The sequence below is a fragment of the Telopea speciosissima genome, chromosome 7, assembly GCF_018873765.1.
Source record: "Telopea speciosissima isolate NSW1024214 ecotype Mountain lineage chromosome 7, Tspe_v1, whole genome shotgun sequence".
NCBI lineage: Eukaryota > Viridiplantae > Streptophyta > Magnoliopsida > Proteales > Proteaceae > Telopea > Telopea speciosissima.
Window position 1 is genome coordinate 36,748,839 of NC_057922.1, and position 71,893 is coordinate 36,820,731.

At 43.6% G+C, this 71,893-nt stretch overlaps 2 protein-coding genes, 1 long non-coding RNA gene, 1 other non-coding gene and 1 pseudogene across 5 annotated transcripts; 3 read left to right on the forward strand and 2 right to left on the reverse strand.

Moving 5' to 3' along the window:
- The first annotated feature begins 8,764 nt into the window (after window positions 1–8,764).
- LOC122669791 (uncharacterized protein OsI_027940-like) lies at window positions 8,765–11,566 on the forward strand. 2 transcript variants are annotated; one of them, XM_043866642.1, is made up of 7 exons: window positions 8,765–8,841; window positions 10,108–10,294; window positions 10,633–10,787; window positions 10,890–10,912; window positions 10,958–10,971; window positions 11,059–11,128; window positions 11,466–11,566. In XM_043866642.1, the coding sequence occupies exons 1-7, from the start codon at window positions 8,837–8,839 to the stop codon at window positions 11,552–11,554; spliced, it is 543 nt and encodes a 180-aa protein (XP_043722577.1). In that variant the 5' UTR covers window positions 8,765–8,836; the 3' UTR covers window positions 11,555–11,566. The 2 variants fall into 2 exon arrangements, with proteins under 2 accessions (XP_043722577.1, XP_043722576.1); XM_043866641.1 differs by having other exon boundaries at window positions 10,633–10,786; window positions 10,883–10,912.
- Window positions 11,567–17,103: 5,537 nt separating this feature from the next.
- On the reverse strand, window positions 17,104–18,791 carry LOC122668519 (annotated as a pseudogene).
- A 4,931-nt stretch (window positions 18,792–23,722) lies between these two features.
- Window positions 23,723–51,479, reverse strand: LOC122666955. Its single transcript, XR_006333733.1, has 3 exons — window positions 51,469–51,479; window positions 38,156–38,160; window positions 23,723–23,954 (listed from the first exon to the last, which is right to left on the reverse strand). It is a non-coding gene; the product is annotated as an uncharacterized LOC122666955 (long non-coding RNA).
- TRNAE-UUC lies at window positions 25,311–25,382 on the forward strand. Its single transcript has one exon. It is a non-coding gene; the product is annotated as a tRNA-Glu (tRNA).
- Window positions 40,632–43,760, forward strand: LOC122666954 (60S ribosomal protein L7-2-like). Its single transcript, XM_043863087.1, has 7 exons — window positions 40,632–40,735; window positions 42,132–42,323; window positions 42,457–42,554; window positions 42,747–42,804; window positions 42,885–42,964; window positions 43,218–43,320; window positions 43,441–43,760. Exons 2-7 carry the CDS (start codon window positions 42,141–42,143, stop codon window positions 43,624–43,626), a joined length of 708 nt encoding a protein of 235 aa, XP_043719022.1. The 5' UTR covers window positions 40,632–40,735; window positions 42,132–42,140; the 3' UTR covers window positions 43,627–43,760.
- Window positions 51,480–71,893: the final 20,414 nt, after the last annotated feature.

Below are 71,893 nucleotides of genomic sequence, written 5' to 3' on the forward strand. Positions count from 1 at the left end.
AATGCTTCCCATACTTGAGCCTTGAAGCTGGCAAACTCTTCCTGTTGGGCGTGCATTATGGTGTTGAGAGTGGTTTGTAGGGACTCCTTGAGCTCCCCCATTTGGCCCACTAGCTCCTCCTTGAGCTCCATCATGTGGCCTTCGAGCTCCTCCCCACTTTGCTCCACAACATCGAGGCGCTCCTTCACCTCGGCCGTTGCTAGCTCCACCCGTGCTAGGCGTGGCTCCATAGCTCCACTAACGTCCACAGACTTGTCCTTGCCTCTTCGCCTCTCCTTGGTGGGAATGGCCTCCCTCCCACGGGCTTGCTCACTCACCATCATGTCTAGCACTTCCGATTCTACAAGTATCTTCCCTCGCAACCGAAGCTCTGATACCACACTTGTCACGGCCCTAGATCTTACTAAGCAACCGTGCCGGCACTTAGCACTCACTCTAGCACTAAGTCAGCCTTTCACCAACTCTAGCAAGGGACTTGGGAAGAGAACTTAGAGAACACTAGAGAGACTTTGAAAGAATGCACTTGAATTGCTTGAAAGCTTTTAGTACAAGACTTGATAGCTTGCTTGCTTGATTGCCTTGGCCAAATGAGGTCACCTCTATTTATAGGCAACCAAGCCTATAATGAATGGCTATGATATTTACATGTGTCCTCCATCCAACGGTGGAAAACCTTCTAGAATTGAGTCTAGAATAATCCTAGATATTTACAAGAATGCTCTAGAAGCTTGCTAGATCTTTCCTAGCTTCTAGAGGTTCTTCAATACTTCTAGAATGAGTCTAGCCTCTTCCAGTATGGAGAGTTCTAGACCTTGGTTCTTCCTTGGCCCAAGGTCCATGTTAATGGGCCTTACAAGTCTTAGCCTTGGGCCATAATTAGGCGGGCTGTGACACCAGGGCCTGAAAAATCCAACCCTAACCCGCCCTCAGGGTTCGGCCGGGCTAACCCTAATTGGCCCTGATCATGGGGAGGGGTGAAGGGAAATGCATGGGTTAAGCTAGGCCGAGGACACAATAACAAAATATATTATATCACTTGTTATCTCAATATATAATATATTATATAACAAAATGTGTGTGTGACATTTAAAGCTTATATAATATATATATATATATATATATATATATTATATCAACATATATTTTATATTTTTATAGTAGTACTTAAAACAGGGTTGGGCTCGGCCAGGCTGGGCTTAGCCCGAGATCTCAACCCTGACCCGGCCCTACCCTGACTTTGGGCCAAAAATTTCTAGCCTTGACCCACCCTCAATGGCAGGGTATCTTAGCCCAAGCATTGTTCAAGCTTAGGGCTAGCCAGCGCGGGTTTAGACTGATAGATTCAAACTTACACCCGTACAATCTTCAAAAGACCGTCTGGGAAAGAGTTCTTCCAAAGATCCATATGAGGATAGCTCAAAGTTTACTCTTTTTTTTTTGTAGAAATAAAAATATATATTAAGGTATAAACAAAGTGTTTACATCATTTTCATACAAAAAAGATCGATGGCAGTGGACTGCCTTCGATGCAAATTTAGTCATCCAAGAGTTTAGAGAATTATCAGGAGTTAATATAAACGTACTATCATCATTAACAAGAAAGTTAAGATCAATCAACAGAGGTACTATATCCCATGGCCATGGCTTTTGAGATTGATGTGGGATATACTGAAGAAGTTCCTTTGTTGAACACCAGATTTCCTTGGTCTTAATTCCTATGTTAGCGGCTTGTTGAAGCCCAAAAACAATCGTTGTTACTTCAGGTTCCAATGGATGATACGCCATCAAAAAGCTTGCAGTAGCATAGGTGCATCTTCCTTGGGTCAAAAACCAAAAAGCCCACACCGAGGAATCTACTCCTGGTTGGTATGTTCCTGCACATATTAAAACAGGAGTATTAGTAAAAGGTAGATTAAAATCCTTTATGGAGATCGAAGTAGTATGATCCACAAGTTCCTCATTGTTAGCTTCACAAGTATGATTTGGAGGTTTGAGTTTTAAATCAGTGATCCAATGGTTGATGAGATTCATTGTTCTACAGGGGTCGGCCTTCGCTTGTCCTACAACAATTTTGTTTCTGGAATCCCAAATGAAATAACATGTAATTGCAAAAACAGAAAAAAACCAAATAAGTGTTTTTTTTTCCAAGATTGCTTTGAGAAAGAAAAGTTATGCAAAAATGTGCTATTGAAGGATGGATGATAGTCTCAGTTCTTAAACCCAAGGGGCCAGTAGCCCAGATACGCTTGGCCCAACTACAGGAGAGTAAAATATGCTAGATGGTTTCTACTGAATTTTCGCAAATCGGACAATCAGAATTAGTTTGGATCCATTTGGAGATGATTCCTTTGGTAGGTATTCCTACATGTAAGACATGCCAAAAAAATATTTAAATTTTGGATGAATGGGGAGTTTCCAAAAGAAATTCCACCAGCTGACGCTTTAGGGATTAAGATGAGAAAGGTTATTTTTTAGAATTAAGAATCGCGCAGCCCAGCGTGTTGAAAATTTTCCATCCCTGGCTAAGGTACACCACCAACGATCAGCATTAGTGGAAAGAGGAATTGTAATGATCTTCTGAATAAATCCATAGGAAATGTAAGTTGAAAGTAATGAATTATTCCATATGGATGTGGAGCAAAAATGACTTACCATATCATTCCTCTGATCTTGATTTAAGGACGATGGTAAAGAGAAATTCTTAAGGCAAGGAATCCATGGGTCATCCCAAAAGAAAGTGGCAATACCATTACCAATAATTCTGAGAGATATGCCTTTTAGGATGTGGAGATTTGCTGCAATGCTATTCCATGTCCACGATCCACGCTTAGCCATAATTTTTGGGGTGGAAAATCGAATTGTGGGGAAAATATTTTGCTTTGAGAATCCGAGCCCACAATGCATGGGGTTGTGATATCAAACACCAGGCAAGTTTGAGGATAAAAGCAGAGTTAGTAACAAAAGCCTTGCGTATACCCAAACCCCCATAATTAACAGGGAGACATATTTTATCCCACGCATCCAAAGAAGATTTCTTCTTATTAGAATGACAACCATTCCAAAATTTGATGCAGATTGAATCAAGGGATTTACAAATTTTTTGTGGAAAGGAGAAACATGACATGAGATATGTTGGAATCGATGTAAGAACAGATTGAATCATAACCCATCGACTTGCATAAGATAAAGCGTTAGATTTCCACAAAGCAAGTCTATTCTGTATACGAGATACAATAAAATTCAAATCTTTTGCCTTAGATCTGGAATGAAAGGGATTAGCCCCCAAATAGGTTGTCTTCTTTGTCATTTCCTTTATCCCTATTACAAAGCATAGGTGTTGTCTGTCACAGGGGGAAACCTTTTTGCTGAACCAAAGGCCACTCTGTTCATAATTTATTTCTTGTCTTGATAAATTAGAAAAGAGATCAAGAACAACTTTAATAGTACGGAGATCCTCAGTCATGGCCCTACAAAAGATGAAAGTATCATCTGCAAAAAGGAGGTGAGAAATTTCAGGAGCATTTCTAGCAATCTTTATACCATGAAATAAATTTAGCTCCCTATACGCATCTAAAAGTCTCGAGAGTACCTCCAAAGCAGAGATAAACAGGTAAGGGCTTAAAGGGCATCCTTGACGAATACCCCTGGATGTTCTGAAAAAATCAAAAGAACTGCCATCTAATTTGATAGAAAAAGAAGTACTTGAAATAAGAGAATAAATTAGATGGCTTCAGCTATCACCAAAGCCTAAGAAATAAAAAATGGCCTTAATAAAAGACCATTCAAGTCTATCATAGGCTTTTGACATATCCAATTTAATAGCCACAAAGCCCCCTTTCCCTTTTTTATGATTTAGAAACTGAAAAAATTCCTGGGCAATGATGATATTATCAAAGATTTGCCGCCTTGGTAAGAAGGCAACCTAGAAAGGGGAGATGAAAGATGGGAGATGAGTTTTGAGGCGATTGACAAGAATTTTTGCTAGGATTTTATAGGATACATTGCATAAACTAATTGGTCTGAAATCCGAGACTATACTGGCAGTATCCGTTTTAGGAATTAGACAAATAAGGGTATAGTTAACCCCATGAGGAATACAAGCAGAATTAAAAAAATTAAGCACAAAAGAAAAAACACTATTAGCTAAGAGATCCCAAAATTTTTGATAAAAACATGCTTGAAACCCATCCATACCTGGGGTGTTACACCCGCACCCAAAGTACACCCTAATATCCCGGCCAAATTGAATTTTTACTGACAGGTGTCACCACGATGCCAACGGTCAATATCTGTGACCTTGGACTATAACAGTCAAGGGAAAGCTCCAACACAAGGATGGTATTCACACCTTGATGGGCGAGTGGACCATACAATGTGTAAGCTTTGAACCCTAAATGTTTGGTATACATACTCCCCTTGAAGTCCTTGAAGTGTAGGTCAAAGCCCGACAACTTTCTTCGTGTTTTTAGACCTTACAGCAGCGACGGAGTCGCGAACGGACTCACAAGGCTGGTTGCGTTCGTGCTGTCATGCTGGTTTTATGTGTTTTCTCGTGTGGGGCCCACATGCTCGTGTTTCGAACACTATGGCCATGTTTCCGGACATGGTGGACCCCCACCCTTACCCTCTTTTTATTGTTGGACCTTGTATGTGGGCCCACAAGGCCCAAATATGATTTTAATGAGTTTTAGTGTTAAAGGTCTAAACCAAATAAGACTTAAGACCTTAGCACTTGAGGTTTTAATGAGAAACCAAACGGACCTTAAGGCCCATGTTTTATTCTAAAACTAGCCTTAGATGTGTTTCTTGTTAAATGAACTTTTAAGCTACCCCCCAAACAGGCCTTAAGTTACAACTAAGAGACCCTAGCCAAACAAGCCTTAGTTGGGCTTTTCTATAAAAAGGGTACCTAAGGCTAAGCTCTCCCATTCTCTCATTTCATATCCTCTCCAAGGCAAAAAAGTGGGAAGAAGAGGAGAAAAGGAAAAGAAGAAGGAAGAAGAAGAAGAAGAAGAAGAAGAAAAAGAAAAAGAAGAGAAGAGGGAGGAAAGAATAGGAGCCTTGTTGTCTACATCCTTGTGTGCTACCCTCTTCTTCTCCTCTTGAAGTCCAAGCCAAAGGAAGAAGAAAAAGAAGAAAAGGAAAGAAAGGTAGAGAAGGAGAAGGAGAAGGAAGGAGGTCAAGGGGGCTCACCTAGCCTTGGTTCTTGCTTCCTCTTTGCTTGTGAGTAATCTTCCAAACTCTCCCTCTCTATTTCTCTAATTGTTAGCTTAGGGTTTAAGATCTTGTGTTGGGTTTGGCTTGGGCTCCAATTGGGACCCAATGCTCTTGTTGGGGACATGATTCTAGTCCCTTAGGATACCTTTGCACACCCTTGCACCTCTCTTTGAAATGTCATTCAACCAAACCTTGTTGCAGACTCTGATTTTTTGTCACCCCCTAATTGACGATGATGACAACGGGACATGGACGATGGACGACGCACTCTCCCTCTTTTCAGACCCAAAGATACCTGACTCATAAGACCAAGAACCATGTTGAGCACAAAATGGCCCATTTTAGGCCCAAAAACAAGGAAAAATGGCACTGCGCTCCCACGACGCCGTGGACTCTTCCCACGGAGCCGTGGACGCCTTCCCACGGCACCCTGGGGATGGGTATCGGATTTTCACGGTGCCATGAGGGGGTGTGACATCAGCCTGTTGACGTCACCCACAGCACTGTGGAAAAGTCCCCCACGACGCCGTGGAGGACTTATCCGGCCAGGAGAGAGAAGGGGTCCCTCCCTATAAATAGGAGGGTCCCCTCCCACATTTCCCAAGGAATTTTGGGTAGAGAGATCCTCCCCAAGTGATTCCTAGCCTCTTTTTCTCCCTTTTCACCCTCATTTCTCCTCCTTCTCTCACGAGAGTGTGAGTGCTTAAAGTTTTCTTGTGGCCGACAGATCCTTCGATTGTCCCTTTGAGTATAGAGCACTTTTGCTCCTTGGCATTGTTATCCCGTCTGTGCACGGATAACCATCAAAACTCCTTTATTACAGACGTTATTTTGTCTGTTTACCCCTCTCCAAATCACTTGAAATAGTCGTTACTCTGCCGAGAAAGAATCGACGTCAGTCCATTCGTCTATCTCCCCTGAGCCAGGGGAATACAACCATACAGGTATAATTACCGCATTTTTGTTGATTCAATGTAGTCCTTTCATATTTCATCATTTTAGTCCGCATTTATCATATATGTAATGTAATTTATTATGTTTTAGTTCAATTCATAGCATCTGAATGTAGTTCATAATATCCCCCATCCCCGTAATAAAAGAGAGAGAACATTCGTCCTTATGTAGCATCTAACACAGAGAGACCGGCTTCGGACGGGCGAGGTGGGTGCCTAACACCTTCCCATACTCGTAACCTGACCCCTTACCCGAACCTATGGTCAGACCATATGGAGTCACGTAGCCCGATTCCGCTCACAACGGATAGGGCTACACCTAATGGATCCTAGGCCCTAACCCTAGGTGGCGACTTCACATTACATTAGCATATTTTAATGCATGATCCCAATCCCCTATTTATCAATATTATACATTGACAATATTATCCATATCCATATACACATGCACCATATATCTCCCAAAACCCTATGTTGCCATATACCATAAGGGCTGAGGAAACCCTCGTCCCGAGGGACCACGGTACTTACACTTGTAAACCGAGGTTTTTTACCAAAAAACCCAAGTTTGGGTTGGGTAATTGGGTATGGATCATATATGGCTTAATGCATTGTGCCATTAGGGTTATTTGGACCCTAATGAGCTTTAAGAACCATCCCTACAAGCCCTTGAAGCTATTAATGGCCTTAGGGATCGATTTAGATGAAGTTCGAAGTTGAAAAACTCATTCTTACTGCGAACGGACTCAGCGACGGACTCACCATCGTGCCTCCGTCCGTGGTTTGGTCCCCTCTCAGGTGTGCCTCAGGGTTCGAACGGATGCACGGACAGATTGACACAAGTGCCTCCATTCGTGAATCCGTCAGCTGTTGACAGCTTGACTGTTGCTCAGTATTTTGGCCATAACTTTGTCTATACATATCGTATCGACACGATTCAAGTTGAGTTGTAAAATAGACTCAAAGGGATATATTTTCTATGAAGAAACCTTGGACCCAATCCAAATGAAAGACCCTCAAAAGTGAGCCCAAACTTAGTTGATGTGTTTTGACAGCAACGTTAGAACATAACTTTAATCCGGTGACCTCGCCCACGTCGTGGCTGCTTGTGTAAGACTTGAAAAATCTTATTGGGGGTTAATTATCACCTAAGTTGCCCCCTAAGTGTACCAATTAAATGAGCTATTGTGGTGCCAAGATTTACCCTTGATGCCCTCAAAATCACCCTTGCTGTCCTAAGGGACTTATGACCTCAACCCTAGAAATGGAAAAGCCCTAAGGTGATTCCAAACCCTTGAATCCCCAAGACTAATGCCTAGGCTAGGCCATGGTAACCTTGTTGGACCTTGAAGTGATCCTTTTGGATCAAATGGTCCCTATACCTTTAATGGTGAAGATTGGAAGAGAGAGACTTAAGAATTTCTTGTTCAAGCCTGAACGGATCCAGGAATGGACCTAGGTTGTTGCCTCCACTCCTTAGTCCGTTCATATTGTGTTTTGCTATACACAATAGTAACACTTGGGGACTCCTAATGGGATCCCTCCACACATATTCTAACACTTGCTCTCGCACCTTTACGCTGTCAAGCTTGTACGAGAGAGCGTATACCAAAGTAAACACTAATAGACACCTCGACCATTACACGAATCATTGGTGAGTGGGGGTTAGACTTTGTTTGTTCATTGAGTGATTCTATGTTTAAATGATATGTTTTGTTGAAATCAAGTAATTTGTCATACTTCATGCATAACGTATATTTGTATTATTTACCTATGATTATGTTCATGCAGTATTTGCTGCTTAAATTCCACCAACACAAAGCAAGGCTAAGTAACAGAACAAAGAAAACACAAAAGAAATTATAAAAGTGTTGGTCAATGAAGGGAGATGATCCCCGATTTGGATTTAGATCCTCTAAAGTTCACTTTTTTATTTTTTTTGTAGAAGCAAAGTTCACTTAGATATTTAGAAATAGCATGGGCACATACATTGGCTGATCTACTTACATAATGAGAAGAATAGAAATCCAAAATCTGCTTTGTAGAGCGATCTTCAAAGCCAACCGAATGACCATTGCTTCCCCAACAATAATAGAATTAGGAACTATCCTTCTAAAAGCCATAGCATTTCCGTGCTTCCATATTTCCCATAGAATGACACCATGAACAATGCTTTTTGTTATACTTTTTTTTTTTTTTTTTGGTGAAGGCCTTTTTGTTATACCTAATGTATAGGAGTTGTTCCATCTAGACAACATTTGATCATTTTTTTCCCCTTATCCCAAAACCCTAAATTAAGAAAAGTGATTAGCATATAACCCTTTTTCTAAACCAAACTATAATAAATTAAGAAGAGGAGACTCTAGGCTCGAAGCATCCTCAAACCAATCAGGAGACAGGAAAATCAGCATCTACCGATTTGCACATCTGGAAATGCCAAAAAAAAGTAAAGGGGTTGAAAGGATAGAAGGAATATAAAAAAGGAAAGATATTTGAAGGAGAAAAGGACTAAACGGTAAATTTGCCTCCTATAAAAATGAAAGCAACACGCAATCGTTGTGTGTTGTTCTCCAATAGTTCCTAGTTCTACAGGTCTACCTTCCCCGTTTGTATCGATAACCTACTACTTCATTTTGGTTTTCTAGGGTTTTGGTTTTTGCGACACGATGAGGTAAGACTAAGACTCTTCGATTTTGATCATCTCTCTTTACTGAATTCTTAGTTTTCTCTGTATCTTTGCTATGCTTTCTTCATAAATCCGTCTTTTGCGTTTTGATCATTAATGTTTACTATTTCTCCGTTTAGTTTCTATGGTGAACACCTATGATTTGATTAGTTGCAGTTCGAATGCGATAGGTATAAGAAACGGCGAGTTTCTCTGTCTGTTTGGCATATAGATGTGAAAAATCTATTGATTTTAGGGTTTTTCTGTTTTACTTCGAAATATAGATAGAATGTATATTAAGGTGCTTACTGAAATGAAAGAGTATTTGTCACCTCAATGGATTGAGGAGGTACTATCCAACCCTTTAAGGAAACTCGTGTCTGTTGTAGAATTAGAAAGACAGTACCTGTAAGAAAGATTGCAATTGATTGCAAGTCTTCAGATAGTTACCTGGAATGATTTGCCTCATCTTCTAAGTGCCCAAAGGCACAGCATTGCATTAATTATGATGAAATTCTCTCGTGGCTCCATTGTGACCATATCGTCACGGGTTCGAGTCCGGAAACAGCCTCTCTGTGAAAACAGGGGTAAGACTGCGCACATTATGACCCTCCCCAGACCTTGCAGTGGTGGGAGCCTTTGAAGTTCTCTTCTGGCTACGAAGTATTAAGTTTGCGGTAACTGTTCACTAATTCAGGAACTTCTCTATTCAAGTCGTATTGTTAAGTAAGTATTTTGAGTTCGTTGCTCCTGATTATAGGCAGAGATTGGAGACATTCAATGGATATTATTACTTTTCATTTGCATCTCTTTCTCTTTTTCTCTGTGGTGACGATGATGATACTGTTGATGAATAATCAAAAGGGTGTATCTTTAACCCTCCTCCCTTTTAGTGCTTCAGAAAACTGTGTTATGCACTCACCCTATTGTTATTGTATTCTTATTGTGGATTGTACCTTTTCTCTTTGTGGCATCTCTACTTAATCCCAAATTTATTGTCATGACTATAATTGTGCCTCATGTATTTCAACTGCTAAGGGTGGGCCTTGGTGCAATGGTAAAGGTTGCTCCATTGTGACCAAGTGGTCACGGGTTTGAGTCTGGAAACAACCTCTCTATGGAAGCAAGGGTAAGGCTGTGTACATTATGACCCTCCCCAGACCCCGCAGTGGTGGGGGCCTTGTGCACTGGGTACTCCCTTTTTTTTTTTATTTTTATTTTTTTATTTCAACGGTTCTGACTACTAAAGGATACTGTAATTTTTTTTTGTAGTCGTCATCCTGAGGTGAAGTGGGCACAGAGGCTGGACAAGGTTTATATTACTGTGTTATTGGCAGATTCAACGAATGCAAAAGTCAACCTTGAACCAGATGGAATTTTCACTTTCTCTGCTACTGCGGGGGCAGAAAACCACCTTTTTGAACTGAAGATGGATCTCTATGATAAGGTGAATGTGGAGGTAAGAAACTCGATTCCTAACATTTGTAGACTCTTTATTTATTTATTTTTTCTGGTAATTTTATTTGCGAGCCACAGACAATATTTGTGTCCCAGTGGACAGATGTTAGAAACACTTTAGGTCTCATATGCCATACATTTGGTTTGTAAGCTAATGGGTGAGTGTCATGGAGCTGTGGATCTCTTAGATGGGAGCCATTAGTGGTGAATGTGCAGTTTGATGCTGCTTTTTAGCTTGTGAACCTGATGTTCAACTCTTTGGCATGGATGGGGCCTTTCTTATGCATTCTGTCTTCCTATTTTCTTTTACTTTTGTTCATAAAGTTTTTACTCTACTAGGAAAGCAAAATAAACATTGGTGCCAGGAGCATATTCTGTGTTGTTGAAAAAGCAGAGAGTGGGTGGTGGGATAAGCTATTGCGTGGGGCTGACAAGACACCACATTATGTGAAAATCGATTGGGACAAATGGGTTGATGAAGATGATGACAGTGGTGCGTAATTTTTTTGAGCTTTATTTTGGTTGTGTATACTAATGAGCTTGTGCCTTTTGTTGGAAATTATTGAATTTTATTTGCTGATTTCATTAGGTTCTGCTCCTGCTGACTTGGATATGGGAGGCATGGGTATGGGAGGCATGGGTATGGGAGGCATGGATATGGGAGGGATGGACTTCTCGGTATGGATAAGATATAGTGGTTGTCGCATTGAAGTTTTTTCTTTGTACTTTGTGCTAATTGTGGTAATTATTGCTTTTTTTAAATAGAAATTTGCTAGTATGGAAGGAATGGGCGATGATGCCATGGGTGACGATTTTGAAGAAAGCGATGATGAAGGTAGCTAATTCAGAAAGTTTTCCACATCATTTCCAATGTATTACGATGGATGGGATACTCTGTACTAGGTTTTAAAAGCATAACTAACTGCATGTTCGTGTACATGATAAAATAAGTCTGGGAAGGCGTGATACTTTGAATCAATCCACCAAATCGTATAGAATGTTAAATGAATCTGAAGTTTGCTTGGGTTATGTATTAGGTGAGATTTATGAAATGAAGGATCTTCTTAACATTCATGAAATTTATATTAAGATAGAAAGGGAGTATGGTGAGTTGTAAGAGGTGTTGCGTCTCCTGCCAGATATTTTAATGTCAGCTTCTCAATTCTTTGCAGATCAAGAAGTGGGAAAACCAGGAGAAAAAGTGGAGGGAAAGCAAGAAGAAACTACAGAGGGGAAGAAAGAAGCAACTTCAAGCACATGAGGTTTATCTAGGTAAAAATTTCAGAGAAAACAACTCCGACTGTTGCGTTGGCATAATTTAGATAACTCGTTGAAGCCCAATTTCACCCGGTGTTTTAGTATGATAAGTGGTAATTACTGGCTTTTTAAGACAGCTAAAACACCTTCCCCCCCCTTAATTTTCTTGCAGTGTGTATTTTAAATGATTAGGATATGAGGGATTATAAATTTATGACCTGAGAGTAGGCGGTAGTTTGTCTTTGTTCCATTATTGCGACATTTATTTTGTTGGGTTATTTTTGTGCGTGTTGAGCCTTACTTGTATGGTTTGATAATTCAAAAATGGCTGTTCTGGAATTGTATTCCTGAGCCTGTCATCCTCATATGTGTCATTTCATTGTTATAGAAAGAAATTGGATTTACGTTTCTTTCATAGATGAAGCCCTGCTTGGAAATGTTTGGTTAGGGCACATGGTTGCCAAGTCAATGGAAAATCAGGTGTGGACGCGTTTGGTCTATGTTAGAATAGTTGAAGTTTTAAAGTCTTGGATTTCAAGTCAACAGTTTCAGCTAAAAACTCACTATGAGTGTGTGACTGGTAGAGTGGACTCCCTTGCTACAATCGAATTCTAGCTACACAACCTATTCTCTCTCTCTCTGGATGCAATGTACTACACAAAAGCCCAATAGTACAGTAAATGAATATTGGGGCATTTCCTCTCTTGTATTGTAAAAAATGCCCCTAGATGCCCTTTTCTTGCATATGGTAAGGTATAGTGACCTACCTAGATCTTTGCAGGTGACCCAAATTGATGGACACTGAGAAATTATCCTTTGTAAGGTGCAAAAGAGTAGAAAACTGTGTCCATCTATGGTACAGAACCACATTAGAGAATGAGAATACCTAATCACTATTTAGTTCTTGCAAATACAAGGATTGGCAAACCGAGAAGGGGTGATGTGGTTGACATCAAGGTTTAAAAACCAAGGAACGGGATCCAGGTTGATCCTGATCAATTTTGATCTGAATCAGCGGAAATTGGTTAAAAAACCCATAAACCTTATGCCATGTTTGATACGTAACTTTGGAATGCATTCTAACTCGATTTAAAACAACAATTTTTATCATTCAAGAATGCAAAATCGACATAGAAGGCATACCAAATGCCGCTTTAGATTCCGTATAGGATCATTCCATTTTAAAAAATGCCATTGACGTGTAATTGATAAAGGAAGACTGATTCAAAAGCTATGAGAGATTGTAATTCAATAATCGACATTCCTTATCTGCTAATGATGTGACATGTGAAGCTAAGGCTATGATTAGGGGATTCTTCCTTCACCATGGTTGTAGGAAACTTGGTTCTTCAAAAATCCATATAATCAGTTTCAGTAATGATTTCTGATAATTCTCTCTAGTCTCCAAATCCAATTGAAATGGTGGGTCGAAATCACTCATGTGATGGATATCAAACAAACTTTGGTGTCAATTACACCTTTCGAATCGATCTCAGGTATCCCTTCCATCTTCTCTGTTCCTTCAGACAGCATTCTTTTCAGATTGTCTTATTTTATTTTAGAAATGGCAGAGCGGTGGGGGGAGCCCGGGACATACACATTGGTATCTTGGGGGTTTGGGGAGGGATTTTCGCCTTTCATGGGAGGAGGGGCTGTCATTTCACCCCGTGTCTGGGGTGTGGGGCGTGACCTGTTGGAAAATAATCCTCTCCAATTCCTAGAAGTTTGCAGTGCTGGGTGGAGATGTCAATACCTGGCAGATTGGACATGCAATGGTCTGAGCTCATTGATATCTACCGTTGGATGTCCAAACTATCATGTGTCACCATCTCCACCTAGCACTGCTGCACTGTACACTTTTAAGAATTGAAGAGGATTAAAATCCATGGCCTGCCTCCCCTTACAAAGAACAGTTTCCCTTAAGAAATATGTATGATTTTTTTTTGTCAATTTTAGAAAAATTAAACTAAGCCGAAAAAAACCAGAAAGTACATCATTATGTACATGTTAAATAGTTTTCCCCTCCTAGCTCGTACTGCTAGCTAATGAGCAGTTAAAATAAAACATCTTTCTTAACAACACGCACAAATTCAAAATAATTAAATATTGTTTTTTGTCCAGCAAAAAAGAAGAGTTCTCAAGACCATTGAAGCTTGGCTTTTTGGATTCCGTCAAGCAGTCCTCTTGCTTCTGTTTCTTTGAACGCTCCGTGTATAACCAAAGTTTAATATAGCACAGAAATATGAATTTAACAGTCAACCTTTATCCACTGGGACAGGCCAATATCTTGACGAATGCAAATGTCAATCTGCAACCATCAACCAGAGGTCTTCTGCAGCTTCCTCATCTTCTCATGTACTACACTATTGCTCCTCCGATGGTTCTGTTGCTTGGGGGACATGAACCCTCAAGCAGGTAAGTGCGCAAGGGAATGGCTTTTGATGAAATCACAATTCAAATGACAATTTCTCACACATATTCGTGTTGCAGTCATATACCTCATCATCAGCTTGTTATTTATGAAGACAATTTTATTCACCTCCTCCTTCCACAACTTTTCCTCCTAAATAAAATTCTCATAAGGAAAGCTAAGAGAACATAAGAGTCAGGAAAAAAAACCAACAAGGAATTTGATCATATTCACCAATAAAATGTATGCACAAGGAAACCAGGTTACTTTGATCCTCACTAAAATTGCTGGTATTTCTATAGATCAAAATAAGCTGTTGACAGAAACGCTTCAATAACCCAGTATATACTAACATCTTAAAAAGATGTAAAATAACCAAGAAAACAAGCCCCCAACCAAGCAATGGAATTTGTCAATGAGCCGACCAGATCCAGACCGATGTAACTTGCACAGGGAGCTCAGCCTTACCAGTGGTTTGAGTTCCCTTGTGCTCATTGCAAGTGGGTCCTGTAGAAATCTCTAATATAAAGGAGCACGAGGGAGCTCACCTATTGTTAAAAATGAATTCTTAGGCCATAGTCCACTCTGGCTTGTACCTGAACTCTTAATCAACAGGGCACAACCCCAAGATGAAGATAACCTTCCATAAGGAGATGAATCCATTTTGAATATTGAGGCAATGGGGTGGTGTTTTCATGCGTCTAGCACAGTAGTTTTAAAATCAGACTCAGTTTCTGCCAATAGGGCTAATGAGATACAGATTTCTCATCTTTCATATTATAGTTTTGACAAGACGAAACTATACCTGATAATGTTGCTAACATAATTAAAATAAGATGGATCAAGAAGTGGAGAGGTGCATCCGGAGTATTGTATGATAAATGTATTTCTTTAAAGCTTAAAGGAAAATTTTCTCGTACTATCATATAACCAGCTATGATATATAGTGTGGAATGTTGGGAAGTTAAGAAGCGTAAACTAGATAAATTATATGTAGCAGAGATGAGGATGTTGAGATGGATATGGCAAAACTAGGAAGGATAAAGTAAGAGATGACCATAGTATAGTTGATTTGGGAGTAGATTCGATACATGATAGGCTACGCAAAAGTTGTTTGAGGTGGCATGGCCACGTGCAACAGAGTCCTTGGAATGCTCCAGTACGAAGGAGTGATTTGATTCAAATTTATGGACCTAAAAGAGCCAGGGGCAAGCCAAAATTAACCATAGGAGCAATGGTGAGGAAAGACATGCATAACTTAGGACTTGTTTCTTGTATGACTTCGAATAGAGCTGAATGGAGAGCAAGGATCCATGTATCCGACCCCATTTAGTTGGGGTAAGGCTATATTATTATTGTTGTTGGAGGATGAAACTGTGCCTCAGCTGGTGCCACCCTGGCCACCCCTAACCCTCCCTTTAGCACCTCCATTATCTTGGCCACGCCCCATGCCTTTTGCCATCCTCCCACTTGTTTCCTCCCTACCTCCCTCTTCCTCTTCCACGGTCTACTCCAGGAGGCTTTCTATCTGAAGTGATTAATTGGCCAATAGATGCAACCACAGTAAGGAAGATTTCCATTAATTTGGACATATAAACAATAATGAACTTCCCATACAAAACAAACCAAGAACACCAAAGAGTAAACAACAGAACTAATTGCACCTGTGGACATGCATAAGCCAAATCATATTACATGTGGGCCCAATGGTTTCTGCCAATTCATACAAATCATGAGCCAAGTAATTCTTAACTGAGACTACATAATTCTTCTGGATCGACTCCTTGCGTAAGTTCTACACTAAATTATTGGTATTCAAAAGCTAACCTACCCAGGCCTCGTACATTAAACCACAAACAAACAAACTGGCCTGTCATTTATGGGGAGAAAAAGAAAAATAAAATCTGCAAAGACTAAGCATATATACCTGATTGGCTTTTGGTTTCTTTGTGAACTTTATCAATCACCTGGAAAGAAAAACCAGCATTTTCATATCAGCAAAGGAGGTCAGCAATGGGCTTGAGAGGGAAAAAAAAAAAAAAAGATGGTGAATATTCAGAACAAGAAAAATAAGCATAATACCCATGAGATTTTTAAGGTAAAATTATAAGAAAACAGTTTGTATTTGAAAGCAGTTGCAACTAATATACTAAATTCATAAAGCTGTTAACAAGGAGAACAGCCAAAAAATTGTTCCATACACAAAAATTAAGGGCATATGGTTAACCACATTTGTTTGATTGTTTGGGACAGAATGAACTGCATTAATTAATGTTGAATTAAACACCCTGGGAACCTGATGAAGGGCCTTCCCTTTGAACAAGGAGAGCAATAAAATTGAAGTTCAGACAATTCCTTTTTTTGGACAGATTATCGCTTAGATTGACTATTCTAATCATGGAAGTGACAAAATCTCCTGATCACAGCTATTGAGAGTCACTTCAGAAGAAAAAAAAGGTCCCAGATATATCTTGGTTAGGAATTGATAAAGAAGCCCTTAATACACTTCTCCCTAGAGATGAGATTCTAACAGAACAAAGAAGATTACATGGCATGGAAATGCATACAAATTGATCCACTGGAGATTATCTCTTTACTAACTTAGTTGAAGTTCTAAAACTATCACCAACTAAGATACCAATAATCCCAAGTGGTTTTCCCTACAAAAATTTTTTTTAAAAAAACAAAAGAAGTAAAATACACAATCAGTGAAAATATGAAAGTAATTGAAGCACATCATACAGGTCTAAATTGGTTCAGAATAACTCCCCCTATAAAGCATAAGAACAAAATGTCCAGTCAGCAAAAGCAACCGATCTCGATGTTATCATCAGAGAGATGCACTTCACCAGAAGCTTCCTGTCTGCACTCAATCAACCGCTTGGGAAAGATCACAAGGGTACCTCCACCAAAGCCACTCATTAAGGCCAATAGGAAAACTGCCTCCAGGAGCACACCATTGTCCGATTTGGCTAAAAATACATCATCCTGGAAGAGTTTGTGCACGGATGGGTGGGTTTGTGTGTGTCTAAATATCCAAATTGCCCAAGTGTACATATAACAATTTCATATTTACATCTGTATCTACATTGAATACAAATAAGGTTCCACTTAAAATGTTGCAGATCCTTCTCAGTAAAGTTAAGACCTACAGGAAACTGAATATTTAAAAGCAAAAAGCAGAGAGTAGCATGCATAGAACATATACCAGAACCTTTCTATTCAATCTTTGATTACTTTCTTGCCCTTTACATTTTTACCTGCTTCAGAATAAATGCAACTCCTTCTAGTGTAGCTTTCCTTTCTTCTTTGAAGTTCCAAAGTTCATTTATGACGCACCGCCCACTTGGATCGTAATCATTTGTCTCCTTTAGGGCTGTAGTAACTGCCTTGTAAACTTGTTCACCCAAATCATTCTTCAGGCTTTTCAGCTTTTCATCTTGTTCATTTATTATTTCCTGCACCGCATGATCACGGTACACGAAAGAAAAAAATGTAAGAACTGTAGTGGTTTTTCACAGTTAAAATATATGATTATTAAAGTATAATACAATTTTTATTCTCCTGTTTGGATAATTATGAAAGAGCTAGTTAATAAAATAGTGATCAGATACAACAAAAATGGATGAACAATAAGATGTAAAGATTTTCTGAGATTCTAAAAGAAAAAAAATTTATGGATAGTGGAAGGAGCAGCTAAACCTGTTCTTTCCCATCAACCATGATGATCTTGAAAGGGTGCCACCCTGGGTTTCCGAGGTATTTATCCCACACTTCAGACATATCGATAGCCCTTTCCTCTGCTTCTTCAGCAGGATATTTCTGTCTACATGCATCAAAAAATGGTTTTTCGTCCAGTTATCCCATTCTCTTGACACCAATTTGAGCATGACTACCTGACATATCTCTCAAACCCTGTAAGAACAAAGAAAATTAGTCTCAACCCAACAACATTTAGGAGGATGATCATGAGAAATCATGAGGTAAATTGAGTTTGGGAAAGAAATTATGAAATGTTAAATTTATATCAGCATAAGCTAATGGGCTAGTCAGGGGAAGGACCCGAATCAAAACAAACAAAACAACCAAAAAAAGGGAGTTATCTGACTGTGTAGACCAAGAACAAATCTATGGGAATTACATAAATTAATTTCCTTCGAGCATCTTGCAACTCATCATTGTTGTTGCGCTCCTTCACCACAAGAGCTAGGCTGAGTGATTTAAGGTACTCCAACTCTCCTTCTTTATCGTCCAGCTCTTGCTTCATTGACTCCAGCTCTTCATCTCTCATGTGTTTCATCACTTCTAATGTTCCTTTTAACTGCTCAATTTCAAACTCTTTGGTATCTAATTGTTTTTCTAATTGAAGTATTCTCTGGATATGGTTCTGTTCTTCCTGGTGCAGTTTTTGTATATCTATTAAACATAACACAAAACCATGAAGTAAGATTTTGTAGCTAAAATCAAAACTTATATATAAACAAAAGCAGTAAAATAACCAACAGGAATGCTTATTTTCCAAACCTCATGGAGATACATCACCTTTGTCCTCCATCAAACTGTTGAGAAGGTTGTTCTTCTTCAATTCTACTTCTGCCATAAAATCCGAAATAGCTTTCAAATCTACAATCTTTTGGAGAAGCTTGCCTATAAGACCTGTAGAATTAAAGTCATCCTCAGGAGGAGCAACCCTTCCAAACATACTGGACCCTTTGTTAAATTTGTCATTGTCATGACAGCATCTAGGAGGTTCAGATTCTGTCATAGAATTATGGTCTCTCTTTCTCTTTGTTTTGCCTATGTCTGATTTTTCCTCTGAACTGTGATCCATTGAAATTTTAAACAAGAAACCCTAGAAAAAAAATAAATAAAAAAATAACACAAGTCAAAAAAAGCAGCATTACATTCCATGAGGATGAATGTTCAAGGGAAAGGAATGTGAAAAGTGGCATCCATCCATATACAGGTCTACAGCCTATCCATTAGGCCACCACCAGAAAGCTGTTGGTGTTATTACCAACCATGGAATGAAGTCCAAGTGAGTTAAATAATCAAACACAACAAGAACAATACACACAACAGAAGAGATTATACATCAAAACCCTCTAATGGAAAAAGGAAAAACCACCAAGCAAAATCAAAACAGCTTCCACTGTCAAATATGGAAAAAGAAAATAAAATCTCTGAAGTTTTTTGTCTAAAGCTTGAGGAATACAATCAATAGAGAAAATAAAAGTTTGAAGCATACTTGTGGTGAGACAACCGGCTCTTACAATGGTTGAGGATATGGCAAAGAGTAAAGTAATCCTTCAAGAAACCCTTATTCTTGAGCAACTTTGTTGAGAGTCAAGAGACCCAAGCCTGCCTTCCCCCTTCTTCCTTGAGTTCTCTTCTTCACCTTAAGAAAAACCCTAAGAAGAAAGCATCCAAAGAGAAAAAAAAACACTCTCTAAAGAAAAATTTTAAGTCTAAGCATCCAAAGAGAAAACACACACTCTCTCGCTCTCTCTCTCTCTTCACCCCAATTTTAATTTCGTTTCCTCTTCTTCTCAGTTGAATTGGACAGAAGAATTCATAATATCAGCAAGTTCAGCGTTTTGGGTTTTCGTATCATGATAATTACATGCAGACTCGTGCCTCATAACTCTTCGTCTTTTCTTTATGAGATTCCTTCTCTACCCTTCTTCATATTTAAATTTAAGCCCAGCCGCCCAGGTTTGTCTGTTCCTCTATACTTTGGTGAATGTTCCCCTTCATTAAATGCTTGATTTCACTTTTGTTTAGTTTGTTTGCGTCTTTTCTCAAATATCGCCGCTTCATATTCTCTCTACTTGTTGCATTAATTATCTTGGTTCTAGCATGATTTCTCTGTTACACTCTGGCCTTTTATCATCTTCCATGAGAGGACTATGATAAGGGGATTCTTCCTTCATCATGGTTGCAGGAAACTCGATTCTTCAAAAATCCATATAATTAGTTTTAGAAATGATTTCTGATAATGATCTCCAAATCCAATTGAAATGGAGGGTCGAAATCACTCATGTGATGGGTATCAAACAAACTTTGGGGTCAATTACACCTTCCAAATCGATCTCAGGTATCCCTTCCATCTTCTCTGTTCTTTCGGACATTCCTTTTAGATTGTCTTATTTTATTTTAGAAATGGCAGGGCCATGGGGGGAGCGCAGGGATACACACTGGTATCTTGGGGGGTTGGGGAAGAATTTTCACCTTTCATGGGAGGCGGGGCTGTCACTTCACCCCCAGTGTCTGAGCATGGCCTGCTGGAAAATAATCCTCTCCAATTCCTAAAAATATGCAGCGAGCTCATTGACATCCACCGTTGAATATCCAAACTACCAGGTGTCAACATCTCTACCTAGCACTGACGAATTGTACACTTTTAGGAATTGGAGAGGATTATAATCGCTGGCCTGCCTAACCTACAGAGAACATTTTCTCTTGAGAAATATATATGATTTTTTTTTTTTTTTGGAATTATAGAAAAATTAAACTAAGACGAAAAAACACAAGAGTACATATCATCATCTAATGCTATCTAATGAGCAGTTAAAATAAAATATCTGTCTTTCTTAACAACATTCACAAATTCAAAATCATTAAATATTGTTTTTTGTCCAGCAAAAAAGAATTCTCAAGACCATTGATGCTTGGCTTTTTGGATTCCGTCAAGCAGTCCTCTTGCTTCTGTTTCTTTGAAAGCTCCGTGTATAACCAAAGTTTAATGTAGCACAGAAATATGAATTTAACAATGGCGGTGTCTTTCTCGACCAACACAATCAAGCTTTATCCACTGGGACAGGCCAATATCTTGGCGAATGCAAAGGTCAATCTGCAACCATCAACCAATGTCATCTGCAACTCCCTCATCTTCTCATGTACTACACTATTGCTCCTCCGATGGTTCTGTTGCTTGGGAGACATGAACCCTCAAGCAGGTATGTGCGCAAGGGAATGGCTTTTGATGAAATCACAATTCAAATGACAATTTCTCACACATATTCGTTTTGCAGTCATATACCTCATCATCAGCTTGTTATTTATGAAGACAATTTTATTCACCTCCTCCTTCCACAACTTTTCCCCCTAAATAAAATTCCCATGAGCAAAGCTAAGGGAACATAAGAGTCAGGAAAAAAACCAACAAGGAATTTGATCATATCACCAATAAAATGTATGCACAAGGACACCAGGTTACTTTGATCCTCAGCAAAATTGCTGGTATTTCTATAGATCAAACAAAATAAGCTGTTGACAGAAACGCTTCAATAACCCAGTATATACTAACATCTTAAAAAGATGTAAAATAATCAAGAAAACAAGCCCCCAATCAAGCAATGGAATTTGTCAATGAGCCGCCCAGATTGAGGCTGATGTAACTTGCACAGGGAGTTCATCCTTACCAGTGGTTTGAGTTCCCTTGTGCTCATTGCAAGTGGGTCCTGCAGAAATCTCTAATATAAAGGAGCAAGAGGGAGCTCACCTATTGTTAAAAATGAATTCTTAGGCCATAGTCCACTCTGGCTTGTACCTGAACTCTTAATCAACAGGGCACAACCCCAAGATGAAGATAACCTTCCATAAGGAGATGAATCCATTTTGAATATTGAGGCAGTGGGGTGGTGTTTTCATGCGTCTAGCACAGTAGTTTTAAAATCAGACTCAGTTTCTGCCAATAGGGCTAATGAGATACAGATTTCTCATCTTTCATTTTATAGTTTTGACAAGAAGAAACTATACCTGATAATGTTGCTAATAGAATTAAAATAAGATGGATGAAGAAGTGGAGAGGTGCATCCGAAGTATTGTGTGATAAATTTATTTCTTTAAAGCTTAAAGGAAAATTTTTCTCGTACTTTCATTTAACCGGCTATGATATATGGTGTGGAATGTTGGGCAGTTAAAAAGCATCAACTAGATAAATTAAATGTAGCGGAGATGAGGATGTTGAGATGGATGTGTGGCAAAACTAGGAAGGATAAAGTAAGAGATGACCATATTAAAGCTGATTTGGGAGTAGCTTCGATACATGATAAGATACATGACAAGATACGCAAAAGTCGTTTGAGGTGGCATGGTCATGTGCAACAGAGACCTTGGAATGCTCCAGTACGGAGGAGTGATTTGATTCAGATTTTAGGACCTAAAAGAACTAGGGGCAAACCAAAATTAACCATAGGAGAAGTGGTGAGGAAAGACATGCATAACTTAGGACTTGTACCTTGTATGACTTCGAATAGAGCTGAATGGAGAGCAAGGATCCATGTATCCGACCCCATTTAGTTGGGATAAGGCTATGTTATTATTGTTGTTGGAGGATGAAACTGTGCCTCAGCTAGCGCCACCCTGGCCACCCCTAACCCTCCCTTTAGCAACTCCACTATCTTGGCCACGCCCCATGCCTTTTGTCATCCTCCCACTGGTTTCCTCCCTACCTCCCTCTTCCTCTTCCACGGCCTACTCCAGGAGGCTTTCTATCTGAAGTGATTAATTGGCCAATAGATGCAACCACACTAAGGAAGATTTCCATTAATTTGGACATATAAACAATAATGAACTTCCCATACAAAACAAACCAAGAACACCAAAGAGTAACAACAGCACTAATTGCACCTGTGGACATGCATAAGCCAAATCATATTACATGTGGGCCCAATGGTTTCTGCCAATTCATACAAATCATGAGCCAAGTAATTCTTAACTGAGACTACATAATTTCTTCTGGATCGACTCCTTGCATAAGTTCTACACTAAATTATTGGTATTCAAAAGCTAACCTACCCAGGCCTCGTACATTAAACCACAAACTAACAAACTGGCCTGTTATTTATGAGGAGAAGAAGAAAAATAAAATCTGCAAAGACTAAGCATATGTACCTGATCGGCTTTTGGTTTCTTCTTGAACTTTATCAATCACCTGGAAAGAAAAACCAGCATTTTCATATCAGCAAAGGAGGTCAGCAATGGGCTTGAGAGGGAAAAAAACAGATGGTGAATTTTCAGAACAAAAAAAATAAGCATAACACCCATGAGATTTTTAAGATAGAATTATAAGAAAACAGTTTGAATTTGAAAGCGGTTGCAACTTATATACTGAATTCATGAAGCCGTTAACAAGGAGAACAGCCAAAAATTGTTCCATACACAAAAATTAAGGGCATATGGTTAACCACTTTTGTATGATTGTTTGGGACAGAATGAACTGCATTAATTAATGTTGAATTAAACACCCCGGGAACCTGATGAAGGGCCTTCCCTTTGAACAAGGAGAGCAATAAAATTGAAGTTCAGAAAATTCCTTTTTTTGGACAGATTATCGATTAGATTGACTATTCTAATCATGGAAGTGACAATATCTCCTGGTCACAGCTATTGAGAGTCACTTCAGAAGAAAAAAAGGGTCCCAGATATATCTTGGTTAGGAACTGATAAAGAAGCCCTTAATACACTTCTCCCTAGAGATGAGATTCTAGAAGAACAAAGAAGATTACATGGCATGGAAATGCATACAAATCGATCCACTGGAGATTATCTCTTTACTAACTCAGTTGAAGTTGTAAAACTATCACCAACTAAGATACCAATGATCTCAAGTGGTTTTCCCTACAAAAAATGAAAAAAAGAAAGAAAGAAAGAAAAAGTAAATTACACAATCAGTAGAAAAGTGAAAGGAATTGAAGCAGATCATACAAGTCTAAATTGGCTCAGAATAACTCAACTATAAAACATAGGAACACAATGTCCAGTCAGCAAAAGCAACCGATCTCGATGTTATCATCAGAGAGGTGCACTTCACCAGAAGCTTCCTGTCTGCACTCAGTCAAGCGCTTGGGAAAGATCACAAGGGTACCTCCACCAAAGCCACTTGTTAAGGCCAATAGGAAAACTGCCTCCAGGAGCACACCATTGTCTGATTTGGCTAAAAATACATCATCCTGGAAGGGTGTGTGCACGGATGGGTGGGTTTGTGTGTCTATGTATCCAAATTGCAGAAGTGTACATATAACAATTTCATATTTACATCTGTATCTGCATTTAATACAAAAAAGACTACTGAATACATTGCGGATCCTTCTCAAGTTCTCAGTAAAGTTAAGACATTTGAATTCCATTATTCCACAATGGAATAAATGGAAGGGGAAGTTAAATATTTTCTCAATTGGTTTTAAGGTTTGTGGATGATTTGGCCTCAAAAGACCTTTGCAAATTCACTCCCAAACTATCCAAAAGATGGCAAGGGCAACACAACAGGTTCCATGAGATTCTACATGGTCGGTTTAAGAAAGTTGCTTCAATAGAAGATCCCAAAGACCTAGGAGGCTAGAAGTACCCAAAAAAATGCCAAATCTACTCACAAACTGGAGCTAATTACTCAGAGAAGGAACAGCCCAGTAATAAAAGTTTGGTATTCTCCTTGTTATATTCACAAACATCTTAAGGGTCTGATGCACTCTTGATCAAGGTGGACAACTGTGAGTATATTATCCCTATAGGCAAAGAGGAGACTTTGAGTGTATATATGGACTGCAAATGAGAAATACAGGGAAGGAAGATCCCTCACACATTCCCCATGAAAGAGAAAAAAGGATTCCCCACCCCCACCCCCACCCCCACCCCCCAAAAACAACAAAAAAAAAAAAAAAAAAAAAGAGGATAAAGCCCTGTTCATGAATCACAGTTGCGATTTCAACAATCCAATCCAACACCAAAATTTTTATAACTACACAAAATAATAATTAGAAAACAATTTTCATGAATAAAAATAGGAAAAGAAAAGATAATTATAGAAACAATAAGAAATTAAGGCAATCAATTTTGATGCACAGATGACTTAAAGTAAATGAATGTTCATCTAAAAGTGTCACAATTCATCAAATGCCCCCTTGTAGGTCTCCTCATTCTTCAGTTCCACCAACTACTCCAACAGGAATCATCGTAAGATAATGAAACAGAGTGCAGAAACAACCCAACCGAACCCAAATTTGGGTAGTGGTAACAGTGTAACAACATAGTGGAACCCTAAAACAATATTTGAAATGTGAAATGCGAGGGGAGTGACTGATAGGCGGCTCATAAAATGGGAAGGAGAGGAGTATTTATATGTTATTTAATATTTCTCAATAAATATAAAAATCCATCCGTAGGCGTCCAGCGGTTAGGATATCTGGGTTTCACCCAGGAGACCAGGGTTCGATTCCCGGCAACGGAACCTTTGGTCTAATTTTATTTTTGTGTCGAATGTCTTGGGTATACGGTATACCGTATCTGTTTCCTCTCCGTTGATACAAAACTATAATTAATTAATTTACACTTGAAGACGAAATAAACATCCGTTGTCGTCCAGCGGTTAGGATATCTGGCTTTCACCCAGGAGACCCGGGTTCGATTCCCGGCAACGGAACTTTTTGTATAATTTTATTTTTGTATCGAATGTCTTGGGTATACGATATACCGTATTTGTTTCTTCTCCATCGATATTGGACTGAAATTAATAAATTTACCCCCGAAATAATAACATTAATCCGTTGTGGTCCAGCGGTTAGGATAGCTAGCTTTCACCTACGAGACCCGGGTTCGATTCCCGGCAACGTAATTTTTGGTTCAATTTTATTTGTATCGAATATTTTGAGTATACTGTATTGGTCTCCTCTCCATCGATACCGGCCTATAATTGATAGATTTACCCCTGATTTCATATTAAATTATATTTTTTTTTACCATTTTACCCAAGGTTTGTACCGATGCACTGATACAAGATCAATGAGGAACCGGTAATAGAGCCAATACCAATACGAATTAGCTGATCCATCAATCTGATACTAACTACTAAAACCATTGAGAACCTGATAAAGCAAAGCTTCTTTCATCCTACCCTCGTGCAACCAAACAAGATGTACATATAAAAATGGGAAGGGGTTTGCTGCTAGGTTGCGTGGTCCCTTTGCTAGTGCGAAGATCAATGAGATCACCTACGACATACACGGGCATCCAAGGGGAGGGGCGGGGTGACCATTTCACTGCCCCATGTGAGAGGTCACAAGGGGGCGTTGCCAAGCATAGTTCTTTTTCCCTATCAGGAGAGAGACTCAAGAAGCATTGGAGAGCCTGCACACCCTATAAAGAATATTTTCACTAAAAATATACTCCCATTCAGGCGTGGGTGCAAATGTGCAATAAGCTAACTTTTTTTTCTCTAACCCAATTGTTATTTCTACTTATCATAACTTAAAATGTAACCTAAAGACCTTGGAGCTAACAACCTACAAAAATTTCAACAATAGCTAATCTACCAGAATATAATTGTGTCAACAGAGACTCGCCTAATCTAGAAATAATTTCTCCCTCTTCGTTTGGTTACAAGAGAAAGGAAGTGAAAATTTTTAAATCAAAAAAAGAATTTTTGATAATCATCATCCAACATGATTGTATAAACTACTTAAATTTCTTACTATATTTAGCAAAGATAATTTTAAATGGGTAAAGTTGTTTGTAACTAATTCAGTTACAACCCATTGTTGTAACGAGAGACTTATTTGCCCACCTCACACCATTTATCAACTTTTTAAGATAAAGTGGTTTATTATAATTTCCACTGTTGCGTGTGAAAACCTCCGGTGCTTGGTTCGCCCGTGGATGAACCTGCAAAAACCAAGCAATGAGCGCGAGAGGGCCGGTGTGGCTCCGGCCTAGGACTCTCCGATGCTCAAGTCAGGTCTTCAACGCGACAGCGTAACTGCGTAGTCAAAGCAAGATGTGGAATAGAGCTCCATACCTGGGTATTTATAGAATAAGGAGGAGATGAGACGGTTGGGAGAGTCCTAGTATGGTAGGAGTCCTTGTTTCGGAAGGTTCTCCCGCGTAGAGCGGAGTGGAGAGTTATTTTCGGGGTCGGACTCTTATTAAGGTAAGAGTCCATGTAGAGTGTGATTCTGTGTTGTGCTGGGATCGTGGTTCGACCCTCCTCCCGTGACTCTCGGGATGTGCTGACGTGGCCCGGAGATCCCCGGGGGGTGTTATGGGAGCCTCGATGGAGGAGGGCTCGGCCTACGAGGTCGGCCAGTGGGGTCGGCCATGGAGATCGGCCCGTGGGGTCGGCCATGGAGGTCGGCCCGAGAGGAGGTTGGTCTCGGCCATGAGGTCGGCTAGGAATCCGTGGCTGACCCGTATAATCTCGGCCTCGGCCACCGGCCAGCTCGCTCAAAACAGGCCAGGTCGGGTAACTTCTCAGATATTGGGTCGGCCCAACTTCCTTCTCGGCCAAACTCGGTTCTCGGATTGAGGTCGGGTCGACCACGTGGCAGCCTCTGACAGGTGGGGTGTTTTATGCCTCATCACAGGCCCCCCCACTCATCAGGTGTCGGGTCGGCGCCGATGAGTGAAATTTCCTGGGTGCTTGTCGGGAAGATTATTGCGGTTGGGCCGAGATTATTTATTGCCGCGGATTTCACGCTGCACGATCTGACGGTTGGGCGTCAGTGTCACGTCAGCAGTCATTATGGCGGGCTCGGGAATTCGAAACGTCCTTTGATCTGGGCCGTTGGATCATGTTTAGCTCTGGTCGACCGTTGGATCAGTAGGACCCAACGATTATAAATAGGTGACTCCTAACTATTCATTCTTCACTGCTTTAAGTTATTGACTTCTCGGCAAGTTTGAATCCTTCACCTCGGTTGATCTCGTCGCTTGTCTGCTCAGACTTCTCGGCAAGTTTGGGTCCGTCAACTCGGTAGATCTCGTTAGGCTTCTCGGCAAGTTTTCCGCGATCGTCTCGGCCGAAGCTTCGTTCGTGATCAACTCGGCTGTCGTTTCATTCCCGCTCAGCTCTTCCTCAACCAGTAAGTCTTCTCCGCCCAGCATGTCAGTTTGTAGTAGTCCTATGGGCGAACTGCTCGCCAGGGCGGCAGAGGGCACGAGTCCGACCCGAGAACTCCCCATTCACTCTCCCACCATAGACCTGTTGGGCTCCACATCAGATGAGCCCGACGTAGTGGAGCTTCGTCAGGCCGAGGTGGCCGAGCCCCCGTTACCCATGGGGTCTGATCACGCGGCCCAATCCACGGCTGCAGTCCGGGCCGAGAACTCCGGGTCGTCCTCATCCGATGAAGAGTCAAGTGAGGAAGATTCGTCCGAGGTGGGGGCTGGCTCGGTCAGCTCGTCTACCGACGCCCCTGAGCCCGAGGAGGGTAGTGTCGGCACTGTTCCGAGCACGATGACGGAGGCCGACCTCGACTATCTGAGGACGACCTACGGCATCCCCGAGGACATTCAGCTCCGAGTTCCTAACCCTGGGGAGATGGCCTGCTTCATCAGGCCCGGCGAGGTGGCTCTTTACGAGACGCCCTTCAAGTACGGGTTTCGGCTCCCCGTTCTCAGCCTGGTGGACCAGATCTTGGACCACTTCCACCTATCTCCGGTCGTGGTGCCGAACTCCCTGGCTGGCCGTCTCACGGCTTCTACGCCTGCTCGTGAGATGGGCCGAGGTGCTAGCGTGGCGCTTTTCTCTCGGCTCTTCTTCCGAAGAAGTCTCCCGAGAAGGGGTGGTATTACTTCTGCCGCCGATCAGGGAAGAGCGCGGCTCTAGGCGGTCACAAATTTCTGGTCGGCACGCCGACATTCAACAAATACTGGAAGCCCCGTTTCTTCTTTGCTTCCATTCCCAACAGTCCTCTCCGAACCGAGTGGAAGGAGATGAATCTTAATTATGTCAATAGAGTATTACCCCTGACCGAGAACGAGATGACCTCGCTCGACCTTATCACCCAGCGTCCGCCCTTCGATGTTCTCCAGCTTCAGGACGAGGGGTTTCTCCAGAGTTGGCATATGACCCCGGGTAGGAGCCTTTGCCGAGCCTGTCTTTGTGGTCCGAGCCGACCCCTTCACTTAACTTGGTTTTCTTTCCTTTTCTGACTCGTTTCCTATGTTTTCGGTTTCTCTTGCAGTGGTCGGCCACATTCCACCAATGGACACAGCTCGGCTACGGGCCGAGATCATCGCAGACAGGAAGAAAAAGAATTCCGAAAAGAAACCCCGGGGCGAGTCTTCCAAGGCCTCCAAGGGAAAGGGGGTGATGCCGGGACCCTCGGATGCGGTGGTCGGCCTGGAGGCCGAGAAGAACACGGGTCAGGCCGTGTCTCCGAGAAAGGGGAAAGGCCGAAAAGGCGAGAGGAGCCCGCCGAGAGACATTAAACGCCGAAGCTCTCGGTTAACTCGACAAGTGGCGGCCTTCCGCCCGTGGCCTCCCCACCAACATCTCCCGATACGTGCGGGAGGGCTTCGGCCAACAACATCCCGGTGAGGCCGACTGGCGCCTCTTCCGGGACTCGGCCCGACGCCGGCCGCTCACGCCAAGGAGTGGCTGGATGCCGTCGGCTCCCGCCGACAAGGAGAAGCTGGAGGCGCTGTCCGACCCGAGCTCCTCTCAACCCTATTTCAAGACTTCAATATGGTAAGTTTCCTTGTCGGCTCTTGCCTATGATCGATATGTGTAGCTTATCCCGATCCTTTGTTCTCATGCTTTTTTGTAGGGGTTCGCCAAAGCAAAGAGAGACCATGCTCCGCTTCGAGCGGCTCGACCGAGAACTATTCCTTGGACGTCCAAAGGCAAGAAGGCTTATCAGACGCCGGATGCCGTTCGAGGCGTCGGAGACCCAAGAGAAGCTCACCGCCGAGGCCGAGGTGGAGAGCTCCCAGCAGAGGTGGCCAGGCGAGAGAGAGAGTCCGGGCTCGCAGCTCGGCTCGCCGAGGTGAAGGAGAAGGCCAAGGAAAATCTGGCCACGGCTCGAGCGCGGCGATTAGCGACTATCTCCACTCGGAGGAGTACGCCAATATCCGCCACGAGATCGGAAGCCTCCCTTCGCCGAAGGTTTTGAAGCAGCCGAGCCGAGCTCTTGGCCGAGATCAAGGCCGCGTATCCTGATCTCAATCTCTCCCGCTTTGACGACGATGCGACTACCTTTGCAGGGGAGGTGGGAGATGAGGAGGGGGCCGAGGTCACCCAAGCTCAACCCCTGGGGGCACCTGCTTCGGCCGATGTCGTCCCTCTGGTAGCTGAACCTCAAGACCCTGCCGCCGAGCCCAACACCGCGGACGCTTCCGAGGCTGCCTCCAAGTCCCACGCCGAGGAGGCGGAGATGTAAAAATTTTTGTTTTTGTTTTTTTTTTTTTTTTTTTTTTGTGGGGCCGAGCTGCCTCTTTTGTAACCGTGCCGATCCGTCGGCTTTCAATGAATAAACAATTTATCTTTGTCGAAATTTATCTAAGTATTTGAACTCGGCGCCCTCAATATATATATATATATATACGAGTTGTTTCCCTAGCCGAGCTTAGGAACTCGTCTCTTTTTTATCCATGTTCCCCGTTGTCGGCGGTATCGACCATGCCACGCCGAGATCACTGTGATCCTCACCTTAGTTGCTTTAATTCGCCCCATACGCGGACGCATGGCCAAATATCCTTCCTGGCCGAGCCCAATGCCTTGGCTTAGTTTTTGTACTTTGTTAGGCTCGGCCAAATAAGAATGGCGGCCCTTGAGATGTCGGCCATGCCTATTTGTACAGATCTTACGACCCGACTGACAACCTGTGATGGTCGGTCCTTGATGTCGGCCTGGTCTATGGGGACCGGTCTTATGATTTGGCTGCCGACCTGTGAGGGTCGGTCTATGATGTCGAAATATGAGGACCGGTCTTGTGACCGGGCTGCCGACCTATGAGGGTCGGTCTTTGATGTCAGCCTGGTCTATGAGGACCGGTCTTATGACTTGGCTGCCGACCTATGAGGGTCGGTCTATGATGTCGGCCTGGTCTATGAGGACCGGTCTTATGACTTGGCTGCCGACATATGAGGGTCGGTCTTTAATGTCGGCCTGGTCTATGAGGACCGGTCTTATGACTCGGCTGCCGACCTATGAGGGTCGGTCTTTGATGTCGGCCTGGTCTATGAGGACCGGACTTATGACTTGGCTGCCGACATATGAGGGTCGGTCTTTAATGTCGGCCTGGTCTATGAGGACCGGTCTTATGACTCGGCTGCCGACCTATGAGGGTCGGTCTTTGATGTCGGCCTGGTCTATGAGACCGGACTTATGACTTCGACTTAGGAGCTTGACAATACGTTGTTTGCTGGAGAAAAGGCTTTATTGAATCAAATGTCGGAACTGAAACCGAATACAATCATGTTGAATTATTGAAAAAACTTCTTCAAATTTTCCGAGTTCCAAGGTCTCGGTACCTTCTTGCCCCCCGGAGTCTGCAAGCGATATGCGCCAGGGCGAATTTGCTTGGAGACTATGTACGGGCCTTCCCAGTTTGGTGCTAATTTTCCTTGTTGCTTCGGCTGAGATGCACTGAGTTTTCTGAGAACAAGGTCCCCTTGGCGGAAATGCCGCTCCTTGACTCTTGAGTCATAATAGCTTGCCGTCTTCTGTTGGTACGCCGCGTTTCGGAGTAGGGCATTTTCTCGGACTTCATCGAGGAAGTCCAAATTGGCTCGCAGCCCATCTTCATAGGTCTTCTCATCGAAGTTGAGCACTCGGTATGATGAAGCCATAACTTCAACCGGTGCGAGGGCTTCGGTCCCATAAGCGAGGCGAAATGGACTCTCCCCGGTTGGAGTTCTCACAGTCGTCCGATATGCCCATAGGACGCTTGGGAGTTCTTCCACCCATCTCCCCTTGGCCTCATCCAACCTCCTCTTAATGCCGGCGAGTAATGTTCGGTTGGACACTTCTACTTGTCCATTTGCTTGTGGGTGAGCGACCGAGATGGGTCGGAAGTCAATGTGGAAGTGTTCGCAGAATTCTCGGAAGGCAGGGTTATTGAATTGCGCGCCATTATCAGTGATGAGAACCTTCGGTAGCCCGAACCGGTAGATGACCTTATCTCGAAAAAATTTTTCCATGTTCTTCTCGGTGATGGTGGCAAGGGGCTCGGCCTCGACCCACTTGGTGAAGTAATCGATGGCCACTACTACGTATTTTCTATTTCCCGATGCTGGGGTGAAATCCCCGAGAATGTCCATTCCCCACATAGCGAATGGGATTGGGCTCAGCATTGAGGTTAATTTTGTTGCTGGTCGGCTTGGGATTGGCGCGAACAGTTGGCACTTTTCACAGGTCTTCACGTATTTCATGGCCTCTTCCTGCATTCTCGGCCAATAGAATCCTTGCCGAAGTATCTTGTATGCAAGAGCTCGGCCGCCCATGTGACTCCCGCATATTCCCTCATGCACCTCGGCTAGTGCATACTCGGCCCCCTTCGGTCCCAGACATCGGAGAAGAGGGGCCGAGATTGCCCTTTTGTAGAGTACTCCATCGATCATCGAGTACTTGGAAGATCGGATCTTGACCTTTCTTGCTTCGTCTCGATTCCCCGGGAGCAGGTCGTTTTCCAAGTAGTTGACAATGGGGTCCAACCAGGTCGGCCCATCTTCTTCAATGTGCTTTATGCTTTCGTCTTGTAAGGATGGCTTCTCCAATATTTCTATGTATACTGATCGGCTCAGATATTGGAGGTCGGCCTCGGCCAACCTAGATAAGGAGTCCGCCGCGGCATTCTCTTCTCTCGGTATTCGAGTCATCTCGAAGTGTTCGAGCTCGGAGATCAGATCTCGGACTCGACCTAAGTATGCTATCATCCTTTCGTCTTTTGCCTCGTAGTCTCCGTTGACCTGGTTGACCACGAGTTGGGAGTCTCCTCGCACCTTCAGCCGCTTTATGCCCATAGCTTTGCTGACTCGAAGTCCAGCTAGAAGGGCTTCATACTCGGCCTCATTGTTTGAGGCGGGAAACTTGAACCTTAGGGCATATTGGACAAGAAAGCCTTCGGGGCTTACAAGAATTAGGCCGGCCCCGCTTCCTCCGGAATTGCTCGAGCCGTCAACATTCATTGTCCAAATTGGGTCGGCCGTAGCCCCGACCTCTTGGACTGTCTTTTCTTCTCTATCCTCATGTTCGGGCCCCGTGCATTCGGCAATGAAGTCGGCCAGGGCTTGTCCTTTTATCGCCGTCCTCGGTCGATAGCTTATATCGTATTCACTTAGCTCCACTGCCCAGGAAATCAGCCGTCCCGAAACGTCGGGTTTGTGTAATATCTTTTTCAGTGGCTGGTCGGTCAGTACCACAATCGGATGGGCTTGGAAGTACGGCCTTAGTTTCCTTGCAGCCGTGATTAGGGCGAATGCAACTTTCTCGAACCTGGAATACCTTGTCTCGGCATCAACAAGAACATGGCTGATATAGTATATCGGCCTTTGAGTTCGACTCTCTTCCCTGATCAACACCGCACTGACCGCTACGGGAGTGGCGGCTAAGTATACTTGAAGTTCCTCTTTTGGTTCAGGTCGGCTGAGAAGAGGCGGGTTCTCCAAATATTTCTTCAGCTCTTCAAAAGCTTCTTGACATTCGGATGACCAGATAAAATCTTTTGGGTTCCGGATGTTCTTTAGGGCCTTAAAGAATGGTAAGCACCTGTCGCCCGATCTCGACATGAATCGCGCCAACGCCGCCACGCGTCCGTTTAGCCTTTGTACTTCTCGGATCGTCCTTGGAGGACTCATCTCTTGGATGGCTCTGATTTTTGCCGGATTGGCCTCGATGCCTCTGACAGAGACCATGAAGCCGAGGAACTTTCCCGAGGTTACGCCGAATGCACACTTGGCGGGATTCAGCTTCATCTGGTTCTTCCTCAATACGCTGAAGGTTTCCTCCAGGTCGGCCAAGTGGTGCTCGGCCTTCAAGCTTTTCACCAACATGTCGTCTACGTAGACTTCCATGTTCTTTCCGATCTGCTCGCGGAATATATAGTTCACGAGGCGCTGGTATGTCGCTCCGGCATTCTTCAATCCGAACGGCATGACCTTGTAGCAGAAATTCTCTTGGTCAGTTCGGAAGGCCGTGTACGACTCGTCCTCCTCATGCATCATGATTTGGTTGTAGCCGGAGTACGCATCCATGAAGCTCAGCATCTCGTGACCTGCCGTGGCGTCGATCAAGAGGTCGATCCGAGGTAGTGGGTACTCGTCTTTTGGGCAGGCCTTGTTGAGGTCGGTGTAGTCGACACACATTCTCCACTTCCCGTTCGGTTTAGGGACCATGACGACGTTAGCCAACCAGGTCGGGAATTTCTCTTCTCGGATGAATCCTGATCGGCGAAGCTTCTCCACCTCTTCTTTGATTGCCGTCTGCCGATCAAGTGCGTAGTTCCTTCTCTTCTGTCGGATTGGTTTTCGACCCGGGTCCACATGGAGTTGGTGTTCAGCTATATGTCGGGGTATGCCCGACATGTCCGCAGCCGACCAGGCGAAGACATCGGCGTTCGCTTTTAAGAAAACTCCGAGCTGCCTCCTTTGATCTTTATTCAGTAGTGATCCGAGCTGGACCACTTTGGCTGGGTCATCTTCGCTGAGATGAAGTGGGGTCAGGTCTTCTACGGGTCGCCCTCTTCTCTCTATAAGCTCATCCCGCTGATCTTCGGGGAGATGGTCGACGCACATGGCCATTCCTCGAACATTACCCTTGTTTTGCTTAACGAAGGTAGCGTAGCACTCTCGTGCTTTCTTTTGGTCGCCTCGGACCTCGCCGACACCGTTCTCGGTGGGGAACTTCATCTTCAAGTGAGTCGGGGAGATGATGGCTTGGAGGGCGGTCAATGACGGGCGGCCGAGTATGGCGTTGAAAGCCACCACCGAACGTACCACCATGAATTTGACGGGGATAATCGCCTGGCAGGGAGCTTGCCCAATTGTGACAAGTAGATCGATCGAGCCCTTGATAGTCGCGGCAGCTCCCGAGAACCCGTGAAGCGAGGTTCCTTCGGGCTTGAGCGCTTCGTCACCGAAGCCAAATTGTCGGTACGCTTCCAATGACATAAGGTCCACGGATGCGCCGGTATCGATCAATACGCGGTGTACGGGTCTGTTCGCGATTTCTACCTGCACTACTAAAGCATCGTCATGAGGTAAACTTATACCTTCGAGGTCGGCTTCCGTGAAGGAAATCGTTACTGCCGGCTTGAGTTTCTTGGCGGGCATCTCGGCTACTCCGACGAAGCGAGCGTTTGCCTTAGCCTTTCGAGTACCTTCTTGCCCGGGCCCCCCGAGGATAGTGTATATAGGGGCTCCCTTGTCATTGCTCGGTCCGGATCCGTCCTCCTTCTTCTCGGCTCGGACCTTGTCATCGTCTCTTTCAACTCGCCTGGTTTCGGCCTTAGGCTCGGCTCTTCTCTGATCTCGGTCATCCGGCCGCCGACCTGCACGATCTTCTCGGCCTCCTTTGACATATCTCTTCAAGTGGCCCGCTTTTATCAGCTCTTCGATTTCTCTTTTCAGCTGATAACAATCTTCGGTGTCGTGACCGATGTCCTTATGGAATTGGCAATACTTGTTGGGATTCCGAGATGACCCCGCTTGCATCGGTCGGGGTCGGCGGATGTACCCCCCATCTTGTATTTGCATCAGGATCTCCTTGCGAGATGCATTCAATGGCGTGTAGTCGGGGCTCCGAGCTCGATCCGACCTGTCGGCTCGGCGATCCGTCCTCGGTCTTTTGTCTTCTCTTCGGTCGTCTGTTGTCGGCCTTTTCTTGTCGGTACGACCTTCGTTGCCCTTCCGGGCTTGGAGGACCTCGGCCATGTTTGCAAACTCGTTGCACCTCTCCAAGAGCTCGGCCAGGTTTCTTGTCGGCTTCCGGGCCAAGTCTTTGATAAGGTCCATGTCGGCCAATCCGTTGCTCATAGCCGTATGGGCCGTGGCCTCATCCAAATCCTTGATATCTAAGGATTCCTTGTTGAAGCGAGAGACGAATGCTCGGATCGACTCGTCGGGCCTTTGCTTCACGCTAAGGAGGTTGACCGTGGTCTTCTTATGTTTCATACTACTCTGGAAGCGCGTGACAAAGGCTCGACAGAGTTGGGCGAAGCTCTTTATGGAATTCGGCGGCAACCAGGAAAACCATGAGGTCGCCGCGCCCTTGAGGGATGCAGGGAAGGCTCGGCAAGAAACGATCTCGGTTCCCCCGTACATGGTCATCATCGCATTAAAGTAGTTAATGTGATCTGTCGGGTCGGTCGTCCCGTCATACCTGTCGAACGGGGGAGGTTTGAAACCGTGTGGTAGCGGCGCGGTCATGATCTCAGGAGGATAAGGGTGACGCCCGACTAAAGAGTAGGCGTCCGGGGTCGCCTGTTTCTTCAACCCCTCCACCTGCTCGGCCAAGTCTCGTAGCCGCTTCTCCAGCTCGGTTTCAGGTGCTTGGCCAACTGGCTCCTCGGCCCGAGGTTGATAGGATCGGTCATCCCCCTGTAGTCGGCCATTCTTGGTCAGCCCGGTCCTCACCGTCCTTCTTTGTTCTTTTTTCTTCTTGGAAGTTGGACCCTCGGGGACTCCCCTGTTGTTCTTCTCGGGGAGATGAGCCCGGACGTCGGGGAGTATGACGCGTTCCTTCTCCGTGTCTCGGTGCGCGCCTTTCAACCGGGTCTTTCCTTTGTTCTCGGAATATCCTTGGCGGTTCGTCCTCTCCGATCCGTCCCGAAAATACCGACCTCCTTGCTACAGAGCCGGCTGGTTCAATTTCACGCCCTGTTCGCGGGCTTTGGCGATGTTCTTGTTCACCCCGTCGAGCGCCTCTACTGGGGCGCGGAGGTGGAGTCTTCTGACGAGACGGATGCGAGGACGCAGCCCGACTCGGCTCGGCCCTACGCCGACCCTCATTTTGCTGCAAGTTTCTTTCAGCGCGGGCCGGAGCTGGAGGGATCGCGGCCGGCAGCTGACCCATCAGCCCGCCTCGGGCCATCTGGTTCATGAAGGTGCGCAGCATCTCATTGGTGTGGAGCATCTGCACTGCAAATCCATAACTCGTCGATTATTGGCCGGGGCTTCGGGTCCAAACTCTCCGGCAAGGGTGGCGGTGCGGGTAAGACATTCCCGTCCAAACTTGGCTCGGCTCTGTCCGGCTAGCCGCGGCCGTGGTTAGTGCACCTCCTCCATTCCCGCTTTCTGGAGGTGGAATGGTGCCCGTGATGGGCTGCGCACCACCTGCTCTGGGGGGTCTTCTGCTTATCCCCTGCCGAGAGGCTTCGGGGGGCGGCGATCTCCTCGCCTGCACAATGGGTTGCGGCTCTTCTGTGCGGGAAGTCGAGCCATGCTGCCCTGACCTCGTGTGCACCATTGTTATTGCTCTTGGAATTGGTAGAAACGACAAGGCTGGCTGATGTCGTTCCCACAGACGGCGCCAAATCTGTTGCGTGTGAAAACCTCCGGTGCTTGGTTCGCCCGTGGATGAACCTGCAAAAACCAAGCAATGAGCGCGAGAGGGCCGGTGTGGCTCCGGCCTAGGACTCTCCGATGCTCAAGTCAGGTCTTCAACGCGACAGCGTAACTGCGTAGTCAAAGCAAGATGTGGAATAGAGCTCCATACCTGGGTATTTATAGAATAAGGAGGAGATGAGACGGTTGGGAGAGTCCTAGTATGGTAGGAGTCCTTGTTTCGGAAGGTTCTCCCGCGTAGAGCGGAGTGGAGAGTTATTTTCGGGGTCGGACTCTTATTAAGGTAAGAGTCCATGTAGAGTGTGATTCTGTGTTGTGCTGGGATCGTGGTTCGACCCTCCTCCCGTGACTCTCGGGATGTGCTGACGTGGCCCGGAGATCCCCGGGGGGTGTTATGGGAGCCTCGATGGAGGAGGGCTCGGCCTACGAGGTCGGCCAGTGGGGTCGGCCATGGAGATCGGCCCGTGGGGTCGGCCATGGAGGTCGGCCCGAGAGGAGGTTGGTCTCGGCCATGAGGTCGGCTAGGAATCCGTGGCTGACCCGTATAATCTCGGCCTCGGCCACCGGCCAGCTCGCTCAAAACAGGCCAGGTCGGGTAACTTCTCAGATATTGGGTCGGCCCAACTTCCTTCTCGGCCAAACTCGGTTCTCGGATTGAGGTCGGGTCGACCACGTGGCAGCCTCTGACAGGTGGGGTGTTTTATGCCTCATCATCCACCATCATTTTCCTCCTCCCTCTCTCCTTCTCTCGCTCCGGCTCCCCCACCCTCCCTCTCCTCTCCTCTCCTCTGTCGTTGGTTTCAGCTCTCTCACCCTCCCTTCCTCTCTTGTTCCTCACCTCCACGGGTCCATGGAGGGTGAAATTGCTTCCGTCTCTACTTCTTTGACAACAGAGAACAACAACGAGTAATTGACATGCACTGAACCTGTGCTCTGAAACTTCCTTTACTCAACCAATCAACCTGAATCCAATGAAGCTATCACCTTCAAATCAGCTTTGCATGTCAGTCTCATTTTATCTGAAAGACTTGGTGGGATGGGTTATTCAAAATGCCTTCAACATTGGCAAGGGATTCATGTTACATTTGGTAGAGTTGAGAGCGAAACCCTCGAAAATGTAAATGGATCATGGAAGGATATTCAAATAAGAGAATTTCATGTACAAAGTCATTGTGCTGGGCATCGAAGCAGAGCGGAGAGAGGCGGTGGTGGCCGAGTAGCTAAGAGTTTTGTAACCTCTTTGTAGTATTAGATTACTTCGATACTCATCAGCTTGTATCCATTATTATAGAATTTAGAAATTAAGGAATGAATTTCTATGGTTTGTCATTTATATCTTTGTATCCATTATTGTATCTTTAAATGTTTATATGTATAGAATCATGTGTACCTCACTGAGCGTAAGGTCATTCTATATACGTTGATATTTTTCATATGAAGAGGCTTGTACAACCTAGTATATGTGAGTTGAGAACCCAAGGTTACAGCCCAAAAGACATTACGAAATGTTAAGAACATTTGATTTTTTGAATTGTAAATAACACTTTGGTATATTTGAATCAGACTTTTATACATGCATAAATGTGGCTATTTGCCACTAGTGCATAAATTAACTTTTGAAATGTAGCTTAACCTTTATGCTTCCTCTGTGTTATATGTGATACTAGGACTTTTGCTACTATTTTTCATGTTTATTTGTGAGCTTATGGGGTCAGTGCTTGCAAGAGTAGTGCCTTGAACCCTGTTTGGGTTTGGCACATTATAGCCTGGGCCTCTAGAGCTTGCATGTGCACGCGTGCAAGCATCGACTTGGGTGGGATTTCCTCCTTTCCATGGAGACAGTGCAGTACTTTTGCGCGTTTTGTGTTTAGGCACAGTAGCCATGTGGGCTCTTTTAATTTCCCTTGCAATCAAAAGGAGCCTAACATTGAAAGTGTTTTTTTATGATAGCTTAAGATTGTAAATTATCATAATTGATAATTTTGCAAGTTTGGATTAAGGGTTAAATATTATATTAGTAAAAGTTCCTTGCAGTCGGGCTGCCATAGATAGAATGATTTGCAGTTGGTAATATAATCATGTAGGATAATTATTACAAAAGTTTCTTTCACTATACTTTAATTTTTCTTGCAACCAATAAACTCCAATTAAGATTGTAAGTTTTTTTACGATAGCTTAAGATTGTAAGTTGTTAGAAAATATTATATTAGTAAATTTCCTAATTGGCCACATGGAAGGATGATTTGACAAGTCTCATAATTTTTAGTTTTTTCCTTTGGTTGAAACAATTTTAATAGTTGAATATGAAAGACAACAGAAACCTACAATTACTAGGGGGAGAGGTGGTTTTTTTTTGTTCGGCGCAATATGCAAACTAGGAGAGTCGATCCCTTGACCTCTTGGGGGGCATACACTCCAACCGGGAAGCCACCAACCAACCAACTAAACAGATTAGGTTTAAACTAGACATAAATTTAGAATCTATAACGGTAATAAAAAATTAGGGAAAAAGAACGCTATCTGGTAGCGTGACCATTGTGGCTCCTATGCCTAGACACAAAACCACATTGCCCCCAAGAAAAGACAAAAATCCTGCCCATGTCGATGCTTATGCACACTTCTAATGGCCAGCACGCACGTGCCACTTATTAAGATCCCTAATAATACATTAAGATGCAATTGAAAATTTAAAAAGAAAAGAAAAAGTTTTCCACCACATGGGGTTTTTTATTGCCAACTATGTGAATCCCATGTAAATGATACTATTTTTTGCATCATTAATGATTAGTGTGACAAAAGATTCCCGGCACTCACTTGGTGGTAAAACCTGAACAAAAATTGTCTGTTGCCCGAGTTGTAGCTATGTTCTTGCTGCCCCAATTGTAGGCACCGATTTGGAATCTAGAAGGTTATTATGGAAAAAACTAAAACCTAAGAACCCAAAGGGGAAAGGGATTATTCTAAGTTTGTGCCTACGATTGGGGGCAGCAAGAGCATGGCTGCAACCCGGGTTGTAGCCAATTTTTTCCCGTAAAACCCTAAAAAGTAGTAAATGAAAAAGATTATCCACGTTACAAATAAAGTTGTCAAAACCAAATCGAAACACCGTTTATCGAAATCAAATCGAAACCGACAAACCGTTTATTATAAACGATTTGGTACCGGTTTCTGTTTATTTTACTCGGAGTCAAAACCAAACCGAACTAGACCGTATATAAACTGCTTAATACCCTTGTGACAATTTGCCCTATCAGAGAGACATTCTCCAAGTCACTCCTTCTCCTTGTCCTTGTGTAATGCATATACATTTAAAAGTTACAAAAATACCCTCTTAGACTAGACATCCACTTTGGGAGTTTTAAGATCGGCAGAATACACTCCAAAGGTCATTTTATGTCATTTGAACCATATATAGGTACTGCGTCTTGATTATCTTTTTCTCTTTTTCTCCCGGCCCGTATCGATCTTCCTTGCAGCTCTGGAAACTGAGCCTAACAGGTAACACCGTATTACTTTCCTCTTGAGTTTTCTTTTTCTTATCACCATCATTATAGATTTCCTTTTTCTCCCTGATATGTTTGCAAATATAGATTGGGGACATCTTCTGGTTGTAAATATTTTGATATTTTGTTTGTTCATCATTAGAGATTGAAAAACAGCTAAATAATATGATTTTTCAGATATTCTCATTGTTGATTCGCATATTTTCGATTACGTTTGAATGGGTTTCAAGTACTAATAATATACACGGTTCTGTTTGTTTGATCATTCAGGAGAAGGAGTTTCTTGTGTTTTTGGTCTAATGGTTTTAGTGTATATTGTTTTTGATTGTCCAGTTAAAAACAGAGATATGGTTTAATGGCTTAAATTGGATTGGCAACCCTTTATGTCTCACCCTCTTCTGGGAAAATAAATAAATAAATGAATAAAAGCTTACTTGATTGATCTAGTGCAGAAAGAGGTGACTGCTGCTGCTAGTATTTAGTTCCATTTTGATTATTTGTAGTTTTCGCAATCATACTGATTGAATGAAATGTAACCCAAAAATGTTCTTTCATCCATTTGGTCTTGTTATTTGTGTGTTTGTGCTATCTTTATGGTTTTGGGATATTCATTGATCAATGTTCTGCTGTTGAAGGGCTATAAATGTTTAGCGCCTTTTCGATTCAGGGAAGTAGTATTGACTCTAGGGTTTTTTTTTTTTTTTTTTTAATTACTCTTCTTTGATTGATATATATGTTAGGGTTAGGGTTTTAAGCACAAGGTTGCTTAAAGCATTACACCCTGAGTATCTAGTTTGGAATACCCAGACTGCTGCCTCCAGCTAGTATATATAGGAAAACTAGGGTTTAGGTCAGATGGGCTAATTACTAAATTGCCCCTCATAGCCTGGGCATTAATACAAGTAGGATTATATTAGAACATATAAAGGGATATTACATAAATACCCTTACAATATATCGTACCACCATGTACTTTAAATACCCATATCTGATTTGTCACAAGGGTGGGTTCTGATTTTTGTTTCGATCTCTCTCTATTTTAGGCTAGTGGTTTGGTTGATCTAAGTTCTATTTTTAGTGTTACAACTTACTAAATTAGAGTGTTCAAATTGTTTGTCCTGATGGTTCATGCTGCTTAGGTAATGTTTTAAGGGTCTTCTGTTTATTTATAGGTACCAGTTGATTTCTTGAATATGTCTGCTGAGATCTTTCTCTCACTCTAGCTATGTATGGGTGTATAAGAAATTATTGGCATGAGTATTTTTTATGAGCTTTGAACATAAAGCTTTACTTTTTATTTTTGGTTCCAGTTGAAAAAAAAAGGTCCTTAATGAACTTGATTGGCATGTTTTAATATATTGTACTTTGTGTCTTTTAGTTTATTTTCCGGGTAAGAGATGGGAGAAGAAATCGAAGGAGGGGCTATTGTTCCTGAGACCATACTGAAGAAGAGCAAGAGAAATGAAGAATGGGCTTTAGGGAAAAAGCAAGCACTGGATTTGCAGAAGAAGAAGAATGCTGAGAATGGAAAGCTTATCTTCAAGCGGGCTGAAAATTATGCAGCAGAATATGTGGAACATGTGAGGCATATATCTAACCCCTTGTTTGTGTAGTGTTTCCCCATTTCTTATCACAGTTTCAATAATGGGGTTATTTGTTATCTTTGCCTCATACTGAAATGTTACAGGCCTTTCTATTGGATGTAATCTACAGGAGAAAGAGCTAATCAGATTGAAGCGAGAGGCCAAGTTGAAAGGAGGTTTCTATGTTAACCCAGAGGCCAAATTGTTGTTTATTATTCGTATTCGTGGGTATGCAAATAATTACAGTGCATGCTTATGGTTTTGTGAGTTTTTATTCTTTGTTGTAGGAAGCTTCTATCAAGATGTATTTCTTGCATGAGAATCTCATTTCATCAACTTTTCCTGCTCTTGATCTCCTAACACCCTTCAGTTGAGTTTGTCCTTGTCAATGTTCCTTGTGTGTATATTTCCTTTGTTTAGTATCAACGCACTGCACCCCAATACAAGAAAGATCTTGCAACTTCTCCGACTGAGACAGGTTAAAGAGCTCTTGCATCTTTTTGTTGGATTTGGACAATATGTTTTCCACAATTTGATTATTTTTTATTGCTGCTGTAGATATTCAATGGTGTATTTCTCAAAGTGAACAAAGCAACCATGAATATGTTGCACAAGGTTGAGCCTTTCATTACTTATGGGTAAGGTTTTCTAATTGGCATTTCTAGCAATGTCCCAATGCTCCTTCCCAGTTCAACTGTTTGACTGTTGTAACTGCCCTATTGGGCCAACGCTTTTCGCACTGGGTTGGTCTAGTTGAAATAACAGACACATGAAAAACATTTTTTTGCCCCCTTTTCTTTAGGATTGGTTCAGTTGTCTGCTGTGATCCAATTTCTCAATATTAGTTTTCTGGAGAGCCTTATTTATTTCATTCTTTATGATAATTTGCAGGTACCCTAATCTGAAAAGTGTGAGAGAACTGATATACAAGAGGGGCTATGGAAAACTGAACAAGCAGCGAATTGCTTTGACTGAAAATTCAATCGTCGAACAGGTATGCCACCTTCGATCTTCTCTAATTTAAACCCCCAAAGCGCCCCCCCGCCCAAAAAAAAAAAAAATCCAATAAATGAATAATGTAAAAGGAATGGTGTTGTTGGTACAAAATTTGCAGGCCCTGGGCATCCATGAGATCATGACAGTGGGACCCCATTTCAAGGAGGCCAACAATTTCTTATGGCCATTTAAGCTCAGTGCTCCATTGGATGGTTTGAAGAAGAAGAGAAACCATTATGTGGAAGGTGGAGATGCTGGGAATCGTGAGGATTACATCAATGAGCTCATTAGGAGGATGAACTAGAGTCATCAATTTTCAGAATTTTGGATATTATTCACTAGGTGGAGATGCCGGGAATCGGGAGGAATACATCCATGAGCTCATTAGGAGGATGAACTAGAGGACTGATCTTTCCAGATTTTGAGATAGTGCTCACTAGTTGTTTTTTAACATGTTCTTTGCTGAATTTATATAGAATTGGAAGTTACATTATTTCAATTTCCTTTTTGATCATCTTTTATTTTTATTATTCTTCTTTGTAGAGTTTGTTGTTGCAATTTGTGGCACTTATTTTTATTTTTTTGTACTCTTCGCAAAGCAATGTTTAATGCAAAAGAATCTACTAATTCGACTTTGCCCAGCTGTAGTTATGGGTGGGTTGGTAATGTTTTAGCAGTCATGGTATCTGGTTTACTGGTGTACTGTTGATCTGTATGTTGCATTGGAGACATGGTCAATTTGGATTTAGGGTTAAGATAAATAATCAACTGGCCCAACTGGTTCGGTAATGGCCAACAACTCTTTTAAAAACAAGAACTCAGCCTTATCCCAACTAAATGGGGTCGGTAATGGGCCAACAACTCTATTTATTGATGAAAAATCGGATCAAAGGTGGTTCAAGATTGGGTTGAACAAATCAATTGTGCCACTGTATTTTTTTTTGTTTTTATGACAAATAAACAAAAACTATATTATTGCACAAAAAGATATACATCAGGGAGGGGAATAGTTATTCACATCCCTATACAAGTGATAAGTTAGGCCCGTTAAATGTTCAGTTGTATCCAAAAAGGAAAGTAGAAGTGGTAAAGTATTCCTAGGAATTGGGGAGAAAGATTGGAAGGTTAAAGCTTTAAAAAGTCTAGGGCTATGAACCCAAATATCTGTAACTGAAATATTGTTTTGTTGTAACTTCTCCCATCCTGTCCATAGACCAAAAACCTCCGCTTCAGTATCCTCCTGTGTAGCCAGCCAACCTGCATCTGTTAGAACACTCTCACCGTCTATCAAAACATAATAAGTCCATCTTGCTAATTTAAGATCTGGTTCATAAATTCTTGCAACCGCCAAACCAGACATATTCAAATTAAACTAATTACCGGAGATAGGTTGTGAAATTAATTGGGGGAGATATGTCCATATCTGCTAACCAGCGGGAAACATTCTTTAGAACCACAAGAGGGTCCGCAGGGGCATTACACATAATCACTTTGTTTTTTTACAGACCAGATGAAATAAAAAGTAAGAATAAAAACAGAGAAAACCCAACTTAAAGAAGCCTTGTCCAAGAGGAGTGTTCCAGGTGCAGAGGTAACAAGATCAATGAGAGATGGAGCAGCTAGATGCTTAGTTCTCAGTCCAAGGGGACCCGAAGCCCACACATGCTTAGTCCAATCACAAGACAAAAAGAGGTGCCAGATGGACTCAACACTAGAGCCATAGAGAGTACATTGTGGTTTGACAGCCATCCATTTCGAAAGGGTGCCTCGAGTAGGAATCCCTGCATTTAAGACACGCCAAAAGAAGATTTTAAACTGGAGATGAATTCGTAATTTCCAAAAAAATTTCCTCCATCTGGAGTAAGCACAATTTGTTGAAATTGATGTAGTGAGGAATTGGGAAGCTCTCCTGGTAGAGAAGCTCCCATTTCTAGAGAGTGTGCACCACCAGGAGTCATCAACCTCAGTGATGTTAATTATAAGAATTGCATTCACAAAGGAAGATTGAAAACAAGCATATAATCTTGATGTGTCCTAGGCATTATTAAAGATGAAATCACTTACCTTGCCAAAGTTTGGTGAAGGTACAATTACCTGAGGTATGGAATTATCTGTTCTCATGGGGACCCAGGGGTCATGCCAACAGGAAGTAGTTCGTCCATTCCCGATTCAGCGATAAGAAATTTTTTTCAAGTCTGGTAAGATTTTAGCTATGCTATTCCAGGTCCAAGACCCCTCTTCAGCCCAATTTTAGGGTCGAAAATAGAGGTTTTAGGGAAGTAGGGGCCTTCAGAATTCTAGCCCAGACCGAAGATGGTTCAGAGATAAGTCTCCATCCAAGCTTAAGTATTAAGGTCTTATTATGGATTTTGGATTTACGAAGGCCTAAACCACCAGCAGACGTGGGCTTACAAATAGAATCCCACCCAATTAAGTGACTACGGGTTTTGTCCCGATGGTCATTGTTCCAAAATCTAAGGTATATTGTGTCCAACTCCTGACATGTCTTCTGAGGTAGAAGGAAATAGGACATGTGCTAGGCAGGGGTAGAGGCCAATACTGATTGAATCATCACTCGTCTCCCTGCATAAGAGAGAAGGTTCGCCTTCCAGGTGGAAAGCTTAGAACGGACTCTATCCACCAGGGTAGTGAGGTCCTTACACTTTGATCTGGGTGACACAGTCTATTTCTTAAATAGACAGACTTAGTGGTCATTTCCTTCATTTGAAGGAGGCTACAAAGGGTTTTCCTTTTTTCCAGCCCAACCCTTCTACTAAAGAAAATCTCACTTTTACCAAAATTGATTTCCTATCTTGTAATATCAAAGAAAAGGTCAAGAACCGACTTAATAGTTAAGAAATCATCATCAGTTGCTCGACAAAAAATAAAAGTGTCATCAGCAAACAGCAAATGAGAAATTTCAGGTGCAGTGCGTGCAACCTTAATACCTTTAAAAAGTCCAATTTCCCTGTAAGCACCCAGAAGTCTTGATAGAACTTCCATAGTTAATAGGAAAAGGTAAGGACTTAGAGGGCAGCCCTGTCGTAACCCCCTCTGAGGGATCAGATAATTATAGGAACTCCCCTGCAGTTTGATGGAAAAAGAAGTAGTAGTTACCAGGGCCATGACCAGGGAGATCCAATGATTGTCAAAACCCAAAAATTTTAGGAGATTGGATAGGAGTTTCCATTCAACTCTATCATAGGCTTTTGACATGTCAATTTTAATCGCCGCATAGCCTCCTTTACCATTGTGCCATTTAAGGAATTGAAAAATTTCCTGGGCTATGGCAATGTTATCCCCAATTTGTCGTCTAGCCACAAACGTAGCTTGGAAAGGGGAGACAAAAGAAGGAAGAATGGGCTTAAGCCGGTTAGCCATAATCTTGGCAATGATCTTGTAGCTGACATTACACAGACTAATAGGTTTGAAGTCCACCACCGATGTGGCATTCTCAGTTTTAGGCACCTACAACTGGGAGGGAAGGTTGCATTACAAAAGAAATTTTGGACAAAACAAACCACATCTTCCCAAATAAGCTCCCAACAATGCTGAAAGAAACACGCCTGGAATCCATCTGGCCCTGGGGCTTTGAAGGCCCCAATCGAGAACACAACCTTCTTTATTTCACTCACATCATGGGGAAGGGATAAGTGGGTCATAGATTGGGAGGGGAAGAGGGGGAAATAGACACTCCACAAAGGAAGTGTCCAAAGGGTTGGATGTCTTGAAAATAGTTCCCAGATGTATTGAGAACAAATGGGCCATAAGTCTGGGGTCTTCAACTTTATTACCCAAGTCATCCACAAGAAAGGAGATGCTATGTTTTCTAATGTTGGCCTTAGAAACAGCATGATAGAACTTAGTATTCCTATCCCCATCTTTAATAAAAGTTTGCCTAGATTTCTGAAACCAAAACAGTTCCTTAGCTTTTGAAATCCTGAAAAGTTTGGAATGGAGCCCGTGTAGAGTTTGAAAGTTATCCGGGGGGGGGGGGGGGAGGCATCTTCTGTTACGAGGAATTTCTCCAAATAATGTCGTTGTAGGGGAGGCATATTCATTATTTCTCCAAATAATGCCGTTGAAAGTTATCCGGGGTGTGGGAGGCATCTTCTGATAACTCATCTTTCCATCCAGGCACTAGATGAACCCAGTCCAGTCGTATCTGAGTCTTTTGATTCCGAATATGATTTGCCCCCCATTTTTGTCTCATAGCATGGTGATCAGAAGGACAAAGATGATCCTACTCAACCTATTGAAGTTCTCTCTGAAGAAGATGAAAACCATCCTCCAGCCCCGCAGATACCCGTCCCAGGTTCCCATCCCTACCAAAACCAGGATCCAAACGAATTGTTCACTTTTGATGGCGCCCCATTACACAGGTGGCCCCAAAAGATTTCAAAATTTCATGCTTGGCTTACTGCTGAACTTCTTCAAGCAGGCATGACCCCACGGACGACCATTACAAAGTTCTTAGCCCGCACTCATGGTACCCTTTGAGAATGGTACATGTCCTTAGGTCCATACCGTTAATTACAATGGGTCCAGCTTAGTGTTGATGACTTTGTTCTTTAACTATATAATGAATTCATAGGTCCTCTGGAAAGCAACAAAGTCAAGGCCAGAGAAGAATACTTTCAGATGAAATGTTGTTCATTCCAAAAATCAGACCTTGAAAGACATTTCACTCGAATGATGGATCGTTTTTATATTCTTGGCGGAATGGATGATGTCAATATGAAACAAGTATTCCACAACTCTTTCCCAGAACCTTTGGGAAAAGAGCATTCAAGAATCTCCACAATCAGGGATTTCAATTGCACCAGATTTCTCTTGGTCGCCTCTACCAAGAAATCCAGACAGCCCTCCAGAGACTGTGTGACCAACAGCAATTTTTCAAAATATGGGAGAAGACCACTGAAAAATTAAGGGATACCTGTGGTACCTCCTTTCTGAAAATCAAATGCAAAGACCAGCACTGCATTTGTCCTACAAAGAAGAAATCCCATCATTCTAGGCACAAGATCAACAGATCTCCTTCCTACCATCACTAGCACTCTCGACCATCCACCAGGCCACAAAAAGGCAGACGATTCAAATATTTTAAGAGAAAAAAGTTTCGTGGCAAGACCACAGACAGATGTTTCTCTTGTGGCAAATCAAGCCACTTTACGAAGAACTGCCCAGATAAACAGAAAAAGGCCAAACTCATGCATATGCTCACCCAGTATAATGCTTCCGATGACAGAGATGTAGATGTAGAGTCTCTCTACTCCATCGATGATGAATTCTCCTCGAATCTCCTTTTTGCTGTGGAAGAAGAATATTTTTTGGATGATGGATCTGATTTTCCCGCTGAGTCCGACGGATTAGACCCCGTCTACCCACTCTCCCCTCCTTTCACACCCCTTCTGGCCTTTCCAGCAACCAGAGTCCTTCCATTAGCCCCATTGTACATAGTCCCTTCAACTTGGGACCGACCAGGCAAGATCATAGGATACTTTGACACAGGAGCTACCATGACCATTCTAGCCCCACATGTGTTACCCCCCAGTTGTTGGAAATCCCATAAGCAATATTTTACTGCCGCAGATGGTAAAACCTTTGCTGTGGACCTTATTTCCAAATCTCCTATTACCTTCAAGATCTTCCCCACTTTGACAGTTCACCATCATGTTTTAGGATCTTCCCTCCCTGGTCGTGATGCTCTTATTGGATTCAACCTCCTCTTAAAATTTCCATCTCTCCAATGGAGTGCCCGAGGTCTAACATATAAAAAGCATTTCCTCCCCTGGACCACTGTCCCCAACCTTTTTCTAATTGTTCCTTTTGCAGATATCAAATAATAGTTGATCTCCCAATGCTGTGCTGATTCTCATACTGAGTTCCTTACTAACTGTGACCATCCATTATGGCAGAATCCCTAGTTCTTCATCAAGCTTCCTTTCAAGAAAAATGAAGATGCTAATCCCACAAAAGCCAGTCATGCAGGGATGAATCCAGAACATCTTGCACTTGCCCAAGAAGAGGTCAGTCTTCTCCAAGCCCAAGGCCTTATTGCACCAACTTCATCCCCATGGGCATGTGAAGCTTTCTATGTCAATAAGCGTGTTGAACAAACCCGAGGAAAACTCAGACTTGTCATCAATTACCAGCCTCTCAATGCATTCTTAGCTGATGATAAGTTCCCTCTTCCTACAAGGCCAACTCTCATGCTACAGCTAGCACATGCTAGAATCTTCAGCAAATTTGATCTTAAGGCAGGATTTTGGCAGCTAGGCATTCATCCAGAGGATCACCCCAAAACCGGATTTTATATTCCTAGATCTCACTTCCAGTGGAATGTTATGCCTTTTGGTCTCAAGGTTGCTCCATCCCTCTTTCAGAAAGCAATGATGAACATTTATGCCCCAATCCAGAAGCAAGCCCTCATCTACATTGATGATATCCTTCTCTTCTCCAAGACAGAAGAAGAGCACCAGCAACTTCTCTCAAAGTTTTATGATCTCACCACCCAGCATGGAATCATGCTCTCTGCAAAGAAAATGGAAATAGGTGTCTCCAGCATTGATTTCCTTGGCGTCGTCATTAACCAAGGCAAATATGAACTTCAGCCTCATATTGGTAAATCCCTTCTGCAGTTCTCTGATGGACCATTCATTGTTTCTCAGTTACAACAGTTTCTCGGCATCATCAACTATATGACTGAGTTCATCCCTCGGCAGATTCAGTTCACTGGATCCCTGAACAAACTCCTCAAGAAAAATCCTCCTTCATGGTCACAGGAACACACCCAGGCTATTCAGATCCTCAAACACATTGCTCAACAGCTCCCTTCTCTTCAGATTCCGTCGAACGGTCTACGGATCTTACAGACTGATGCTAGTGATGACTAATGGGCTGCAGTTTTACTTGAAGAACTTCCCGATGGAACTCGTAAAGTTTACGGATATCGAAGTTCCCAATTTAAGCCTGTTGAACAACATTACCCCATTCACAATCACCCACTGGGACTGCCAAAATCTCTTTAAAAGTGGAGTAATAATGTTGTTCAGCAGGCTTAAATTGGAAACTTCGATATCCGTAAACTTTACGAGTTCCATCGGAAAGTTCTTCAAGTAAAACTACAGCCCATTGGTCATCACTAGCATCAGTCTGTAAGATCCGTAGACCGTCAGACGGAATCTGAAGAAAACGGAGCTGTTGAGCAATGTGTTTGAGGGTCTGAACAGCCTGGGTGTGTTCCTATGACCATGAAGGAGGATTTTTTTTGAGGAGTTTGTTCAGGGATCTAGTGAACTGAGTTTTCTGAGGGATGAACTCAGTCATATAGTTGATGATGCCAAAAAACTGTTGTAATTGAGAAACAGTGAATGGTCCATCAGAGAACTGCAGAAGGGATTTACCAATATGGGGCTGAAGTTCATATTTGCCTTGGTTAATGACGACGCCAAGGAAATCAATGCTGGAGACACTTATTTCCATTTTCTTTGCAGAGAGTATGATTCCATGCTGGATGGTGAGATCATAAAACTTTGAGAGAAGTTGCTGGTGCTCTTCTTCTGTCTTGGAGAAGAGAAAGATATCATTAATGTAGATGAAGGCTTGCTTCTGGATTGGGGCATAAATGTTCATCATTGCTTTCTGAAAGAGGGATGGAGCAACCTTGAGACCAAAAGGCATAACATTCCACTGAAAGTGAGATCCAGGAATACAAAATCCGATTTTGGGGCGATCCTCTGGATGAATGCCTAGCTGCCAAAATCCTGCCTTAAGATCAAATTTGCTGAAGATTCTAGCATGTGCTAGCTGTAGCATGAGAGCTGATCTTGTAGGAAGAGGGAACTTATCATCAGCTAAGAATGCATTGAGAGGCTGGTAATTGATGACAAGTCTGAGTTTTCCTCGGGTTTGTTCAACACGCTTATTAACATAGAAAGCTTCACATGCCCATGGGGATGATGTTGGTACAATAAGGCCTTGGGCTTGGAGAAGACTGACCTCTTCTTGGGCAAGTGCAAGATGTTTTGGATTCATCCCTGCATGACTGGCTTTGGTGGGATTAGCATCTTCATTTTTCTTGAAAGGAAGCTTGATGAAGAACTGGGGATTCTGCCATAATGAATGGTCACACTTAGTAAGGAACTTAGTGTGAGAATTAGCACAGCATTGGGAGATCAACTGTTGTTTGATATCTGCAAAAGGAACAGTTAGAAAAAGGTTGGGGACAGTGGTCCAAGGGAGGAAATGCTTTTTATATGTTAAACCTCGGGCACTCCATTGGAGAGATGGAAATTTAGAGAGGAGGCCGAATCCAATAAGAGCATCACGGCCAAGGAGGGAAGATCCTAAAACATGATGGCGAACTGTCAAGGTGGGGGAAGATCTTGAAGGTAATAGGAGATTTGGAAATAAGGTCTACAACAAAGGTTTTACCATCTACGGCAGTAAAATATTGCTTATGGGATTTCCAACAACTGGGGGGTAACACATGTGGGGCTAGAATGGTCATGGTAGCTCCTGTGTCAATGTATCCTATGATCTTGACTGGTCGGTCCCAAGTTGAAGGGACTATGTACAATGGGGCTAATGGAAGGACTCTGGTGGCTGGAAAGGCCAGAAGGGGTGTGAAAGGAGGGGAGAGTGGGTAGACGGGGTCTAATCCGTCGGACTCAGAGGTAAAATCGGATCCATCATCCGAAAAATATTCTTGTTCCACAGCAAAAAGGAGATCCGGGGAGAATTCATCATCGATGGAGTAGAGAGACTTCACATCTGCATCTCTGTCATCTGAAGCATTATATTGGGTGAGCATACGCATGAGTTTGGCCTTTTTCTGTTTATCTGGGCAGTTCTTCGCAAAGTGGCCTGATTTGCCATAAGAGAAACATCTGTCTGTGGTCTTGCCACAAAACTTTTTTCTCTTAAAATATTTAAATCGTCTGTCTTTTTGTGGCCTGGTGGATGGTCGAGAGTGCTTTTGATGGTAGGAAGGAGATCTGTTGATCTTATGCCTAGAATGATGGGATTTCTTCTTTGTAGGACAAGTGCAGTGCTGGTCTTTGCATTTGATTTTCAGCAAGGAGGTATCACAGGTATCCCTTAATTTTTCAGTGGTCTTCTCCCATGTTTTGAAAAATTGTTGTTGGTCACACAGTCTCTAGAGGGCTGTTTGGATTTCTTGGTAGAGGCGACCAAGAGAAATCTGGTGCAATTGAAATCCCTGATTGTGGAGATTCTTGAATGCATCTTTTCCCAAAGGTTCTGGGAAAGAGTTGAGGAATACTTGCTTCATATTGACATCATCCATTCCGCTAAGAATATAAAAGCGATCCATCATCCGAGTGAAATGTCTTTCAAGGTTTGATTTTTGGAACGAACAACATTTCATCTGAAAGTATTCTTCTCTAGCCTTGACTCTGTTGCTTTCAAGAGGGCCTATGAATTCGTTATATAGTTGAAGAACAAAGTCATCAACACTAAGCTGGACCCATTGTAATTGACGGTATGGACCTAAGGACATGTACCATTCTCGGAGGGTACTGTGAGTGCGGGCTAAGAACTTTGTAATGGCCGCCCGTGGGGTCATGTCTGCTTGAAGAAGTTCAGCAGTAAGCCAAGCATGAAATTCTAAAATCTTTTGGGGCCACCTGTGTAGCGGGGTGCCATCAAAAGTGAACAATTGCTTTGGATCCTGGTTTTGGTAGGGATGGGAACCTGGGACGGGTATCTGCGGGGCTGGAGGATGGTTTTCATCTTCTTCAGAGAGAACTTCAGTAGGTTGAGTAGGATCCTCTTTGTCCTGTTGATCACCATGCTGTGAGACAAAAATGGGGGGCAAATCATATTTGAAATCAAAAGACTCAGATACGACTGGACTGGGTTCATCTGGTGCCTGGATGGAAAGAATAGGGATCTTTGGTGGAAAAGAGGTGGTGTAGAGCTGCTTTAGGAAGGTGTACAAAGAATTCTGGTGTTGAGCAGGGAGTAATGGGGAACAAGCAGGTGGGATGGATGGTGATTTGGTTGCGGGAACATAAGGTACAAAAGCCAGAGGAGATGGTCTAGGGTGAATTGGTTGAAAAGTGGGTTGGGAATAAGATTGATATGGTTGGTATGACACTGGTGGTCCTTGGGGTAAGGAAGAAGGTTAAGGTTAAGATCCTGATCTTGAGGAGGATGATGATCTTGATGTCTTTCGCTGGCCTAGTCGTCTCTGTTCCTGTTGAAGTTCCTTCTGTCGGGAAACTTTGGTGCCTCAGAGAAGCAGCATACTCAATGACAGGAGGAAAATTTGGATAATAATCTTGAGATGGTTGTAAGGGGGCCTGCGCCCAACTGAGCTGGTCTTCAAGTCTCTTCTTTTCTCTTTCTCTTGCAGAGATGAGACTGGATGCATAAGCTATATCCTTTACTGTTGTGGCTATATGCATCAGTTCATGGTGTAACGCTTCAATCTTGCCTTTCAAATAAGCAACATCCAATTCTTATTTCTGGAGAGCCAGAGAAGAGTGATCTTGGGATGCTGCAATCTTCTTGAGGTATTGGTTCTGGACTATTGCATTTTCTACTTGCCAGTTAAGCTGAGCTTCAACCGGGGAATTGCTAAGCTTATGGCCATGTTGATCCACTGTGTTAGGTGAAGTTATCTTCCACCTATGTTTGAGTTGGTTTTGGTTCCCGTAATCAGCAATAGGAGGGAAATTTGTGCTGATGGAGGCCGAACCTGAGCCTCCTCCACTTCCTAGCATATAATAAGGAATTGTTGGAGCCGTTGGGGCTGGTGGAGCTAGAAGATCCGAGGGTGAGCAGCGCAAGGCCAGGGCTGGAGATGCCGGAGGAACCTTTGGAGAACAACATCCTAATGAGCACGGTTTACTAGAACCATACTCAATAATTAACTGATATCGGCCAGGGTCATCGCCAAGAGGGCCAACATTCGGGCATCCATTTTGGTAACGAAGCCACAATGGATCTACAGTTTTCTTTTTGGCCTTAGGGCGGCGACGACGGGGAGTGTCATCTTTATTATCTGGATGGCAGCAGTCTGGGCAGTCACAGATATCGAACCATTTGTGTTCGGTCGAACTTTGAAATCTATAAACAGGATTGCCTTGTGCATCAAAAGCGTCGATGGGAACACAAGCAAGACAATCCGGGAGTTCTGTAGAGAACAAGGGGAGCAACAGACCCATGTCAGTCGATTTGGGGAAGCTGACTTGTGTGCGACCACCTTCAAGTCGTTTGTAAGTGGGATCCGTGGATTGGAGGAGAGGAACAGTGTCCTCTTCATGAGTAGACTCATATGCTGTGATCCATGAGTCAGGAATCAGACGAACAAGATCTGATCGACTCATCTGCCGGGGAACGTGGGTCACAGTCGGTGTCCGCTCAGAATCAATTTGTAGGAGCAAGGCAGAATCATTGCTGGAGTGACCAGTATGTAGATCAAATGCATGATTCTGCAAGCGATAGCAGATCTGGTAGTGCAAGGTTGCAACCATGGAAGAGGCAACCTGTGGAGCGCCATTGATATGGATAAAAAACTGCAAGGCTGTGGGGCGATTGGGATCTTTCAGGGAGATGTTGTAGTTTGGGTACAGTGTGTAGAAGACCGTACCATTATTCAGAGTGGTTTGGACATTTGTGATTGTAGCATGTTGGTACAGCTTGAATCTGGTATCTAGAAGATCCAGTTTCATGATCATCGGCAGGCCTTTGTGTCCATGTACGGTGAGAGTCATCTTGACAGCACCTAGATGGAGATGAGTGTAACCCAAATTCAACCATTGGTGGATAAGATCCAGAGGGAACTCAATCAGAAAATACTGTTCTTTGCCTGAAGCATCGACCTGATTTTGGGAGAAAGGAGAAGCCTGGACATATTCTTTTAAGCCAGGGGATTTCTTAGGGGAAAGAAGAGTCCGTACCTTCTTGGTGAAGGACAAGGGATCTTTAGGGAAAACATCATATGGGTTGAGAATAGGGAAATTGGTCAGGTGAATCTGCTGGTCAGCAGGAGTATAGCTGAGTTCATACAGGTAATCAACCTTGGATGCATGGGATTGGGGAAAAGTAACAGAGGAAGAGTTGGAAGCAGTCATTCGTGAAGACGAAGTACGTGGTGGGTCAAGAGCCATAGATTGTATGAAGGGTTTCACTTGCTTAAAAAGGATGCACACTCTGTCTGAATGGTGAAATAATGAGTTATAAAAACATCTACTTTTGTAGACGCCGATTTTTGTCACCCCCTAATTGGCGATGATGACAACAAGACATGGACGATGGACTACGCACCCCCCCTCTTTTCAGACCCAAAGATACCTTGCCCATAAGACCAAGAACCATGCTGAGCACAAAATGGCCCATTTTAGGCCCAAAAACAAGGAAAAATGGCACTGCGCGCCCACGGCGCCGTGGGTACCTTCCCACGACACTGTGGGGAGGTGTACCGGATTTCCACGGTGCCATAAGGGGGTGTGACATCAGCTTGCTGACGTCACCCACGGCGCCGTGGAAAAGTCCCCCACGGCGCCGTGGACATCTCTACGGCGCTGTGGAGGACTTTTTCGGCCAGGAGAGAGAAAAGGTCCCTCCCTATAAATAGGAGGGTCCCCTCCCACATTTCCCAAGAAATTTTGGGTAGAGAGACCCTCCCCAAGTGATTCCTAGCATCTTTTCTCCCTTTTCACCCTCATTTCTCCTCCTTCTCTCATGAGTGTGAGTATGTGAGGTTTCCCTGGGGTGGACAAATCCTTCGATTGTCCCTCTGAGTATAGAGCGCTTTGGCTCCTTAGCTTTGGTATCCCGTCTGTGCACGGATAACCATCGAAACTCCCTTGTTACAGACGTTATTCTGTCTGTTTACTCTTTTCCAAATCACTCAAAAGAGCCGTTACTCTGCCGAGAAAGAAGCAGCGTCGGTCCATTCGTCCATCTCCCTTGAGCCAGGGGCATATAACCATACAGGTATAATTATTGCATTTTGTCGATCCAATGTAGTCCTTTCATATTTTACCGCTTTAATCTGCACTTTCCACATATAATGTAGTTTATTGTACTTTAGTTTAATTCATAGCACCTGAATGTAGTTCATAATATCCCCCATCCCCGTAATAAGAGAGAAACAACATTCGTCCTTACGTAGCATCTAACACAGAAAGACCGGCTTCGGTCGAGCGAGGTGGGTGCCTAACACCTTCCCACACTCGTAACCTGACCCCTTACCCGAACCTTTGGTTGGACTATATGGAGTCACGTAGCCCGATTCCGCTCACCACGGGTAGGGCTACACTTAATGGGTCCTAGGCCCTAAACCTAGGTGGCGACTTCTCATTAGGTTAACATATTTTAATGCATGATCCCAATCCCCTATTTATCATATATTGACAATGTTATCCACATCCATACACACACACATGTATCTCCCAAAACCCTATGTCACCAATACACTAGCAAGAAGGGCTGAGGAAACCTTCGTCTCGGAGGACCGCGGTACTTACAGTGGCGATTTCACTGGGGAAATGGTGGGCAAATGTCCACCCGAGGTCAAACTCTCTAAATAGGTGCTATCAATAAATGACAGAATGTTCTCTCTAAACTTTTATAAAAAGGAAAAAAAATATGATTAAAAAAAACAAATAAAAAAAATATGCAAAACAAAATACAAAAAAATAAATAAATGAATAAATAAATACCATAATATATTTGTCTGGCTAACCTTTGTGTGTACTAACCGCATCATGCATAGTGCTCGAAGTGAAATCAAACGGCGAGGGTACTCCCTGTCGTGCCTTTACCCCCGGGGAGGTGAGGCACGTCATACTAAGTACTCTGAGATCGGATGATAGCCGCTTCCTGTACCACTCTCTTGCACACATACCTTGCATGGGAACTCCTCTTACCCTCGTAGTTAGTCGTTGGACCCCATGAGTAGTCATGGGTAATTCGCGTGGCTTCTGACCCTTGATATTTCTTGTACGAGTTTAAAATCACTGCGAGGGTACTCACTAATGTCTTTGTGGAGTGCTCTGCCACTCAAAAAAGGCACTAGCTCGATTACTCTGAGTTTGTGTGACCTATTCTCCAGGTATATCAAAAGAACCACGTGCCTACAATTCGCGACCACGAGCGATAGGTATATCGGTTCTGTCAAGGGTGGCCTTGTTCTGTCCTATGAAAGCCTACCCATTACATGCATCATGTAGGAAAATAGACCACATATGATTAGGGTACGACACAAACTAACCTTTGTTAGCTGTAAGAAAGACCGAGTTTAGGGTCATTTGACGATTAACCTGGTTTTGATATGAGATACCACCAAAGATAAGGAATTCCATAGTCCCACGATGGTCCCTCAAAGAAAAATGGAAATCCACTTCCATATAATGGAACCTTACATGTCCCTCGAGAAAAAAAAAAAGAAGGCATCTCATCTTGACTCCAGACATAATCATCAATGACCCGGTAACTAGGATCTTTCTTTTGTTTGTTTTTTGTTGTTTTAGAAAATGCTTGGGCAATGACGGCATTCGAAGTCTGGTCTCAGAAGGAGTCTGCTGAAACTCTGATGACCACTCCGATTTCTTGAGTCGAATAAAATAATAAAATGAAACAAATGTTATAAAATACAAAAAATCACAAACGAAAAAAAAAGATAAATAAAATAAAATTCTTCTTTAGCCTTCTTAGGGTCTAAACTAGGTATTCTTCTCTCTTTCGTAGAAGCACGATTCCGTCCTTATCCATCTGGGTCCGACGCGATGGAAGGTTGACTCGAGCCAACCCACCATTCTCTTTAAGATCCCTGATTCCTTCTCATTCTTCTTGTTCATCTTCTGAGATATCACTTGTGAGTAACATGAATCCTCCAGAGGATCATTTGTCTGAAAGTCACGTCGAAGATCGAGTGGATAGGCTGCAAGTAGACATAACCGAAATGCGGCAACTCATGGCACAACTAGTTCAGTCGGTCAATGAACTATCTAGGGGCGGATCCATAGCTGGACCAGCAGAGCAAGAAGTCCGAAAAACTAACCCCGCAACCCTCAAGACTCCAATCATCATACCAGTAGAAGAAGGGGAAGATAGCTACCCTATGGACCCTCCTGAGACTGAAAGGGAGAAGAAAATGAGAGAAAAAGTGGCCGAGTTGGAAGTGGTTGTCAAGGGCAAAGTCAAAGAAAAAGATGAAGAAGACCTGGTGTTCTTTCTCGAGGGGAAAATCCCTGAAGATTTCAAATGGAAATTGGATAAGTTCGACGGATCGGGAGATCCTAGGGCTCATCTCAAGATTTTTGCCACCATTGCCAGATCATGGGGACTTTAGAAAACCAAATGGGACAGGCGTTCTTATATTCTTTGGCGGATCGCTTTGAGATGGTTAACTGACTTGATCACACCCAAACCCAGTCATGGGCCTCGTGGTTAAAGCCTTCACTAAGCAATATTCATACAACACTGAGATGGACATTACTCGAAGAGAATTGGAAACCTTGAGGCAAGAACCAAGTGAAGAGTTCTCAAACTACATCATGCGGTTCAGGGAGAAGGCCGCAAAAATGTGGAACCGCCCTATTGAGGAGGAGCAGGTTGAGATATTGTTAGAAAATCTTTATGGGGAGTACCGTGAGAAGATATACTACCAGCACATCAAAACATTTGATGCTCTTATGACAATCGGGAAGAAGATTGAAGATAAGATCTTTAAAGAAAGGCGAATCGGGTATGACCCGTGAAGCATCGAGAAGCTATTCGGCAAGGAAAAGCCCAAGAGCCAAAGGAGGAAATCTTGTAGGGACAAGCACCGGCAGAAGTCCGGTGGTAGCCACAGGATCCACCCCTCTCGTGATCCAAAGCGAATCGAAGCACCCGGGAGGAATTTCAACTTTGAAGGAATGATGCCCTTGTTGTTATTCACCAAGCTCAAGAAATAGGGAATGATCAATTCCGTTCCTCCTAAGCCTGTGGATTTGAACAATCCACCTACCTAGTATAAGCCCAATCTGTACTGTCATTACCACGACCAACAAGGCCATCATACGGATAGATGCCTAGCTCTTAAGCATGCGATCCAGGACTTGATTGACGAGGGTAAAATTGAACTTCAGAAGAAGCAACCGCCAAATGTCACCACAAATCCTCTACCTAACCATGGAGTGAATATGCTTCAAGAGGGTGCCGAGCAAGCAGATCCTACTACCTTGATTCATCCAGTCGGGAAGAGGAAGCTAATGAAGGCACACATCTATATAGCAATGTTGACCAAGAAACTCAAGGAGAAAAAAGAACCATAGATTCGACAAGAGGTGTCTCAGGAAGTGGATCGGCCCGATTCCCCTTTCTATCATCCAAAGTCAGAAGGTGCCACATGGGTAGAATACCAGATACCTACATGGAAAATCTCACAACCACTGGTGAAGGGGACCTATTCCCAGTCGTCTACGGGATCGATGAACATCTTTGCAGGAAGAGACACCATTCCAAGATCCTACCACATTGATCCAGCCCATCCCGTGGTATTCAGGAAGAGATGAGCAGTCACGGCAAGCACGGGCAGGAAGGATGCAGATTTGCGTTTATTGCGCCCGAACCAACTGTGACGGGAATATCCGAACAGGCGGGCAACCATGTGACCAAGGTAGAGGTATAGCATCCATCAACCGGCTTCTGAAGTTGGATTTCTTGGAGTATGGATTAGAGGGTCTCGAGATAATGACACCATTGTGCAAGTATGGTTTCTCATCATCTGAAATATCTCACCTGGTTCCTGAAGAAGAAGGAGGGACTGAAATCACCAGAGTCACGCCTCAGCTCCTTAAAGCAGTTTCAACACTAGCTATTGGACAAGCTCTGACCGAAGAAGTCTCTCTTGCCCATATAGGGGGAGATATTGACAACAGCTCAGATGAGGAAGACGACCAAGATATCCACGAGGGATGGATAGAGTATGCCAAGCAAAGTCCAACGATGGAGGATGAAGGAGTAGAAGCGGTGGATTGGGTAAATAACATCGAAAGCGATGATGATAATGACCCTACCAGCCTTATTCAACCCATATCATCAGATGAGTATGAAAGCAGAGATGATGAGGAGATATCTTCTCCAGAGGTTCCTAGAGGCGACTGGACGGTGTCCAGAGAAGATTTCAGCGTTGGAACATGAGCGCCTTCTATCAGTCGCGAGATATACTCGATGTTTCCACCCATACTCAAGAGATCTGTACAAGGCTACTTCTCTATTTCTAGATCGGTGTGTAGTAACTTCGCACACGTTGTGAGAGCTTGGTGATGCCAAATGAGAGCGATGAACTCGCTCGAACCCTCCATGAGCTGAAAAATATGACTTGGTTAGTCAATGCTTTGGCTGTGATCTGTTGAACTCCTCCGAAGACCTGGTCTTGTATTGATTCATTCTCCTATCCAGATCCACCCCGAAGAAGTGAAACATGGGACGCATGGATCAATGATATCAGCCTCGGGGAATTTCAGATTGACCCCACCAGAGGTATCTTTCCTATGGACATCGATGATGAAGGGGAAGAGCCGTTGGAAGAAGAACAATCATCTGAAGAAGATGAAAGTGAGCAAGAATCTGCATAAGAGGAATCCAATGTTGAAGTGTCTGAAGGGGAAGAAGAAACGGAGGATGAGGAACCTTGGCAACCAAGGACACGTCTGGAGAAGTATGAGAACATTTGTGGACCCGCACCATAGGAATTATTATTCCGGGTGAACAAGATCCACCGGGATGTAGATAAAATCCAGGAAACACTCATGAGGACGGTGGTCTTGGATGATAAGTACCAGGAGGAACTTCAACAGCTGGAATCTGTTGAGACAACAGTGGGCGCTCCCTCAAGCAATTCGCCATTTGGAAAACTCTGTAAAGTTAACTTTGGCCTTGACACAAGACCTATGTGGGACTCCTCCCTCGTCTCCGTATCAGGGTGACAGAGAATACCGCGCATGGGCAAGAGCACATGATGATTTCTATATGTGTCATGTCAATGAGGGAGAAGCGATAAATGACCCAACAGGGAATATCCACCCAGATTATTTCAACCCGAAAAGAGGTCTGAAAGTTCAGTTTCTCAAGGAGAAAAGAAGGATCGCAGCTTCTATGAGTCATTGACGGAAGCAAGGAAGATGTACCAAGCGGCTTCGGAAGCCTTTCATGCCATTGGCCAATTGATACCGGAAGAACCCCATACAATCCAAGAGGTTCTTTAAAGCGAGAAACCCTGTCAGGAATCCTAAATCAAGCCCGGAAGTCTATCGTGGCCTTGTCTGATGAAGGAGGTAAAACCCGAATTTGTCCCAAGGGTCCTCTCATCATCACTGATAGTGACGAAGAAGATGGGGACCTTTGCCCAGTCCGGTTGGTCATTAAAGAAAGAGAGTCAGAGGTGGCGGAAACCAGGAGTGGCGAAACTTCAAGAATAAAGAGTTGACAGTGGAAAAATATCGGTCTAGCCGAGTCCACGGCGTTGTTGAGCGAAAACCGGGTACTAGACCAATTGAAGAAAGCCCAAGCCAACATCTCAATCTGGGGTTTATTAATGGCATCACCAACCCACCGAGAAGCTGTTCTGAAAGCTCTTACCAAGGTTCAACTGCTCATAGAAATGGGGCCTGAAGAATTATCTCACATAGTGGGGGCCACTTATGCCATTCAGTCACTCTTTTTCTTAGAAGAGGATTTACCCCCAGGAGGAAAGAATCACAACCGGGCACTTTACATTACGGTGGAATGTAACAAGAATCAGGTCCCCCAGGTTCTGATAGACAATGGGTCCGCCCTCAATGTGATGCCCCTCAAAGCAGCCAGATGCATGGGTTTATCTCTAGACAAAATGAAGTCGTCCAGTCAAACCATCAGGGCATACGACAATTCCAGAAGGGAGGTGATTGGGATTCTTACCACCAGTGTCAATATTGGACCAGCCTGCTTTACCATAGACTTCCAAGTCATCGACATTCAAGCATCCTTCAATATGTTGCTTGGAAGACCATGGTTACATTCAACGGGAGCCCTAGCATCAAGTCTTCATCAAAAGCTGAAGTTCATATATGATCAGAAAGTGATTACCATTTTTGGAGACCCAGAAATGGTACACACTTTGGCCAACATTGAAGTAGGCGGTTCATCCTCGCAAGAAGTGCAGCTGGGTGGGTTTGAAATCGGCCACATTTGTACTACCTCTGCGAGTGAAGAAGACCAGAGTCTAGGGAAATTCCTGATAATATGGAGCGAAGCCTCTGTAAAGATTATGAGAAAGATGAAATATTCCCCTGGATTAGGATTGGGTAAAAACCAACAGGGGGTACCGGCGTTCCCGGAGATACCAGCCAACGCCAACCGTTGTGGATTAGGGTTTAACCCGAAGAACCCAAAGAAGAAAACCACAGGACAGAAGAATAGTACGGCAAATGGTGAGCCATATTTCAAGACTCTGAACGGGTACTTCGTGAAAGAAGGAGAAGACTTCCCTTACTGTGGAAATCCAGAACCATGGTTCAATCAAGAACAGGGCGAACGTCTACCAGGACTTGAAATATTCTTTAAGAACGAAGTAGACTGGATAGCCATGGAATTGGATCAAGCCAGCAAGAAAGAAGTCACAGGGGATCAAGGGATCGGCAAACTGTTCGAAGTAGCAGTGATCATTGAAGAAGAAGAAGAAGGACCGGCACCACATCTTCTCATACAACCTCTCCAAGGATCCGTAGAGAATTGGGCAAGAATGATGGAGGATTTCCATATTGATGAATCTGAAGTTGTAACCAGCTCTAGCATAGTCCTGTCTAAGTCTGTATCTGAGTCCGGTGGAAATGTCCAGTCCATTGGGTCTGTCTGTACTCTTCCCTTTATCATGAATGAAATTACTGATTCTGAGTATGTTTCTTCTTCTTCTTCCTATTCTTCTGATGATGATAATGTCTTAGAACATCGTAATCTGTTAGAACAATTGGAGCAAAGAAGAGCTCAACCCATCCGAGAGGATACCCACCCCGTAAATATAGGGACCGATCAATGCCCTCGAATAATCAAAATTGGTGCTTCTCTCAACAATAACGAAACATCCCAAATGATCTCTCTCCTCCAGGAATTTGAGGAAGTCTTCGCCTAGTCCTACAAGGATATGCCTGGCATCGATCCAAAGATTGTGCAACATGAATTACCAACATATCCGGAGGCTCGCCCAGTCAAGCAGAAATTAAGAAGGATGCGGCCGGAATGGAGTGAGAAGATCAGGGAAGAAGTAATCAAACAATGGAATGCAGGATTTCTTCAAGTAACTCAATACCCTCAATGGTTGTCCAATATTGTCCCAGTCCCTAAGAAAGATGGGAAGGTCAGAATGTGTGTGGATTTTCGTGACCTAAACAGGGTCAGCCCGAAGGATGATTTTCCGTTACCCCACATTGACATTTTGGTAGACAACACTGCAGGCCATACTCTACTGTCCTTCATGGATGGTTTCTCAGGATATAACCAAATTAGTATATGCCCGGAGGACAGGGAGAAAACTGCCTTCACCACACCCTGGGGCACGTTTTGTTACAAAGTAATGCCTTTTGGGTTGAAAAATGCTGGGGCAACATATCAAAGAGCGGCCACGGCTATCCTACACGACATGATACACAAAGAAGTAGAGGTATATGTCGATGATATGATAGTCAAATCTATTGACCGACAAGGCCATGTTGCAGCTCTCAGAAAGTTCTTTGAAAGAATCAAAGAATACAAGCTGAGGCTGAACCCTCAGAAGTGTGTGTTTGGGGCCAAAGCAGGAAAATTACTGGGATTTCTTGTCAGCGAAAGAGGGATAGAAGTGGACCCTGACAAGATAAAAGCCATCACGGAAATGCCACCACCCCGGACAGAAAAAGAGGTACGAGGGTTTTTGGGCCGCATCCAGTACATCAGCAGATTCATATCTCGGTTGACATCCACTTGTGAACCTATCTTCAAACTCCTAAGGAAGAAAGAGCCGAAAGAATGGAACGAGAAATGTCAAGATGCCTTTATGAAAATCAAAGAGTATCTACTTTCTCCTCCTATACTTGTCCCTCCAGTGTTCGGTGAACCTTTGCTCCTATATTTGTCAGTAGGAGAAACAACGGTCGGATCAATGATGGCCCAAGTTGGCAAGGCAGATGGAGAAGAGCATGCAATCTACTATGTGAGTAGGAAATTCATCGAGTATGAAACTCGATATGCCCCAGTAGAAAAGACATGTACATCTCTGGTTTGGGTAACTAAGCGCCTGAGGCACTATATGGTGTCACATCCCGTCAGGTTGATCTCTCGTATGGATCCCATTAAGTACCTCTTCGAGAAACCAGCATTGACAGGAAGGATGGCTAGGTGGTTGTTGCTATTATCAGAATTCGACATAACTTATGTCAGTCAAAAGTCTGTGAAAGGGCGAGCAATCTCTAACCATCTAGCAGCATTTCCCTCAGAGCATGATTCCCGAGCAACAGAGGACCTCTTCCCAGATGAAGATTTGTACTCCGTGGAAGCCGGACCAACTAAGGGGTGGCAACTATACTTTGATGGAGCCGCCAATCAAAAAGGATTTGGCGCAGGGGTGTTATTGATAACCCCAGAAGACTTTTACTTGCCGATGGCCTTCAGATTGGAATTTACTTGTACCAATAACATAGCAGAGTATGAAGCTTGTGCTATTGGGTTAGAAATGGCTCTGTCTGTAGGAGTTGACAAAATTAAAGTTTACGGGGATTCCTCTGTGGTGATCTGTCAAACACAAGGAAAGTGGAAGACTAAGGATGAGAAGTTGAAGCCCTACCAAGTCTATCTGGAACAACTGACGCAATGCTTCAAGGAAGTTTCTTTTGAGTATCTGCCCAGGGATAGCAATCGGTTCGCCGATGCTTTAGCCACTTTGGCGTCCATGGTGGAATGTGATACTCGAGACAAGATCCAGCCCTTCCTAATAGAAAGAAGGACTTGCCCAGCATATGGAGAACCAGTCAACACGCTCACCGAGGATGGAAGACCTTGGTATGCTCCAGTGGTCGACTACATCAAGGAAAGGAGATATCCTGAAGAGTTTTCAGAAAGAGAGAAGAGGCATTTACAAAAATGCCACTCAGTTCATCCTCCAAGGAATCTTGTTGTATAAGAGGTCTTATCATGGTATCCAACTATTATGTGTGGATGAGGATCAAGCTCAAATCATTATGGAAGAAATCCATCAAGGAATATGTGGACCACACATGAATGCAAGGATGCTGGCCAAGAAAATTCTCGGGATGGGATACTATTGGGCCACTATGGAAGCTGAGTGTGCTACCTTCGTAAGGCGATGTCATAAATGCCAGATATTTGCCAACATCATTCATATTCCTCCGACAGAGTTGCACTCATTAAATGCCCCTTGGCCATTTTCTACCTGGGGAATTGATGTGGTTGGAAAAATAACTCCAAAGGCTTCAAATGGACATCAATTCGTGTTAGTCGCCATCGACTATTTCACAAAATGGGTAGAGGCTCAATCTTATGCAGTCCTAACTTCTGCCAAAGTGGCAAAGTTCATAAAAGAGAATCTCATCTGCAGATACGGGGTGCCGCAACAGTTGATTTTAGATCAAGGCTTGCATTTCAGGGGAAAAGTGGAAGAACTCTGCAACCAATTTGGTATTAAGAGGCATAAGTCTACTACTTACCGACCACAGACTAATGGAGCAATAGAAGCAGCCAACAAGAATATGAAGGTCATATTGCAAAAGATGGCAGATACACACAATGACTGGGCAGAGAAACTTCCACTAGCTTTATGGGCATATCGGACATCTATCCGAACCTCTACCGGAGCTACCCCATATTCTCTGGTATATGGGATGGAAGCCGTATTACCGATAGAAATTTAGGTCCCTTCTCTTCGAGTCTTACTCGATAGTCAATTGCTAGAAGGAGAATGGGTAAGGGCCAGGTACGAAGAGCTCAATCTCCTGGATGAGAAAAGGATGAAGGCCATGGATCTCAAGAAATATCAGCAAAGAATGGCTAGGGCATTCAATAAAGGTGTCCGCACTCGGAGCATTGAGGAAGGAGATTTGGTCCTTAGAGAGCAGCGAGCTCCGATCCATGACCCAAGAGGAAAATTCCGACCCAATTGGAGTGGACCCTACAAAGTCAAGACCATATTGCCAGGACAGGCGGTCCAACTCTCTGATCTTGACGGAGAAGATCTTCGGGGTCTGGTCAATATGGACCAACTAAAGAAGTATTTTGTCTGAGATATGTGAAGCAATTTGAACTACGTTCGACCTAATTCCTCCGAAGGGATACGTAGGCAACTCGATGTATTCGGGTAGGGTCTCAAAAAAAAAAAAAAAAAAAAAAAAAAAAGAGAGAAGGCATTGTATCGGTTTCCTCCCATAAATTCCGCCAGCCGGCGTCCCTTGCACATATGGGTAAATCTTGCCATTTGGCCTTCCATTCCTTGACCTAGCTTAGAAGTAAAAGTCATCTAGAGCTGGTTATTAACAAAGGATTTATTCATTCTGTGTCGCAAAATGCTAACCCCATCCTTGATACAGGTAGCATGAGAGGATCAAAGAAAGAAGGACTCGACGAACAATTGCGTCAGTGGACTCTCCGGATGAATGTGGACGAGCCTACACTCCTAGAGGATCACCATCTGATAGTATTGGGAAGGATCGGTTGTTTCAAGCTCCATCATGATTTACTAAGGGAAGTGTCGAAGTGCTGGAACCCCCAATTGCACACGTTTCACTTCGGAAAAGTCTGGCTGGCTCCGACCATTGAAGAATTCCGAGCTTGCATGATGTCACCCCCTCGAGGAAAGTCGTTCCTCCCAACTATGAAGAAAGAACAGCTCTGCAAAAATTTGGGAGATTTCTTTGCCATGAATAAGAAGGAGTTAAAGCAGGTTCTCAATTATGACAAGGTGGATGTGTTGAAAGTTGTGAAGATCTTCAACAACAATGGATTTGAAGAAGAAAGACAGATCCGACGCAAAAGGTGGGCATACTTATTCTGTATGATTGGGAGGTACTTGTTAGCATCTCCAGGAAAAGGCATGTCCCCAATAATTACGGAAGTGGTGAGGCAAATTGAAGAAGGATGCGACATCGCTCCTACCGTTTTAGCAGAAACATTCAAAGGGTTTGATACCATGAGTCAGTCTCAGAAATACGGTACAGATTTCCTTCATGGATCTCCGGCGGTATTCCAAATGTGGTTGATGGAAAAACTAAAATTGGTCGCACCAATTCCGTGTCCTCATCTCTGGCCTATGCATTATCAAATACAAAGGGAAAAGTCAGAATTCCACAAGGTCCAAGACTGGAAGAAATATTTGGAGGAGAGAGATGTCCAAGAAATCCAGTGGAACTGCCCTTGGATGAAGGCCGAGAGAGAAAAATCAGAAACATCAAGGAACAATTATGTGAGATTCATGGGTTTAACTCACATCAGTTTTTATATCACTTCCTTAGTATCTCCAAGGCAGGAACAACCTAAGATGAAAAATTTCAGAACCTCAGAGATGTGACACAAGAAGTGGTGATGCTATTATCCGAAAAATGTTACAAATAAGTGATATCAATTGGATGTTCCTATCTTTACTTGTCTGTCTTTCTTTTCTCAATTTCTCTGTCCTTGCTCATATAATGGAACCATTTACCAATGGAATTTGTGCTTCTAAGGAAAGGGATGGAGTCTCATGTGCATTTCAAAGAAAGAAATATCCAATGAATTCATAGACAATTCGTTTGTGTACAAAAAAAAAAAGAGCAGAAAAGTATACATAAAAATTGCACCAGTATCCATACCAAAGTGTATAAACAAAAAAGATAAGGGAAGGAAAATAAATGTACATAAGTGTAACAATATCTCCAAATAAAAAAAAATATAAAAGAAAAAAAAAAGAGGAGCGGTCATGACTCAGGGGAATAATAGTCAACGTCCAAGCCTCCCCCCTCTCCGCTTTGGGACGCTATCAAGGCATCCCTCTGGACCTCAGCCCGCGTAAGGTTGAACTGCAGCTGATCATTTGCAAGCCTGAGTCTCTCAATCTCTCTCCGACAATGGTCGAGCTCAACCCTCTAAAAAAGGAGAGAGAAAGAGAGAGAGAGGAAAATCAAAAGATAAGCAAGAAATAACAATAATAAAAATTGAAATAAAAAAAAAAGAGAAAGAAAGAAAAGAAAGAAGAAAGGGGGGGGGGGAAGAGACAAAGTATTACCATACTATGGCCCGCGTCCACACGCGAGATGATCATCTCATCCATGCTCGCCATCATGCTCCTCATATCGGCGTATCGGCTCGCATCCACCTAAACATGATAACCACCCAAGATGTCAAGAGTTTGAAAAATAATGGATGAAGTTAGGAAAGTCGGATGTGCTTACCCTGTCATAAGGAAGAGGGAGGCCTAGGTCCGTATCCGCAGCCCGAGGGGGTGGTAAGATGACCTCAACCATCCCAGGCTCGTGGTGGCGAATGAACCACGAACGATACCCTGGAATGTGGTCGTCTGGACCAGCAATCCGCAGGGCTGGAACCTCTCCAGAAGGCCCAACACCTGACTCCACCTCCCCTACTCGGGAGGTGCGAGAAGAACTCCCACCACCATAGACCCCTGGAATCATGGGGCTACCTGGAAACTATTAAGAGGAGAAACACATCAGAATAAAAGATAGATTAACAATCTAAGAAGAAGAGGGGGAAATGGAGAAGATCTTACCTGAGGACCCTCGCGGGTGAGGGGGACGCAGACTGTCTCTCTCGAAGGAAGTCGGTGTAGTCCGTCTCGGCTAGCACCAACCCAATCGCGGGCTCACCAACCCTCCAGTGCCTGATCTCATCTCGATCCATCAAGGCTGGCTGATGGACCCGAGCAGGAGGAGGGCAGGGCACCAAGCGAGCCTCAGACCACTGCAGGGACACTCGCTCTCCCAAGTAAAAAGCAAACCCCCATGGGCCCTCAAAAAGGACCCTACGAGTGGAGAGAGCTGAGGCCCTGTCAAACATGTCCGGCTCTAAAATCACCTCCCCCAAATAAGGACGGAGAGAAGCCTGTCAAGAGAGACATCAGATCAATGCAAAAATAAAAAGGAAGAGGAGAAAAGAGAAAATAAGATAAACAATCACTTTAAATTTACCTTGGTCGGCTGCAGCTCGTTCAGGAGGCCGCGAATGGACCCAAGGTCCTTATGGCAACCGCTCCTGAGCAAGTGGGACTTACGCCATCGCGTAGTCCGAGGAAAGGTGGTTTCGGGGTCATCCCCAGGTCTGAAAGTAGGGACCCGAAACCAAAGGATCTCATAGCTCCACGTCTGCAATAGGCAATCATAAATGAGCTCAAAAAAGTAAGAATAAAATGAAAACAAAAAAAAGAGAGGGAAAAGAGAAAAAGGCAAAGTTGAGAGAACTCACCCATAAGACATAGCAGCATCCGATCAGGTTCGGTGACCCCACAACCAGATAATCTAACATATCCAGGAAGTAGGCGTACGCCGAGCCCCCCCAATCGTAGCCCACGGCCACGTCAAAATGCTCAAAGAAGCGAACATATGCGGCGTCGGCTGTCACCGTACCCGTCATATCGCTGAAGATCACCTCCGCCAGCAAGAATAGGAGGAAGCATCGAGCCTGCCGATCTCGAAGGACGGACGGCGGCGAGTCTCGTAATAACCCTCTCATCCGGCTACCCCTCGGGACCGACGCGGGGATCTCTCTCCTTGTAACGGCAATCCCTAACTGCTGCTGTAGTACTCCGGGCGCTCGATGGCTCTGCCGAGGCTATAATCCTCTCCTCCAGAGTCAGTGTCACGGGTAATCCACCAAAGGGGAGTCCCGTGATCATGTAGAAATCTAAGGGGGTGACCGTCGCCTCACCAAAGGGAAGGTGAAATGTATGGGTGCTCGGCCACCACCTCTCTATCAGAGCTCTCACAGTCGGACTGTCCAACTCGCGAGCCAGGGACGAGGCAATGTGCCCCAGCCCGGTCCGAACAACCCGCGACTGTACCGCTAGGCAAAGTGTGCGGTACCACTCTGAAACAGCCTTCAGCCCGCAATATTTCTTGGGCGAAGGAAGGGAGCTGCCCTGCAAAGAAAAATAAGGCAAATGGTTAGCCGAGATAGTGAGGACAACAATAAAACAATTAAATAAAAAATAAAACATAAAAAGAGAGAAAGAGGGAGAGGCAGTAAAAGGGGGCGTCACCCAGATTTGCGTACCAAAGGACACTTAGGGTAGTGTCCGATGGCCTCGCTTTAATTTACGTGCCACTATGTGCCTAAGAGGGTATCTAGAGGCGCTACCTTGATTTGCGTGCCAAAGGACACTTAGGGTAGTGTCTGATGGCCTCGCTTTGATTTATGTGCCACTAGGTGCCTAGGAGGGTATCTAGAGGCATTACCTTGATTTGCATGCCAAAGGACACTTAAGGTAGTGTCTGATGACCTCGCTTTGATTTGTGTGCCACTAAGTGCCTAGGAGGATATCTAGAAGCGTTACCTAGATTCGTGTGCGAAAGGACACTTAGGGAAGTGTCTGATGGCCTCGCTTTGATTTACGTGCCACTAGGTGCCTAGGAGGGTATCTAGAGGCGTTACCTAGATTCGCGTGCTAAAGGACACTTAAGGTGGTGTCTGATGGCCTCGCTTAAATTTGTGTGCTACTAGGTGCCTAAGGTGATATCTGGGGGCATTACCTACATTCGCGTGCCATTAGGAGCTTGGGGAAGAATCTAGGACCATTACCTCTAATCTATGTGGTGAGGTATGAAGCTAATATAAATAAATGCATAAATTGAAAGGGAAAGAGTAAGAATACTGACCTGGCCCCATATGGAGCGGCAACCATGGCGGGCCGTGTCGGCCAGGGTGACCCCTGAAAGATACCATGCAGCCCGTGCATCGCGAGCAGTGGTACCGAGTAGTGGCTCCCGGTGAGACTGGCGTCCTCGTCGGCGAAAAGACATGGTGTGAGCAAATAAAAAGGGTTTGAAGTCAAAAATCAAAAACAGCAGAGCTTCGCAGCAGAAATGGGAGTGAAGGAATGAGGGAGAGAACCCTCTATTTATAAATTCTCTATCGCGCCCACGGCGCCGTGGATGATTGCCCACGGAGCCGTGAAGGTCGGCACGGAGCCGTGCACACGGGCCGTGCGGACCCCCACACGGCGCCGTAGACCAAAAAAAAAAAAACAAAAAACAAAAAAAAAAAATAATAATAATAATAATAATAATTAAAAAAATATATATATATATATATATATGATACCAGTAGGTTTCTCAGGATACCAAATAAAATATGCAAGTAATGAAATAAATATGCAAGTGAAAACTTGAAAGAGGTCGTGGAAATAAAACTTGTGTGTGTTTAGCAGTCTGCAGTCCTTAATTTGAACCGGTCGCGGCACTCGGAGGGTAACCTCGGCGGTCTACCGTTTTGCGGTAGTATACTCATGTGCTTGAAGGCGTGAGCCGGCCAATATTTGAAGATAAAAGAGAAATAAAATCTTGAATTTTATATTACTTGGAGAATTTGAATTACACTCTTGA

Coding starts and splice junctions, on each gene's coding strand:
- LOC122669791 (XM_043866641.1), top strand. Junction 10,295..10,632: donor ATGATAAGGTGAATGTGGAG/GTAAGAAACTCG, acceptor TTACTCTACTAG/GAAAGCAAAATAAACATTGG. Junction 11,129..11,465: donor TGAAGAAAGCGATGATGAAG/GTAGCTAATTCA, acceptor AATTCTTTGCAG/ATCAAGAAGTGGGAAAACCA.
- LOC122666954 (XM_043863087.1), top strand. CDS start 42,141: ATGGGAGAAGAAATCGAAGGAGGGGCTATTGTTCCTGAGACCATACTG. Junction 42,555..42,746: donor TTTATTATTCGTATTCGTGG/GTATGCAAATAA, acceptor TCCTTTGTTTAG/TATCAACGCACTGCACCCCA. Junction 42,965..43,217: donor GAGCCTTTCATTACTTATGG/GTAAGGTTTTCT, acceptor GATAATTTGCAG/GTACCCTAATCTGAAAAGTG.